The 71530-nt window shown below is 39.4% G+C and overlaps 3 protein-coding genes and 1 pseudogene across 3 annotated transcripts; 3 read left to right on the top strand and 1 right to left on the bottom strand.

The window, feature by feature from the left end:
• Positions 1-37892: 37892 nt before the first annotated feature.
• On the top strand, positions 37893-39857 carry LOC104000014 (ABC transporter I family member 1). The gene is made up of 2 exons (XM_009421940.3): positions 37893-38090; positions 38965-39857. The coding sequence occupies exon 2, from the start codon at positions 39013-39015 to the stop codon at positions 39691-39693; it is 681 nt and encodes a 226-aa protein (XP_009420215.2). The 5' UTR covers positions 37893-38090; positions 38965-39012; the 3' UTR covers positions 39694-39857.
• A 3724-nt stretch (positions 39858-43581) lies between these two features.
• Positions 43582-47909, top strand: LOC104000058 (homeobox-leucine zipper protein ROC2-like). Its single transcript, XM_009421995.3, has 11 exons — positions 43582-44066; positions 44593-44813; positions 45058-45175; positions 45318-45506; positions 45595-45981; positions 46071-46172; positions 46264-46464; positions 46547-46721; positions 46812-47083; positions 47152-47247; positions 47326-47909. Exons 1-11 carry the CDS (start codon positions 43980-43982, stop codon positions 47665-47667), a joined length of 2190 nt encoding a protein of 729 aa, XP_009420270.2. The 5' UTR covers positions 43582-43979; the 3' UTR covers positions 47668-47909.
• A 303-nt stretch (positions 47910-48212) lies between these two features.
• On the top strand, positions 48213-61217 carry LOC135595118 (FHA domain-containing protein DDL-like; annotated as a pseudogene).
• Positions 61218-62049: 832 nt separating this feature from the next.
• On the bottom strand, positions 62050-63153 carry LOC104000016 (fatty acid desaturase 4, chloroplastic-like). The gene has a single exon (XM_009421942.3). The coding sequence runs from the start codon at positions 63115-63117 to the stop codon at positions 62242-62244; it is 876 nt and encodes a 291-aa protein (XP_009420217.2). The 5' UTR covers positions 63118-63153; the 3' UTR covers positions 62050-62241.
• Positions 63154-71530: the final 8377 nt, after the last annotated feature.

Below are 71530 nucleotides of genomic sequence, written 5' to 3'. Positions count from 1 at the left end.
GAAATGATGTGTTTTTAAAATTAAATGAATACCTAATTGGTACGAGTCAGTAAATAGAAATTAAGTTTCGTGAGAAACTTGGTACTTAAAAAGTCCTTTCTAATTTTAAAATAAAACCACTACTTAAAGTTAAAATGCATGTTCCAATTGCCTCCACATGTGAGCCTATCTTATTTCCTGATAAAATGCTTTGCCCAGTTCCCATTGGCTTCCTTATGTTTTGCATACCCTGCAAAGAGTTTGCAATATGGATTGTTGATCCAAAGTCAATCCACCATGTGTTAATATTAACATTAACCATATTAGATTCATAACACACAAACGAGGTTGGTTAACCTTTCTTTTTAAGTCATTATTTGAATTTCGTACATTCCTTCTTCATGTGTCTCTTCCTTATACAAAAAAAACACTTTGCTTCTTTCTTGATATCAGCTTGGGGTGATATTTTACCTTTCCCTACTGATGAGCATTCTGATTGGCTCGATTTTTATTAGTTTTGTTCTTCCCGTGAGTGGTTACCACTAATGCACTCTCACTCAGTTCCATCACTAGCCTCTCTTTTTCTTGAACACACATGGTCATTAATTCATTGATTGACCATTTGTCCTTATGTGTATTGTATAAAATCTTAAAAGGTTCGTATTAATGTGGAAGAGTGTTCAGAATATAGTGCACCAGGAAAGATTCTGACATATTAACCTCGAGTTTCTTAAGTTGAGTCGTAATATCTTGCATTTGCATTATATGCTCATGCACACCTTTTATATTGGTAAGTCTAAGGGATGAAAATTTCATTATTAGGATACTTGCTAGTGCTTTTTCCGAAGTGATAAATTGCTCATCAATAGCTTGTAGCAAGTCTCGGACTTTTTCATGCTAGTTAACAAAACTACGTATGCCAACAGTTAACTTAGTTTTGATAAACATCACGCTGAGCCGATTGGATCACTCATATAACGCGATCTCAATTGGAGTGCTAGTATTAGTGATTATAGGTGGTTCGTATTTCCTAATAGCATAATCAATATTCATCCACCATAAATGAAGGATAACCCTCTTATTCCATATCTTATAGTTATCACCCCGAAGTTTGGGAATGTCATATTGAATATCAGAGAAATTAACAGTTTGAGAAACTGCATAAAATCAAACATGTTTATGTCAAAGTTTGAAGCTTGATAGTTTAAATTGCATGTTTTACCAATGTGAAACATGTTAGAAAATATGAATCTCATGACATAAAAATTGCCTACGGGCTAGATTCTTAATTCAAATAGATTCAAATAGTCTTTATGATAAAACTATCAAATTATATTCAAATTCATAATCCCTATGGGTAAATTATGAAAGTAATCTGATATTTTGTCCTGATTAATTATATTAAATATAATAAAAGATCCTATAGGATAATAATTATTATATTAAATATAATTAGTCACAATATGATATCTAATTACTTATGCGGTCCTTATTTTAACTTTATATATAATTTTAATTAATTAAGAATGGCATGACTAATTCTTAATTAATTAAGATTATATGGATCCCTACACATTTTGGACATATAAAATGGACTTATAGGCATAAATCAATATAACCAAATATGTATACATAATATGAGCATTTTACTAACTCTAAATATTTAAAAGTTATATTATCATAATTTTTAATATAAAATATATCGAGAAGTTTCAAAAAGAAACCAAAATAAATCCATATTCATGGTATAAAAAATGAAAACTCTTTCATATCAAGGCAGAGGTTAGAGAGCTGTGATACCAAATATTAGAAAATTTTATACCAAAATATGTTTCTAAATCATTATAATAGAAACACAAGAAAACTAATGCGGAAATGAAATAGCATTCCTCCAACTATTGTTGTGAAGAATTTCAGCAATAGTTTCTTCTTGAACTTTAGTACTTTTCGGCTCAGAACTCTCCCTTTAGATGGTGTAGGAAATCCTTTAGACTTCAAAGAGATGTTAAGCCCAAGGACTAAAATCATCATATATATAGATATTTTCCCATCAAGAATATTTATTATCACAAACTCATAACTTTCAAGAATTAATTCAAATTTATAACGTTTGGACCATAATGAAGAATTTTAATGATATTAAATATTTAATAATAATGATTATATTTAGAATAAAAAAATTAAAATATTTAAAATATAATAAATAAAGAAATTGAATGATGAACTTAATGAGAACGGTTACATTTTTATTAAATAAAATATTTAATAATAACAGTTACTTAAGCTTGAGCCAACGACTAGTTAGGTAGTGACTAGGTGCAGGCCGCAAGGTTTGAGTTCGGATGGTTAGAGGCATAGATCAAGTCATGTCATAGCTAGTCGACCTCATTTTAAGCTGATGTCATCCTTTCGCTTGTGATAAAATCAATAACACAAATATGAAAAGAAAATATTTGCGCACTCTTTATATGGTCTAAGGTGTCCTCATATTTAGTGATACATCCGTTTAGGATAAAAAATAAATGAAGTTCTTGTTCTTGATGCAACTATTCTTGCATGTAATGTATCCATCAAAGACAAAAAAAAAAGAAAAAGGAAAAATCTGAAGCCATCCCTTTTGTACAAATGCATCCATGTAGAGAAATAAGTATGGGATACGGAGTACTTTTTGACGATTTCGACGAACATGGGATATCTATGCAACATTGACGTCTACGTGCATAGTGACAGTGAGGATCTGTTGGTGGTAAAATCACCAACGGGTATTCCTAAGCAAGGAGGCACTATAAATGCGAAACCTCCCCTCCCGCCAAACCAAGAAGTTCTCATGCCATATGGTGAAAGACGCAGTGCAACTCTCTCTCTCTCTCTCTCTCTCTCTCTGTCTCTCTCTGCGCTCAACCAAGCCATTCTCATCACGTCACCAGTCAAGACACCATTTTTCGGTCAAGGTATGTCTTCTTCCCTTTCCCCAAGTTTTTTCTTATAATTGTCTCTAATTCTTCTTTTTTATTTCTTGCTCAAGATAATACCGTGTAGGCTACATCGTTTCTTTCTTGATGCTTTGGCGTTCTTGACACTTTGCAACTTCTTTTAGGTATTTGTCATTGATTTGATTACTTTGGGTGAAGAGTATGTTCGATTTATCTTGTTGTTTCTATATTTTGATCTATAAAATATATTGCTTGGTTTTGATTACTCTAGATGATAGGAAAAGCCCCAGCACTACTAACTCATCCCGTCAGCTAGACCAAGGAGGCCACCTAAGCAAAAGAATGTGAGCTCCCACTAACTCTATGTAATTGTCGATAGGGGATCAGCCCATCATATCTAAGCAAAAGAATGTCCCAGCTTCCCAAAGAGAAACCACAAGACCTACTCCTCACTAACACAATAGTTAAAGAAAGAGCCACACCCTCGCATTAATGGTTGATGGTATAGTTCGCCTCCCCCATATCTCCTTTTTGGATGACTGATGAAGGGTTCACTTCTTGCCTAACTCAAAGTGGCTAAAAGGCCGAATAGGGAATGTCATCTCGATCATCCAACGTCCACGTCAACTTTAGGATGACATGCCGGTAAGCTGTCTCCATTAATAGCCCAAGACGAGTAGGGTAGGGGGACCCTCACCAATCTCTATCCTCGTTGTCAGATGCCTAGGTATAAAAACTGTGCTCTAGGCCAAACATGGGCAAATAGGTAAACACTACACTTTCCTAAACACTAATAACTCTCTCCTCCCCTATCCTTTTGACTTAAGCATCGAAGGGGTCATGCCAAGATATCCTCAGTACTGATCTGTCGTGTAGGATCCTTGACGCGACAAAGGAGATGCTGCGATATGACTCCCCTATAAGCAAGGTGATTCGTCCTCCCAAACTAGTTCGTTGCCCGAAGCTCTCCACACTAGCTCTCCGTAGGCTAGCCAACTCCCCGTTGGCCAACTCTCTACAGTGGCTCTCTACGCCCACTCCTCATGTCAACTCTCCACAAGAATTTTCCACATTAGCTCTCTAGGAAGGACCTGAACTTTTGACACTTAACCAAGCTGAGCTGACTCGTCAATCGATGACCTTAGTGTAATAACATTTTGGTGCTACAAGAAAGGCAGAATATCATAGGAACATTCTTCCATAACTCTTCCCAATGAGCGCTTCGATGAGGAGGCACTACCTATATCACTTAACTACTAGTCATAGGTGCCCTATAAGTCAATCACGTGAGTGATGACACATGTGACATAATACGCATTCGTTTTGCTTATTATATTTTGGTATTTTATCACTTTATATTGCCTGTTACATATATGCATATATATTGTGATGTCTATGGATCTATGCAATGAGAATCGGATCATAATGAGATCACAATAAAGAGACTGATTTATCTTTAAATAAAGACTATAAATAATCCTGGTCATAGGTTACTGAAAGAGATATCAAGATAACCAAACAAACAAGTATGTTGTATACCCATCCATATGATGGAAGCAATTGGTCTTATAACAGCTCGTGTGGGGACACTAAGGATACAATGTATGTACTCATTAGAGAATGAGTTCACTGATTGATCCACTCATAGAATATTGGATGGTTGATGATGCTTTATTATCAGAGAGCAATTCTGTAGTCTCAATAGTGTATCTGATCCTTAGACTTGAGACATTAAGGATGTCCTGTATGAGTACTTCACTCTTTGATACTAGACTTATAGGTTTGAAAGTTTCAAATCTAGTATAACCAGTTATTGAGAGTGGCAGCCAACCTTACGAGGCTATTGAGTATCGATAGAGGATTATTCGCTCTCGGTATCATGAAAGAAATAATCTATGTGTTCTTGGTTAAATAAATCCTTGGCTAAGGTCATTCGGATTGAAAGAGAAAGAGTTCTATGGGAGAATCTGATTCTAGTGAGACTTGTGGAGAAACTATATGGGCCTGACAGCACCATGCCCAGTATATGGTCTCTAGGATATTAGATAGTTAAGGGACTATAGGTATACGATATCTGAGGACATATAGGTCCAAAGGATTGGATTCTCCTATATCATTTGGGTATTGTGGCATAATGGCCTAGTACATCTGTAGTCGATGAATCGAATGAATTATTATGAATATAATAATTCACTGAACCAGAAGAAGTTTTGACAGATATGACTCATGATTAACTCGATATTGGGCATAGAGGGTCACACATATATGGTAGGTGTTGCGACAAGTAGAGGTTCAGATTTGAGATATTCGTTAGAACTCCTATCTTATTGGCTATCCAATAAGCCCATGAATTATTGGATCTCATGGATGAGATCCAATAAGAGCTAATAAGAGTTTATTGGGTAAAGACCCACTAATCTAAGATGCTTGGGTAATTGGATTGAGATCTAGTACCCAATATGGCAGGATCCATTAGGGTTAATTAGGGACTTCTATAAATAAGAGGAAACTAAAGGCTCATAGGTTGAGGCTTCTTAGTGGCCACCTCATGTTCTCCTCTCCCCTTCTCCTCCTCAAATAATAGATGTGGAGATTTGAGGAGCATCGTCGTAGCCCTGTTGTGTAGATCACCGCTAGAGAGGCGGACGCTTGACCTCTTTCATCCTCTCTAGCAGATCTATAGGGATTCAGGAATATACAATCTCCCTAGGTAACACAACTATCTCACACATGATTTTCTGGGTTGCAAGTTTTGTGCACCAATCTTCGTATGATGATGAACACCTTTTGGAAAATTTAGGATTTTTATTTTTTATTCTTTTGCTGCGCATGTGATGTCGCCCCTAGATTTCCCTACAGTGGTATCAGAACCGACCTAGTATTTGGGCATGGTGAGAAGGCTTGAGTAGGAATGGGCTACCCGTGGATGGAGTCCGAGAACTTATCATAGCGTGGGCCACTAGGCTACGCCTCACATGCACTATGCTAGGGTTCAATCTAGGTTATGTTGGGCCCTAACGAGGACGTCAAGCTAATTGAGTGGGGGAGATTATGACACCCCCAATTAGTCCCACATTGGAAGTGGGCAAAGATTAAGATTAACTTATAAGAGTCTGATGAGTGTATTACATTAACTCTAACTTAAGCATTTTGGTAAGTGGTTTGGATCAAACAAAGTTGTTGGACAATTAGCCCATTAGACTCGGGTTGTGACATTTAATATCAAAATCGCCCGCATGCATAGGCGACGCCCTTGCCTCGCCCCCTTGTAGCGGTTGCCATAAATTCTAGTTTTGTCCATTCTATCTAAATTACCAAAATACCCTTCATAATTCAAGAAATTCCTTGTATGTCCCTAATTTCAGAAAATATTAATTAAATAAAAGGTTTAATTAATTAATTATTATTATTATCTAGTAGACCTACATGATGATGATGAATACATGTGATGCATGATGTGGACGGATAGTCATGGACCGTGTGATGTGTGTATACATGTGATTATTGTTGAATCTCGGATTTTGATGATAAAACCAATTAATAGTGTTTATGATCTGATCTACGTTGTTGAATCTCGGATTTTGATGATAAAACCAATTAATAGTGTTTATGATATGATCTACGTTTTGAGTAATGCAGGAAGCTTCGATCAAGGAGAGACAATTAAAAGCAAGAAGAATCATATTAGGCCGGAGTGGAATAGAAGATTGGACGTCAAGTTGGAGGATCAGTCGATGTATCGGATGCCTCAAGCCATGGGTTCGAGCATCGAGCCAAGAAGAGCAGAAATTGTGCTATGGAAATCGGAGTTGTAGAGGTCAACTAGTTGATTGGACAATAGGCTGCAAGAGAGGATGATACGTCGAATAATTAGACGAGGCGTCAATGAACCAATAACATGCTAGACAACATTTGATTAGCTTTATAATAATTGTCGCGATCGAAATAGGTTTTAGGTGTAATTGGGTTGGAATTGGGCCAACTCAAATAGGGGCCAATTGGGCCCAAGTTTGGGCTATGTTGGGCCAAGTGAAAGGCCCAAACAATGACCAAACAGGTGGAACCATCAGTGGCACAATCTCCAAGACTGTGTCAGGCGGTGATATCGCTAGTCTGGGCGATGGTACTGCCCAGACTCAATCTTCGAGAGACTATCAAGCGGTGGTACCGCCAGATTGGGCGGTGATACTGCCCAGTGACAGTGTGTCAGGCGGTGGTACCGTCAGACTGAACAGTGGTACTACCTAGTGTTAGTGTTGCAGGCGGTGGTACTACCCAACACAAGCGGTGGTATCACTAGTATCCCAAAAACCGAGGATGAGACACTTTTAGGCTCCAAGTTTGAATCCACTTGAGGCCTATAAATATCTCTCTCATCCTTAATTAACATACACAAGCACAGAGAACTTAAAAGTGGGAAAACGCTGAGCAATCACTTGAGAGATCTCCTATGGATCTAAAGTTTAGAATTCTGTTTAGGGAGGAGTGAGTGCTTGTAAAAGATTGTCTCCTAAACCTAAAAAGGAGAAGAGGTGTGCAAAAGAGTAGTTGATCTTTGCCCGTTGAAAGAAGATCGCTAGTGGATGTTGGTGGCCTCGACGGAAGAGGAATCGGGAGTGGATATAGGTCACGACGACCAAACCACTATAAATTCTAGTATGTACTTTCCTTACTGCTTATTCTGTTTACTGCATTGCAAACTATCCAATCCCCTCTTTTGTATTCACTTGTCAACTTATATGAGTCAAACAAATGGTTTTCATTGAAATTAGTTTTTATCGTATGAAGATTTTTAAAACTAATGTTTTTATCCACTACACTAATTCACCCCCCCCCCCCCTTAGTGTTGACTCGATCCTAACAATTATTATTATTGGGGCCTACGAGCCTCTAATTTATTTCTCATTTATTATCGGGCTTGCGTGCTTGTGATTAAGTTATAATTACATGAGGAGGCACAGCAGGAGCGTGGAAGCGATAGCGGGACTCATGAGGTCGAGACGGATGATCGCAACGTATGGAGATGCGTCGAGATGCCGACGGAACTAACGAGGATGAGATGGATGATCATAGGGCATAGAGATGCGCCACTGCAAACTTATATCTTGATGTGAATGATTAGGCCCATTCGCTCAAGCTTAATCATATTAGGGTGTGGTCCATGATCATCTGGTGTGATTACTTATACACCTACTAGATAGATAGATAGATAGATAGATAGATATATATATATATATATATGTGTGTGTGTGTGTGTGTGTGTGTGTGTGTGTGACACATCATATTAGGAGACCAAATTAAAAATCCTCTCTCTTTATAATATTAAGTCAGTAAAAGTGAGGCAATTAGATTGACCCACGTGGCCTTCTATCGTTATAGGTAGGGACTGATTCCCGACGTAAGTTGAGTTGGTCGAGTGACATGAGGCTCACTTATTTCATGATTCACTATCTTACCTATGACATAGAGATGTCATCGGTGATCTAAGGATATGGTATGCTTGGTCGAGTCACTCAAGGGCATATTGTCGAATCAGACTCATCTTGTAACGATGGTGATGACTTAACCAAACACCATGGTTGGTTGAGTCACTCGAGGCCATGGTGGGTCGAAGGCCAAACATGATGGGAATCACAAGGAGTTGTGATTGGCAAGAGTTGCCTACCTTTACGAGCTTAGCGTAATTGGTCGAGTCACTCGAGGTTATGTTAAGATGCTGATTGGATCTCAATCCCCACTAGAGATCTACCAAGGGTTTCTAATTCATATACTGGAGGGAGTTGTGTGATTCGTGAGAAAATAGTGGGAGTAGATTAAGATAAAAATCCTTATATTTATTTATTTATTTTTCTGTAAAATCTGCATGTTATTTATTTCTACTACATCTTTATTTTCAGAAATATATTGCATTCAAATCCCTTATATGGTATACTTGATGTCAACCACCTCATTGGTCCAAATTACAACGATTGGCTCCACAACCTAAGAATTATTCTCACGGTGGAGAAAATTGTGTATGTCCTTGATACAACGATGCCTATGCTCGAGGAAGGGGCAAGCGAGGATGAGATCGCTCGCTATGTGAAATACATAGATGATTCCACTCTTGCTCAGTGTTACTTGTTGGGCTCTATAACTCTTGAGTTATAGATACAACATGAAAATATGGATACCAGATATATTCTCCTGCATCTCTGCAAATTGTATGAGTAACAGGGAAGAACTCAGCTATATGAGATATCCAAGTGTCTCTTCCGTGTCAAGATGACTAAGGGGACACCGATTCAGAACCATGTCCTTAAGATGATTAAGTGGATAGAGAAACTCATAGGTCTATGAATGATACTAGAGGATGACCTGTGTGTAGACCTTGTACTTCAGTCCCTACCAGATTTCTTTTCTCAGTTCATAATGAATTTAACATAAATAAGTTTGAGGTGACTCTCCTTGTGCTCCTTAATATATTGAGAGAGACAAAGAGCACCATCAAGAAAGAGAAGCCATTCTCTATGTTGGTGAGACCAAAAAGAAAAGGAAGGTAGAAAAGTTCCTTAAGAAGGGCAAGGGCAAGGGCAGATCGAGTAAAGCAATGGTTGCTAAGAAAGATCTAATAAAGGACAAAGGCCAATGCTTCTACTACGGTAAAAATGAGCATTGGAAGAGAAATTGTAAAAAGTACCTTGCAAAGAGGGTGAAACAAAAGCTTGGAGAAGCTTTAGGTACATTCATAATAAGTCTTCATTTGTTAGAATCTTATAATAACACATGGGTATTGGATACCGGTAGTGCTTATCACATCTGTAATTCGTTGCATATTCTGATAGGACCTAGGAGATTGGCGAGAGGCGAGAGGCGAGAGGCGAGATGGACCTCAAGATGGGCAATAGAGCAAACGTTGCTATAGTGACTGTTGGCGAGGTTACCCTACATCTGCCTAGTGGAGCTATTATTGCATTAAATGCTTGCTATTTTGTTCCTTCTATTATCAAAAAAAATATTTTCATTTCATGTTTGACATTTAGTGGATATAAATTAGTTTTTAAGAATAATGATTATTCAATATTATTAGATGATGAGATCATCATAAGAGAAATATTGCATAATGGTTTGTTTATGCTAGACACTACTCCACATCATGAATGTAAATATGTCTAAGAGGAAACAAGATGAGGTGAACATTGTATACTTGTGGCATTGTAGGCTAGGTCATATCCATGGGGGAAGGATTCAAAAGTTGCTAAAGAATGGATACATAGATCTATTCGACTATGAGTCATATGTAACTTGCAAGTCTTGCCTTCATAAAAAGATGATAAACTCTTCATTTAGCGGAACTAGAGAAAGAGCCACTGAGTTGTTGGAACTCATACATACTGATGTATGTGGTTCTATGTCAACTTATGTCATAAGTGGTTACTCCTATTTCATTACTGTCACTAATGATTTCTCAAGGTATGGACGTGTACTTGATGAAGTACAAGTCCGAGGCCTTCTAGAAATTCAGGGAGTATAAGAATAAAGTGGAGAATCAGACTGGAAAGAGTATCAAGACTCTTCGATCAGATCGAGGAGGTGAGTACTTAAGTATAGAGTTCACTTAGTTCCTCAAGAACCATGAGATTCTATCCTAATGGACACCTCCTTATATACCCGATCTCAATGGTGTATCCAAAAGGAGGAATCACACACTATTAGAAATGGTGTGGTCCATAATGAGTTTTACCGAACTCCCCATCTCATTTTGGGGATACACCCTAGAGATCGCAGCTTACCTTCTGAACATAATTCCAGCTAAGTCGATGGTGTCTACTCTATATGAGATATGGAAAGGGAAGAAGCCCGATCTTGAGGTTATTAAGATTTGGGGCTACCCTGCCCATGTCAAATGACACAACCACGATAAATTGGAATCCAAGATGGAACGATGCATATTCGTGGGATACCCTAAGGAAACTAATGGGTATTATTTCTATCATCTCATAGGCCAAAAAGTCTTTGTAGCCAAGAGAGCAGTGTTCCTTGAGAAGTAACACATTCTTGGTGGAGACAATGGGAGCGTGGTAGAGTTGAGTGAGGTTGGAGAATCTATCTCAAGCACCATTCCACAACTTGAGTCTGATCAAGTACCTAGTACATAAGTTCCAACTTTACGTAGGTTTGATAGAGTATCCCATCCTCATGAGAGATATGTGAGACATATTAGGGGAAAGGATATTGAGGATATTGATCCTCAGACCTATAAGGAGGCTATTACGAGTATAGACTTCGGAAAATGGTAAGAGGCTATGAATTCTAAGATGGATTTCATGTGCTCCAATAAGGTTTGGAACCTAGTTGATGCACCCAAGGGTATTGTACCCATTGATTGCAAGTAGATCTTCAAGAAGAAGATCGGAGTAGATAGAAAATTAGAGACCTATAAAGCAAGACTAACAGCTAAGGGATATCATCAAAGGCAAGTTGTTGACTATAACGAAACCTTCTCACCTTTAGCCATACTAAAATCCATCTGAATTATATTGGCTATTGTAGCACACTATGATTATGAGATCTAGCAGATAGATATAAAAACCATGTTCCTCAATGGCAACCTCGAGGAGGAGGTATACATGATACATCCTGAAGGATTCGTTTCTAAGGATAGTCCGGATAAAATATGCAGGTTGCTTAGGTCTATCTATGGACTAAAGTAAGCTTCCCAAAGTTGGAACATAAGATTTGATGAGGCGATCAGATCTTATGACTTCGTTAAGAATAAATATGAGCCTTATGTGTATAGGAAGGTGAGTGGGAGCGCTATCACATTTTTGGTGCTCTATGTGGATGACATCCTGATCATTGAGAATGATGTAGGAATGCTCTCCACAGTAAAGACCGTTAGGATCAAGTCGGCACTAAGAGAGGGGGGTGAATTAGGGCGGCGGATAAAAGCCTCAGTTTCAAATCTTAGTATATTAAACAAAAACTGATCTCGGAAGATAGCTTGAAAGCATGTTCGTTTGTAAGGTTAGTGAAAGCTAAGTAAGGAGGAAGTGAAGCAATTACAAAATAAATAAATGACAATAATAGAAATGCAAACCAGAATTTATAGTGGTTCGGTCTTTGTGACCTACATCCACTTCTGATTCCTCCTCCGTCGAGGTCACCAGCGTCCACTAATGGTCTTCCTTCAATAGGCAAAGACCAACCACCTCTTTACAATGCTTTCTCCTTTTCATGGGTTTAGGAGATAACCCTTACAAGCCTCACACCTCTCTTGAATGATCACAACACTAGAAAGGGAGGAGGAGGACTCTTTGAACTCTTACAACACTTTTAACACCCCAAGATTTCAAGATATTGTTCACACTTTCGTGCCCATGCAGAAAATGATGGGTTATTTATAGGCCCAAATGACTTTATAATTGGAGCCAAAAAGTGTTACATCCCTGGATTTCGGGGTATTGGTTGTATCACCGCCATTATTGAGCGGTACTATCGCCTGTAGATTGACACTGGGTGGTATCACCGCCCAGTCTGGGTGATACAATCGCTTGGTAGCATTAACTGTCGGCGGTACTATCGCCTAGACCACTTGGGAGACTGAGACACCAAGTGGTGCCATTGCCGGCCGTGACTTCAAGTGTTGAATGAGCTGTTCAATCGGCTCAGTTCAGCCCTATTAAGGGCCCAGTTGGCCCCTAACTGAGTTAGTGGAATTATCTCTCAATCCTAACTTAACTTAAGGTCTAACTATGATAATTAAGACACTTAAATAAGCAATCTCTTGTTCGGTATGTCGATTGTTCTTTTGATGGTCTTCCGACGAATTTCTCGGCAAACTTCCAGTGAACTCCTGACGAAATCTTAGCGATCTTCCTATGAATTCTCGACGAGCTCCGGACGAACTCTCGGCGAGCTTCCGGCAAACTTCTGGCACATCGTTCGAATCTTTGACGTATCATCCGATTGACTCCGGCCCAACATTTGCTTTATGCCTTACTACTATCATAGTTAATATTACACACTTATCTCAACATATAGATTAGATCAAACACTTCACCAATTGATTTCATCATCAAAATCTGAGATTCAATAATCTCCCCCTTTTTGATGATGATAATCAATTGATGATGGATTTAACCTTAACTTCCCCTATCTATATGCCATACTTAAGAAAAGATACTCTTGAATTCAAGGCCTTTGAATTGAAGCATCAAACCAATAAGTTATTTTCACTTAAACTTATCAAACATGCACATCATGATACTTATCATGATTTACTAATTCAAAATACAATACCACGTATTTATCAATAAAAAATGATGTCAAGGCTTGACATCCATTTTCCAATCTAATGACGATAGACAATAATCATTTTTAAGTATGATACGAATTTCAAATATGAAATTTAGCAAGATGACAATTCTTGATAAAAGATAACAAATCATCATTCTAAGGCATGATATCGATTGTAAATAGCAAGTTAAGCTCATGATACCTTATCATAATGATAGATAATTATCGTTCATGAAACATTTCAAGTATCTACAATGTATATAAAATATATTTTGATATGTTTCAGGTATTTGCAATGTGTTACGACGTATTTGACGATTCCAATTATATTTCAAGCATTCGCAAAACATTTAAGCATTTACAACAAGATACATTTTATCTCAAATATGCATTATCAATTTATCATATTTCTCTCCCTTTGTCATTAGCAAAAAAGGAGAACCATTCAACAATGTAAGTGTGGTAAACAAAATTAAGCAAGTTTCACACCAATTTATCCAAGCCATAAAGGAAGGTAAGCAAAAACTTTTCATGATAACCTTTTTGGATAAGCTAATATTTTTACTCAAGGGCTTTTTGGTTCTTCTTTATATGTGCAAGTTTTATTCTTCCTTTGTCATATAAATAAGAAGAAGAGGAAGAAAGGTAAGGAAAGAATCCATTAAGAACCAAATTTATGAAATGATTTGAACCAAGTCAAAAACAATAAATGAGCTTCATTAAATTATGCTTCACTTTTAACAAAGAGAAGGTATTCATGAAAAGAATCAAGATATCCATATGAAATCAAATTGCCATTCTTGCAAGTAATCATCACACACTAAAAATTTATAAATCAAAGATCAAGATATCCATTGGAATTCATAAAATTTATCTTTCATGAGAAGAGTAAGGAAGAATTCATGGGAGAGGAGCATCACGAATAAAACTTCATAAGTCAAATCTATTTCTCATTAAAAATTCACAAGAGTGAAATCTGTGAGCACTGTATCAAGTTACACGTGCCATCACTCACGTGATTAGCTTGCTAGGCACCTATGACTAGCAATCTCCCACTTGACCTAAAGCCAATCACCTATGTGTATGATCCCTATCAGACCCCTGTGACGCTCAAAGACAATCTGAGACAATGGCTTTGTCAGTGGATCTGCAATGTTATCTTCGGATGTAACTCTTTCCACTGCTACATCTCCTCAGGTTACGATCTCTCTAATAAGGTGGAACCTCCTCAGAACATGCTAAGATTTCTGATGAGACCTAGGTTCCTTCGCTTGAGCAATCGCCCCGTTGTTGTCGCAATATAAGGAGATCGGCTCCTCGCTACCTGGTATGACTCTCAAATCTGTGATGAATTTCTTCAACCAGACTCCCACCTTTGTTGCATCTGATACAGCAATGTACTCCACCTCTGTGGTCGAGTCAGTAGTAGTATCTTGCTTGGAACTCTTCCAGCACACTGCTCCTCCATTTAAGGTGTACACATACCCTAAATTTGACTTGCTATCATCGACATCAGACTGAAAACTTGAGTCCATGTAGCCTTTAACCTTAAGGCTATTACCTCCATATACTAGTAAAAGATCCTTAGTCCTTCTCAAGTACTTAAGGATACACTTTACTGCTTTCCAGTGCTCCAAGCCTAGATCCGCCTGATACCTGCTCGTGACACTCAGAGCATGCGCTATATCAGGCCTAGTACATAGTATGGCATATATGATAGACCCTATTGTTGAGGCATAAGGTATCATATCCATATTCGCCCTTTCTTCTGGAGTCTTTGGAGACATACTCATAGAAAGTGATATCCCATGTCTCATCGGTATGAGACCTCTCTTGGAATTTTCCATGCCAAACCTTTTGACAATGGTTTCTATGTACCTGGACTGAGACAAGCCAAGCATCCTCTTAGATCTATCTCTATAGATTCTAATCCCCAAGATATAAGATGCTTCCCCTAAGTCCTTCATGGAGAAGTGTCTAGATAACCAAGCTTTTACTGTGGATAGTATTCCTACGTCATTCCCAATGATCAGGATGTCATCCACATATAACACCAAAAAGGTGATAGCGCTCCCACTTACCTTCCTGTGCACACAAGGCTCATCTTCGTTCCTAACGAAGTCATAAGATCTGATTGCCTCATCAAATCTTATGTTCAAACTTCGGGAAGCTTGCTTCAGTCCATAAATGGATCTAAGCAACCAACACACCTTATCTGGGCAGTTCTTGGACACGAATCCCTCAGGTTGCATCATATAGACCTCCTCCTCAAGGTTCCCATTGAGGAATGTGGTTTTCACATCCATCTGCCAGATCTCATAATCATAGTATGCTGCAATAGCCAATAGAATTCTGATGGATTTTAGCATTGCTATGGGTGAGAAGGTTTCGTCGTAGTCAACACCTTGCCTTTGACGATACCCCTTAGCCACTAGCCTTGCTTTATAGGTCTCTACCTTTCCATCTATTCCGATCTTTTTCTTAAAGATCCATTTGCAACCGATGGGTACAATACCTTCAGGCGCATCAACTAGGTTCTAAACCTTGTTGGAGTACATAAAATTCATCTCAGAATTCATGGCTTCTTACCACTTCCTGGAGTCCATACTCAAAATAGCCTCCTCGTAGGTCTGAGGATCAATATTCTCAACATCCTCTCCTCTAATATATCCAACATATCTCTCAGGAGGATGGGATACTCTATCAGACCTACGTAAAATTGAAACTTGTGTATTAGGTACCTGAACAGACTCGGGCTGTTGAGTGGTGCTTAAGTTTGGTTCTCCAACATCGCTCAACTCTATCATTCTCCCACTATCTCCGCCAAGAATGTGTTTCTTCTCAAGGAACACTGCTCTCTTAGCGACAAAGACCTTTTGGTCCTCGAGATGATAGAAATAATACCCACAAGTTTCCTTGGGGTATCCCACAAATTTGTATCGCTCTGTCCTTGATTCTAACTTATCAGGGTTATGTCTTTTAACTATTGAATCTCGGATTTTGATGATGAAACTAATTGATTGTGTTTAGATGTTTAAAAGAATTTTGAGTGATGCAGGTCTACTTGATCAGGATTGGACAGTTGATGCAGGAGGAATTGACGTTGCACCGGAGGAGATCACACCAGGATATTGGACGACAGAAGGCTTCGGACGTCGGGCATTGGGCCAAGGAGAGCGGAATTGCCCCAAGAATATCGAGGTTGCAGAGGTCAACCATCGATTGGGCAACAAGCCACAAGAGAGGACGATGCACTGAAGAATCGGACGAAGCGCCAACCAATGACGTGCCGGGCAACAAAATGTCAATTCGCGTTGTAATAATTGTCTAGATCGGAGTAGAGTTTTAGCTTGTGTGTGCAGGATTAACTACGATAACGACGAAGACATAAAGCAAAACAAAGTGTCGGAGTCAAGCGCAAAGGATTCGTTACGAGTTCGAGAGTTCGACGGAAGTCCGAAGGTTCGTCGAGAATGCTGCCGGAACTAGCCGAGAATGTGTAGGGAGCTTGCCGAAGGGTTTTTTGGAAGCTCGCCGGAAGGTTCGTTGGAAGTTCACGGAGCTCGCTGAGAAAGATCGGAGCTTGCCGAAGAAGCTCATTGGAACTCATCAAGATCAAATCATGAAGTCTAGGAGCTTGCCGGGAGTCCGCAAAATGGTTTCCGAGAGTTTATCGGAAGACCGCCGGAAGCTCGCCGAAAGAAGTCTTGACTTACGGACTTTGTAATAGCTTAGAAAATGTCTTTAAATTCATAGTTAGCACGTTAATTAGGGTTAGGATTAGGTGTTAATCCTATAACCCAAGTAGGGGCCAATTGGGCTCGAGTTCGGATTGGTTTGGGCCAAGTTTAGAGCCCAACCAGTGAGCTGAAATAGTGTAGGCGGTGGCACCGCCAGATTTGGCGGTGGCACCGCCCAGAACCCGAGAACTGAGTGGTGGCACCACTGGACTGAGCGGTGGCATTGCCCAGCACCCGAGAGGTCCGGCGGTGGCACCGCCGGACTGGGCGGTGGCACCGCTAGCACACTATCAGTGTCAGACACTAACAAGCGGTGGCACCGCCATCGATAAGCGGTGGCACCGCCAGCCTCGGAAATCCAAGAGAATTCAAATTTTGGAGCCTAAATTTGAATCCTCTTGGGGCCTATAAATACCCCTCAATTCTCAACAGAGAACACAACCTTTGAGAAGCATTAAATTGAGACAAAAGCCTTTGTAAAGTCTTTAGCAAGTCTTGTTTTCAATTGCTTGAGTGTTCACCTCCTTCTTTCTCTTTGAAAATTTGTCAGAGAGTGAACCACTTGTAAAAGTTTGTAAGAGGGGTATTTGTCCTTCTCCTTCAAAGTGATTTGCTAGTGGAAGTTGGGAGCCTCATTGAAGAAGGCTTCGCAAGTGGATGTAGGTCGCATGACCGAAACACTATAAATCGGTTTGCATTTATCTTATTATCATTTATATTACTGCAAACCATCTTCACTTTGATGCTCTACTTCTTTGTCTCCTTCTTACATATGCCTTCAAGTTAAAATGCAATCGAAACGGTTTCAAACGAAACGTTGCTTTTATCGTACGAAGTTTCCGTAAGTGTTTAAATTGTCGAAAGTTTATCGTACTTTACTGCTGCACTAATTCACCCCCCTCTCTTAGTGCTGCTTCGGTCCTAACAATTGGTATCAGAGCCCGATATTTCTCATTTCGGATTTACACCCGAGAGAAATGACTCTTCATGGCTTTCAAGAGGGCTTATCGGTTGTTCGTCTACCGTTGTTTAATGGATTGGATTACACTTATTGGAAAACTCGAATGAGAGTTTTCTTGATTTCTATGAATTTGGATTTATGGAATATTATTGAAAATGGTTTTCAACTTCCCTCTAAACCGATGAAAGAATGGTCGGATTTGGAGAAGAAGTATTTTTCTTTAAACGCAAAGGCTATGAATGCCTTATTTTGTGCTTTAGACATAAATGAGTTCAATTGGGTTTCTTTGTGCGAAACGACTTTCGACATATGACACACTCTTGAAATCACACACGAATGCACTTCTAGAGTTAAAGATTCGAAAATCAACATTTTAATGCATGATTTCGAGCTTTTTCAAATGAAGTCGAGCGAAACCATTGTTGACATGTACACCCATTTTACGGATGTCGTCAATGGTTTACAAGCTCTTGGCAAATGTTTCTCGAATTTTGAACTTGTTAGTAAAGTTTTATGATCACTTTCTAAAGCTTGGGAATCAAAAGTAACGGCAATACAAGAAACAAAAGGTTTAAATATTTTTCCACTTGAAGAACTTATCGGCTCATTGATGACATATGAAATGGCGCGCAATGCACATGATGAACACAATGAACACTTGAACCACCTTCCAAAGAATAGGAAGGATTTGGAACTCCGAACAAATGAATACCACTTGAGCGATGACTCAAGTGATGAGGACAATGATGAACTTGAACTTCGAACACTAACTCTTAATAAGTTCATTAAACAAAAATCTAAAATAAACAATGAATTTGAACGGAGGAAGATGCCAAAGAAAAGGAAGGCACCCAAGGATGAATCAAGAACTTCCAAAGGTGAAACGGCGAATTGGGCTTTGACGGGCTTTGACCACAAGGTAAGTAACTCAACTCTCTTGAATTATTTTGAAATTACTTGAAGTTTTTCATGAGTGCTTAATTTAGATAGTAGGAATAGGAAATAAAAGATTATTTTTTAAAAATTATATCATGTTTTTCTTTTTAGCATCTTTGAAAAATTAAAAAATTTAAGCATGAAAAGATAGATTCACCTAAAAAGAAAAATGTATGACTACAACAAATAACAAAATGATTTTGTTTGAAAATGCCTTATGCCCAATGAAACCATCATTGATGAATATGCTTTATATTTAATAGTTTCTTTGGCTTATATGCTATCATGATAAACGTTTTGAAAAGTTTGTATCATACTTGATGATTGTTATACATGATGATTTATTGGTCTTGAAGTTATTCAATTTTGATTAAATGAAATCATGTTTGACTTGAAGTAATGAGTTGAAATAATTTTTTTTTTAATTATGTGTTGCACTTTTTTTTATGATTTTTTATCTTTCCGATGATGCATGGATTTAAAAAAAAAAAGAAGAAAAGAAAAAAAAGGACATGCATGTATGGAATCAATCAATAAGTTGAAACAAAAGGAGGAAAGATTTTTTTATTAAAAATTTTCTTTTTCTCTATCTTATTGATTTCTACCTAAGAGACCAATAAACTTATTTATGCCGTTTTGAATCTTTTGAAAGAAATGTTGAGATTTTGATGATTTGGACGATTTGAATTTGAATGAGTTTTATTCAAAATCATGATCTTGATTCCGTGATATTTACAAATTAAGATTTATTATGAATCAAGATTTTTTCATTAATCGATCTCCTAAGATTTTCTTTTGATTATTTATGAGTAGGTTTTTCAAAAAGAAATCATGCCTTTTGGTATTCATATGTTTTAATCTTTCATGATATGATTTTTATACAATTCATTGTATTCATGAAATGTTTATCGTATCACCCAATTACTTTCTTCTTGATATTCCTTATGTGGTGATATAAAATTATGCATGAAATACTCTTGATATTATTTTGATGCATACAAATGAAAAGTTATGATCATGAATGGTCGGATGAAATTTGACAAGTTAATACCATCATGATTTGAAACATTTATAATTTGAAATTATGCATGCAATTGCTTTGTATTGTGATGATATATGCATATAATGTGTATCATGAATACTTTATTATCATACATGAAAATAGTGATAAATATTTTGAAAATAAATGTTTGTATCATGTTAGATGATTTTATATTTTGTGCATGATGAGTTATAGTGATGATTGAAACAATGATTGAAATGATATTAATGATGATTTGGAATCATGTATATAATGATGAGTTTATATGTTTTGAAAATATATATGATGATTTGGTATTATGCATGCAATAATGATACACACAATGATGAAATATTCATGATAAAATTATTATTTTGATATTCATGACTTGAATCTTCCTTTCTTTTTGCCAATGACAAAGGGAGAGAAAGAGTTGCTAATGTGCTATCTTGAATTGATGTAAAGGGTCATCTCAAAAAGAAATTAGCTAACTTGCACAAGTCAAGAAAATGCAAAAACTTACAAATCTTTAAATTTGCTAGCTTGTATGTAGTAAAACTTGCATATCGTAAAAATTGCTAGCTTGTAGAGAAGCAAACAATTGCTATCTCAAGAAAAGCAAAAATGATAAACTTGCACATCTTTAATTGCTACATTGCATGATGATAAAACTTGATATTATATTTTTTTTCATATAATGTATTAAACTTTTTATCTCTAAACACTTGATACTTGGAATATTTTAAAATGTGATCTTGATAAGAATGTTTCAAGTTGCTCTTTGTGCTATATCTTTTCAAATGAATCATGAGCCTTGAAATCATATATTTCATAATATATAAATAATGAGATTTCCTTGCCTTGTATGCCTTATGTGATGATTGTACATCAATTTGCTTTATTATGAATTATATGAATCTTGATCGTGAACTTGTTAAGAAGAATTTTAACGAACCATGAATCATATCTTTGGTATTCATGAATTGATCCTTATTGATATATTTCATGAATTCTTTACATATTTAGCTTGTCGAATGGTTGAAATTTTTAGCCATTGAGTCCTCCCTTTCTTTTTGACTTTGATAAAGGGGGAGAAGGTTTTGCTAGCTTGTGCATTGAAAATAAAAGTAAACTTCCTAGCATGCTAAGTAAAACTTGCAAGCTTGCACTTCTAAAAAAGAGAAGAAAGATCTTGTCTATCGAAAAAAGCAAAGTGCAATCTCGCACAAAAATTCAAGTGTTGAATTGCCATGATTGAACTTAAGAATCTTGCTATGCTTTTGTGCTTATATATTGTGATGAAAATCTAGTTTCATGTTGTAAAAACTTGCATATCTTTTAAAATAGCTAGAGCTACTTCTCCTTTTTGTTGATGACATAGGGGGAGAAGTATATTGATGACTTCATGCACTGAATTGAATATTTTATATATTTGTATGATGGTTTAAATGTTTTTCATAACATGTGATGAATGTTGCTTGGATTTGGGATAATCCAAGTGTTCTATCAATGGCATATTGATAGGGGGAGTTTAGTTAAACTTCGAGGAGTTAAGTTTAACTCCGTTAGTCATCAATTAGTTGTCATCATCAAAAAGGGGGAGATTGTTGAATCTCAGATTTTTATGATGAAACAAATTGATTGTGTTTAGATGTTTAAAAGCATTTTGAGTGATGCAGGTCTACTTGATCAGGATTGGACAGTTGACGCAGGAGGAATTGACGTTGCGCCGGAGGAGATCACGCTAGGATATTGGACGGCAGAAGGCTTCGGACGTCGGGCATCGGGCCAAGGAGAGCGAAATTGCGCCAAGAATATCGGGGTTGTGGAGGTCAACCGCCGATTGGGCAACAAGACGCAAGAGAGGACGATGTGTTGAAGAATTGGACGAAGCGCCAACCAATGACGTGCCGGGCAACAGAATGTCAATTCGCATTGTAATAATTATCGAGATCGGAGTAGAGTTTTAGCTTGTGTGTGCAGGATTAACTACGATAACGACGAAGACATAAAGCAAAACAAAGTGTCGGAGTCAAGCGCAAAGGATTCGTTGCGAGTTCGACGGAAGTCCGAAGGTTCGTCGAGAATGCTGCCGGAACTAGCCAAGAATGAGTAGGGAGCTTGCCGAAGGGTTTTTCGGAAGCTCACTGGAAGGTTCGTTGGAAGTTCGCGGAGCTCGCCAAGAAAGATTAGAGCTTGCCGAAGAAGCTCATTGGAACTCGTCAAGATCAAATCGTGAAGTCTAGGAGCTTGCCGGGAGTCCGCAGAATGGTTTCCGAGAGTTTATCGGAAGACCGTCAGAAGTTCGCCGGAAGCTCGCCAGAAGAAGTCTTGACTTACGGACTTTGTAATAGCTTAGAAAATGTCTTTAAATTTGTAGTTAGCATGTTAATTAGGATTAGGATTAGGTGTTAATCCTATAACCCAAGTAGGGGCCAATTGGGCTCGAGTTCGGACTTGTTTGGGCGAATTTTAGAGCCCAACCAGTGAGTTGAAATAGTGTAGGTGGTGGCACTGCCAGATTTGGCGGTGGCACCGCCCAGAACCCGAGAACTGAGCGGTGGCACCATTGGACTGAGCAGTGGCACCGCTAGCACACTATCAGTGTCAGACACTAACAAGCGGTGGCACCGCCAGCCTCGGAAACCCAAGATAATTCAAATTTTGGAGCCCAAATTTGAATCCTCTTGGGGCTATAAATACCCCTGAATTCTCAGCAAAGAACACAACATTTGAGAAGCATTAGATTGAGACAAAAGCCTTTGTAAAGTCTTTAGCAAGTCTTGTTTTCAATTGCTTGAGTGTTCACCTCCTTCTTTCTCTTTAAAAATTTGTAAGAGAGTGACCACTTGTAAAAAGTTGTAAGAGGGGTATTTGTCCTTCCCCTTCAAAGTGATTTGCTAGTGGAAGTTGGGAGCCTCATCGAAGAAGGCTTCGCAAGTGGATGTAGGTCGCATGACCGAACCACTATAAATCGGTTAGCATTTATCTTATTGTCATTTATATTACTGCAAACCATCTTCACTTTGATGCTCTACTTCTTTGTCTCCTTACATATGCCTTCAAGTTAAAACGCAATCGAAACGGTTTCAAACGAAACGTTGCTTTTATCGTACAAAGTTTCCATAAGTGTTTAAATCGTTGAATGTTTATCGTACTTTACCGCTGCACTAATTCACCCCCCCCTCTTAGTGCCGCTCCGGTCCTAACATTAACGTGGGTAGGGCAGCCCCAAATCTTAACAACCTTGAGATCAGATTTCTTCCCTTTCCATATCTCATATGATGTAGACACTACCGACTTAGTTGGTGTTGAATCTCGGATTTTGATGATAACAATCAATTGATGGGTTAATTGATCTAATCCATATTATTGAGTTAAGTGTGCATGATTAACTACGATAACCAGAAAACACAAAGCAAGAATACCGGAGTCAAGTTCGATGGACGTTTAAGAGTCCGAAGAATCGTCGGAGATGCTGCCAGAACCAACCGAGAAGAAATCGGGAACCTGTCGGAATTTTCGGAAGTTCGCCGAAGAGGTCGTCGGAGGTTCACGAAGATCACCGAGAAGGCTCGGCTACTCGTTAAAGTCATCACAAGTTCGGGAGCTTGCTGGGAGTCCGTCGAAAGAAGTTCGTCGGAAAGCTCGCCGGAACAAGACTCGACGTTCGCGGTTGAAAACTTGCTTAGGATGTTTTTTTTGTGTTATGTAGTTCACTTGTAATTAGGATTAGGATTAAGAGATAATCTTATATCCTGGTTAGGGGCCAACTGGGCCCGAAATTAGAGTTGGTTTGGGCTAAATTTGAAGCACAATCAAGTGAACCGAAGGGTCTGGCGGTGGCACCGCCCGTCCACTGTCAGTGTCTGACACTGACACACGGTGGCACCGCCACTGACAGGCGGTGGCACCACCAGCATCGGGAACCCAACGAGAATTCAAATTTGGAGCCCAAATTTGAATCCTCTTGAGGCCTATAAATACCCCTCAAATCTCAGCTGAGATTACAACTATTTTAGAAGCAATTGATTGAGAGAAAAGTCTTAGAAGAGTCTTTGCTAGTCTTGTTTTCAATTTGCTAGTGTTCACCTCCTTCTTTCTTGCTGAAAATCTGTAAGAGAGTGAACCTCTTGTAAAAGTTGTAAGAGGGGTATTTACCCTTCCCTTTCAAGAGATTTGCTAGTGGAAGGTGGGAGCCTCATCGAAGAGGGGCCTCGCAAGTGGATGTAGGTCATTTGACCGAACCATTGTAAAATCGGCGTGATCTCTGGTTTGCATTTACTTATTGTCATTTATATTACTGCAAACCATTTGCACTTTAATGCTATACTGCTTTGTCTCCGTCTTACTTATCTCTTCAAGTTAAAACGCAATCGAAACGGTTTTAAACGAAAATGTTGCTTTTATCTTACGAAGTTTCCGAAAAGTGTTTAAATCGTGAAAAGTTTATCGCACTTTACCACTGCACTAATTCACCCCTCCCTCTTAGTGCCACTCCGATCCTAACAATTGGTATCAGAGCAAGGCTCACTCTCATATTTGGTTTAATACCCAAGAGAGATGGCTTACTCCGGCATGCATGAGGGACACTCTATCACACGTCCACCTATATTTAATGGGTCAGATTACACGTATTAGAAGACCCGTATGAGGATCTTCCTCATTTCCATGGATTTCGAGCTTTGGACTATTGTCGAAAACGGATTTCAAAAATCTTCTCTTCCGATGAGCGAATGGAATGAATCGGAGAAGAAGGTTTTTGCTTTAAACGCAAAGGCTATGAATGCCTTGTTTTGTGCACTAGATAAAAATGAGTTTAATCGTGTTTCAATTTGTGATTCGGCTTTTGATATTTGGAGAACTCTTGAGGTCACTCATGAAGGCACTAGCCGGGTGAAAGAGTCCAAAATCAACATCCTTGTGCACTCTTATGAACTTTTCCGAATGAAACCAAGTGAGTCCATCGGAGACATGTACACCCGTTTCACGGATGTCATCAATGGACTTAAAGCTCTTAGTAAAGGTTTTTCTAACTTTGAACTAGTAAACAAAATCTTAAGATCTCTTCCTAAAAGTTGAGATCCAAAAGTTACGGCAATTCAAGAGGCCAAGGACCTTAAAACATTCCCTCTTAAAGAACTTATTGGGTCTCTAATGACCTACAAAATGACATGTCAAGCTCATGACGAGCTCGAGAACCCCCTTCCAAAGAACAAGAAGAATATGACACTTACATCACAAGAAGATCACTTGAAAGGAACATCAAGTGATGAGGACAGTGACAATGACATTGCACTTTTGACTCAAAAATTTAAAAAATATTTAAGAAAGAACAAATTTAAAAATAATACAAAAAATAAAGTTGAACAAAAGAAGGACCAAGTGATTTGCTATGAGTGTAAAAAACTGGGACACTACAAGAACGATTGTCCTCAAGCCAAAAAGAGAACTTTAAAGAAGAAGGCGTTCAAGGCAACGTGGGATGATTCAAGCGCGTCCGAAGAAGAGGAGTCCAACACCAAGCAAGTTGCTCATTACGCGCTAATGGCTTTAGGAGAAGAGGTATGTGATTTATTTAATGAAGATTTATCTTTTGAAGAACTCTCTATCGCTTTTCATGAATTATTTGATGAATGTAGAACTATTAGCAAGAAGTTAAGTATCTTAAAGAAAGAGCATGCTTTGCTACAAGATAAGTTTGATAGTCTTCAAACTCCTCCATGCTCTAAGTGTGAGCATTTAGAAGCAATAAAAAATGAAAATTTGCTTCTTAAAGAAACCTTAAACAAGTTTAAGGTTGGTAGCAAAGGATTAGATATGATCCTTGCACACAAGGGTCACATCGCAAATAGAAATGGAATTGGATTTGTAAAAGGATTACATCAAAATCCTACTACTTTCATAAAAGGACCTACATTACATGTTTCCTCTTATATGAAATGCAACTTATGTTGCAAATCCGGACATATTGCCTACAAATGTCCATTTAGGAAAATTAGTTCACAAAAATTAATATGGGTTCCTAAAGGAACTATAAAAGATTCAATAATAAATAACAAAGTTAGTGGATCAATTTTTTAGGCACTCAAAATCAAATGGGTACCTAAAAGTCATCCTCTTTTGTAGACAAACCCACAAGCTAGAAGTAAGAGATGGTATCTCGATAGTGGATGCTCAAGACATATGACTGGAGATCCATCTCATTTCTCTATGCTCACTAGCAAAGAAGAAGGGTACATCACCTTCGGAGACAACAACAAAGGCAAAATCATTGGCAAGGGAACTATTGGTAACAAATTTAGTTTTTCCATTGATGATGTTTTACTAGTTGATGGATTGAAACATAATCTCTTGAGTATTAGTCAACTATGCGATAAAGGTTATATCGTTAGATTCGAATCAAATATGTGTATTATCGAAAAACCAAACAATAACTTGACTATGATTGCATTAAAACAAAATAATGTCTACACCATCAACCTTGATGAACTAAGTAATGAAATATGCTTCTCCGCTCTAAATGATGATGCTTGGCTTTGGCATAGGAGATTAGGCCATGCAAGCATGAAATTAATATCTAAGATCTCATCTAGAGAATTAGTACGAGGGATTCCAAATATGAAGTTTACTAAGGACAAAGTATGTGATGCATGTCAACTAGGTAAACAAATAAAAACTAGTTTCAAACCAAAAAATCAAATTAGCACCACTAAACCACTACAATTGATCCATTTGGACTTATTCGGACCAATTAATACAACAAGTCTAGGAGGAAGCAAATATGTGTTTGTAATTGTGGATGACTATACTAGGTACACTTGGACCTATTTCTTAGTCCACAAAAGTGATCGCTTCAAGTGCTTCTTAAAATTTTGTAAACTCACTCAAAACGAAAAGGGCTTCATGATTTCAACAATTCTGAGTGATCATGGTGGCGAATTTCAAAACCATGATTTCCAAAATCTTTGTGAAGTTAATGGATACAATCACAACTTCTCCACTCCAAGAAATCCCCAACAAAATGGAGTAATTGAAAGAAAAAATAGAAACCTACAAGAAATGGCAAGAACTATGTTAAATGAACATAGTTTACCTAAGTATTTTTGGGCCGAAGCCGTATATACGGCTTGCTACATCATGAATAGGGTCCTAATAAGACCATCCCTATCAAAAACTCCCTATGAATTATGGAATAACAAAAAACCAAATATTTCCTATTTTAAAGTTTTCGGTTATAAATGCTTTATTTTGAATGAAAATGATGCCTTAGGAAAATTTGATGCTAAATCCGATGAAGGCATCTTTCTTGGTTACTCTTCCGTTTCTAAGGCTTTTCGGGTTTTTAACAAAAGAACCTTAGTAATAGAAGAGTCTATTCATGTAGTTTTTAATGAAATTTCTAATTTAAAGAAAAATGATTTTGATGATGATCTTGGTTTTGATAATTTGAATTTAAATGAACCCCCTCCTCAAAATAGCAACTTGGATGCATCTTCTTCCGAAATTTCCTTACCCAAGGAATGGAAGTATACAGATGCTCATCCAAAGGAGCTAATTATAGGAGATACATCAAAAGGGGTTCAAACTCGTTCCTCGTTCAAGAATTTTTGTGCTAACGCCGCCTTCCTTTCTCAAATCGAACCTAAATGCATTGACGAGGCCATAAAAGATGATTTTTGGGTTATTGCAATGTAAGAGGAATTGAATCAATTTGAGAGGAATAAGGTATGGAAGCTTGTTCCTAGACCTAGTGACCATTTAGTCATTGGTACTAAATGGGTCTTTAGAAATAAGCAAGACGAAAATAGTATCGTGGTTAGAAACAAGGCTAGATTAGTGGCCAAAGGTTTCAACCAAAAAGAAGATATCGATTACGAAGAAACCTTCACTCCCGTGGCTCGATTAGAAGCCATAAGGATGCTCCTTGCCTATGCTAGTAGTAATAATTTTAAACTATTTCAAATGGATGTCAAAAGTGCTTTCTTGAATGGTTTTATTTCCGAAGAAGTATATGTTGAACAACCTCCCGGATTTGAAAATTGTCTTCTTCCTAGCCATGTATTCAAATTGACTAAGGCTCTCTATGGCTTGAAACAAACTCCTGGAGCTTGGTATGAAAGGCTTAGTTCCTTTCTTATTTTAAATAATTTTAACAAAGGCAAGGTTGATACTACATTGTTTATCAAACATTTTGAAAATAATTTTCTTATTGTGCAAAATTTATGTTGACGATATTATTTTTGGCTCTTCGGATGAATCACTATGTGAATCATTTGCCAAATGTATGAGTCATGAATTTGAAATGAGTTTAATGGGTGAATTAACTTTCTTTTTATGATTACAAATCAAACAACTTAGTGATGGTATATTTCTTAACCAATCTAAATATACATTAGAATTGTTAAAACGATTTAATATGGATAATTCAAAAGCAATAAACACCCCTATGAGCACTTCGACTAAGTTAGATATGGATGAAAATAGTGAAAATTTCGATCAAAAAACATATAGGGGAATGATAGGTAGTCTACTCTACCTCACCGCGACTAGACCGGATATTATGTTTAGTGTAAACTTTGCGCTAGGTTTCAATCTAATCCTAAATTATCTCATCTTAAGAGTGTTAAAAGAATATTTAGGTATCTTAAAGGAACTCCAAATTTAGGATTGTGGTATCCAAAATTTGAAAAATTCGATTTAATAGCTTATGTAGATGCCAATTTTGGCGGATGCAGGATAGATAGAAAAAGTACATCCGGAACATGCCAATTTTTAGGGCATAGGCATCACTGTATCAAGTACGTACACGATTTTCTCCGCCGTGAGAACAATTCTCAAGTTACGGAGTCAATCCGTATAATTTGGACCAGTGAGGCGGTTGACATCAAGTATGCCACGTAAGGGATTTGAAAGCGACATTTTCTAAAAATAAAGATGTAGTAGAAATGAATAACATGCAGATTTTGCAAAAAATAAACTATCAAGATATTGACTTATATCTTAATATGCTCCCACTATCTTACTAACGAGTCACTCGACACCCTCAGCACGTGAAACGGAAGTCTCCGGTAGACTTCTAGTGGGGATCAAGATCCAATCAGCGTCTTAGTGTAACCTCGAGGGACTCGACCAATCACACTAAGCCTAAAAGGTAGGCAACTCTTGCCAATCACAACTCCTTGTGATTCCCATCCTGTTCGGTCTCTGAATCACCATAGTCTCGAGCGACTCGACCAACCATGATGCTCGGTTAAGTCAATACCTTCGTTATAAGATGAGTCTAATTTGATGATATACCCTCGAGGGACTCGACTAAGCATACCATGTCCTTAGGTCACCGGTGACATCTTTATGTCATAAGCAAGATAGCGAATCACGATATAGGTGAGTCTCGAGAGACTCGACCAACTCAACCTACACCAGGAATCGGTTCCTACTTATAACGATGGAAAGCCACGTGGGTCAATCTAATTGTCTCACGTTTACCGACTTAATATTATCGAGAGATATGTTTCTATGATTTGGTCTCCTAATATGACATGTCACACATATACATATTTAATATGTATCTACATTGCATGCAAATATATATACATATCTAGTATGTGTATAAGCAATCACACTAGATGATCATGGATCACAACCTAATGTGATTAGGCCCGAGCTAGGAGGCCTAATCACTCACATCAAGATTTATGTGTGTAATAGTGTATCTCCATGCCCTGTGATCGTCCATCTCATCCTCGTCGGTTCCGTCGACATCTCGATGCATCTTCATGCATCGCGATCATCCGTCTCGTGGGTCCCGCTATCGCATCCACGCTCCCGCTGCGCCTCCTCATGTGATTACAACTTAATCATATGCACGCAGGCCCAACAATAAACGAGAAATATAATTGAGGCTCGCAGACCCCAATAATAATAATCACAAGTACACACATCACACGGTCCATGATCATCCGTCCACACATCATACATCATATGTATAAATAATCATCATCATATAAGACTACTAGATAATGATAAAAATAATAATCAACTAAATTTTTTAATTAATTAGTATTTTATGAAATCAATGACATATAGGGAATTTTTGAATTCATAGGGGTATTTTCATAATTTGGACAAAAGACAAAAATTAAAATTTCTCAAATTCATAGGGGCAAAATTGTCTTTTTATCCAAAAACCCTAAGCCCCTCTCCCTCTTCGCTGCTGCTGCTGCCGCCGCCACCCTGCCGACGGCGACAGGTGCAATGGGGCCGGGGTGCCGCCCCTTTCGCGAGCGGTTCTGCCCACGAGGCAGCGCCCGCAGGCGGTGCTGCCTCGCTGGGGTTTTGCCCGCGGGAGCAGCGACCACAGGCGCCGCTGCCCTACAGCGCATCACCCCGCGTGAGCAGCAGCCGTAGGCGTTGCTACCCTGCGGTACCTCTGCCCACTTACTGCCTGCCCCGCCAGCCGCAAGCCTGCTGCAGGCACAATGCTTGCGCATGCATCGGCGCTATGCTGCCTGGCTACGGTTGCCGCTACAGGTGGCTGTAGGCACGTAAATCGAGGGCAGCAACTGTTGCTGCCCTTCCTTGTTTTTGCGTCAACGATTTTGATGTCAAAATTCTTCCTAAACACAACACACACGGTTCAAAACCAATCATTCACACGAACAACCTGGCTATGATACCACTGTTGGGAAATATTGGGGGCGACATCAGATGCACAGCGGAAGAACAAGAAAACAAAATCCCCGATTCCCAAAGAGATGTTCATCGTCGTGCAAAGATTGGTGCGCAAAATCCGCGAAACAGAAAAACTGCGTATAGAGTATATTGTGTTACCTAGGGAGATCGTATATCCCTATTTCCTTGCAGATCTTTAGGAGAGGGTGAAGGAGGTCAAGCGTCCTCCTCTCTAGCGGTGATCCATACAGCAGGGCTACGACGACGCTCCTCAAAACTCCAAGCCTGCTTTGAGGTGGAGAGGGGAAGGAGAATAAGAGAGGCAAGCAAAGGCTCTAGCCTATGAGGCTCTGAATCCCTCCTATTTATAGAGGTCCCCTGTCAAAACCTAATGGATCCTCCCCTAGTGAGTATTGGATCTGCATCCAATAACCCAAGCCTTTTAGATTAGTGGATCTTTATCCAATAATCTCTCATGGGCTCTTATTGGATCTCGTCCATGGGATCCAATAATTCAGGGGCTTATTGGATATCCAATAAGACAAGGGCTCCGTCGGATATCTCATATTCGAACCTCTACTCATCGCAATGCCTACCATATGTGTGTGACCCTCTAGGCCCAATATCGAGCTGGTCGTGAGTCATACCTGTCAGAACTCCTTCTAACTCAATGAATTATTATCTCTGTAATAATTCACTCGACTCATCGACTACGGACGTACTAGGCTACTACGTCGTAGTCCCCAGACGATACAGGGAAATCCAATCCATTTGACCTATCTGTCCTCAGTTACCGTGTACCTATAGTCTCTCATCCATCTAATATCCCAGAGATCGTATATCAAGCATGGTGCTATCAGACCCATACGGTTTCTACTCGAGTCTCGCACTAATCGGATTCTCCCGGAGAACTCTTTTTCTCTCAACCCGAATGACCCTGGCCAGGGATTTGTCTGAGCAAGAATACATGAGATATTCCTCTCATGACGCCGAGAGTGGATGATCCTCTATCGACACTCAATAGCCCTCGTAAGGTCGACTACCACTCCCAATGACCAGTTGTACTAGATTTGGAACAGCCAAACCTAGTCTGGTATCAAAGAGTGGAGCACTCATACAGGACATCCTTGGTGTCTCAAGTCTAAGGACCAGATATACCACTAGGACTATGGAATCGCTGTCTGATAATAAGGCATCATCAACCATCAAGCATTCCGTAAGCGGATCAATTAGTGAACTCATTCTCCAATGAGCACTTGTATTGTATCCCTAGTGTCCCTACACGGGTAACTATGAGACCAGCTGCATCCATCATATGGATGGGTATACAACACACCAGTCTGTCCGGTTATCACGATGTCCCTCTCGAGTAACTTATGATTGGGATTATTTAGGATATGTGTTTAAAGGTGAATCGATCTCATTTTCGTGATCTCATCACGATCCGATTCCCATTGCACAAGTCTAAGGACATCATAATATATATATATATATATATATATATATATATATATATATATATATATATATATATATATATATATATATATATATATATATATATATATATATGCACATATATAATAGTTATAAAGTGATATATGCTAAAATATAATAAGCAAAAAGATTCAGTATCAAGTCACACGTGCCATCACTCACGTGATTGGCTTGCTGGGCACCTATGACTAGCATTTGGTTCTCTCCTATTTACAAAGGCATCATGTCAACTTAACCCTAATGGATCCTACCCTATTGGGTATTGGATCTCCATTCAACTACCCAAGCCTCTTATATTAGTATATCTCTATCCAATAATCTCTCATTGGCTCTTATTCGATCTCATCCATATGATCCAATAATTCAGGAGCTTATTAGATATCCAATAAGATATGAGCTCCAACGAATATCTCATATCTAAACCTCTAGTTGTTGCAATGTCTACCATATGTGCATGATCCTCTATGCCCAATATCGAGCTGGCCGTGAGTCATACCTATCAGAACTCCTTCTGGCTTAATGAATTATTATCTTCATAATAATTCACTCGACTCATCGACTACGGATGTACTAGGCCACTACACCGCAGTCCCCAAACGATATAGGAGAATATAGTCCTTTGGACCTATCTATCCTCAGTTGCCATGTACCTATAGTCCCTCAACCATCTAATATCTCAAACTTATAGATTTGTTAATGAGAACTAGATCATGATAAGATTATAATAATGAGTCCAATTCGCCTATAAATATAGACCCTAAATATTCATAATCATAAGGTTACTCGAGAGGGACATTGAGATAGTTAGACAAACCAGTGAGTTGTATACCCGTCCATATGATGAAGGTGACTAATCATATAGTTGCTTGTGTAGAGACACTAGAGATATAATGTAGGTGTTCATTATAGAATAAGTTCATTAATTGATCTATTTACGGAATACTAGATAGTTAATGATACCTCATTGTTAAATAGTAGTTCTATAGTCTCAATTGTGTGTCTAGTCTTTAAACTTGAGATACTAAGGATGCCCTATATGAGTACTCCACTCTTTGATACTGCACTTATAGGTTTGGAAGTTCTGGATCTAGCAAAGCCGGTCATCGAGAGTGGTAATCAACCTTACGAAGGCGAATGAGTGTCGATAGAGGATCATCTACTCTCGATGTTATGAGAGGAATGTCTCATATGTTCTCACTCAAACAAATCCCTGGCCAGGGTTATTCGAATTGAAAGAGAAAGGAGTTTTCTAGGAAAATCTGATTAGAGTGAGACTTGAGTAGACTCTGTATAGGCCTGATAGCACCATGCCCAATATATGGTATTTGATATATTAGATGGATGAGAGACTATAGATACACAGTAATTAAGGATAGACATGTCCAATGGATTAGATCTCATTGTATTATCTAGGGACTATGGTGTAGTGGCCTAGTACGTCCATAGTCGATGAGTCAAGTGAATTATTATGGAGATAATAATTTACTAAACTAGAAGGAGTTCTGATAGGTATGACTCACGGCTAGCTTAGTATTAGGCCTAAAGTGTCACACATATAGTAGGTATTGCGATGAGCAGAGGTTTGTATATGAGATATCCATCAACCCCTTGCCTTATTGGATATCTAATAAGCCATTGTATTAATGGATCATTTGGGTAGGACCCAATAAGAGCAAATAGTAATTATTAGAAGGATATCCATTAATCCAAGAGGATTTGGTAGTTGGATAGAAATTCAATACCCAATAGGGCAAGATCCATTAGGATTAAGTTGATATGGACCTCTATCAATAGAAGGGAACCAAAGAGGTATAGACTAGACTCCTTTTGACTGCCACCTCCTAGTCTCCTCGCTCCCTCTCCTCTTCAGTCGACAGTCCTATTTGGAGCATATGGACAGTAAGAAAGGTTGACCCCTTCTTGATCTTGGCACAGTCTTGTGGAGCGCAAAGGAGAGGAAAGATCACACTATGAAAGATGAGCATCGTCGCACTATCTGCTATGTGAATCACCGCTAGAGATGAGGACATCTGACCTCCTTCATCTATGCATATGGATCTATGTTTTCGAAGAAATACGATCTCCCTTAGGTAAATCATCTCATATTTGTTATACAATTTTTGGTTTTGTGATTTTTCGTGTACCAATCTGTTAGTCATATGTGCTCTGCAAGCCAATCACGTGAGTACTAAAACGTGTGACTTGACATGTAGTCTTTTTGCTTGTTATTATTATTTGATATTTTATCACTTTATATTGCCTATTGCTTGAATATATTGTGATGTTCATTGATCTGTGCAATGAAAATCAAATCATGATGAGATCATGATAATGAGACTAATTCACCTTTAAACACATATCCTAAATAATCCCGGTTATAGGTTACTCGAGAGAGACATCGAGATAACCGGACAGACTCGAGTGCTGCATACCCATCCATATGATAAATGCAACTGGTCTCATAGCTACTCATGTTGGGATATTAGGGATACAATACAGCTGCTCATTGGGGAATGAGTTTATTGATTGATCTACTTATGAAATACTGGATGGTTGATGATGCCTTATTGTTAGACAGTGATTCCGTAGTCCCAATAGTGTATCTGTTCCTTAGACTTGAGACATCAAGGATATCCTATATGAGTACTTCATTCTTTGATATCGAACTTATAGGTCTGGAGGTTCCAGATCTAGCATAACCGGTCATTGGGTATGATAGCCAACCTTATGAGAACTATTGAGTGTCGATAGAGGATTATCCACTCTCGTTGTCATGAGAAGAATATCTCATGTATTCTTGCTTAGAAAAATCTTTGACCATGGTCATTTGGATTGAGAGAGAAAGAGTTCTCTAGGAGAATCCGATTAGAGCGAGACTCAAACAAAAACCATATGGGTCTGACAGCACCATGCTTAGTATACGGTCTCTAGGATATTAGATGGATGATGAACTATAGGTATATGGGAACTAAGGACAGATAGGTCCAATGAATTCAATTCCCCTGTATCATTTGGGGACTGTGACGTAGTGGCCTAGTACATCCGTAATCGATGAGTCGAGTGAATTATTATAGAGATAATGATTCATTGAGCCAGAAGAAGTTCTGACAGGTATGACTCATGGTTAGTTCGATATTGAGCCTACAATGTCACACACATATGGTAGACATTATGATGAGTAGAGATTCGGATATGAGATATCTACCGGAGCCCCAATCTTATTGGATATTCAATAAACCCCTGAATTATTGGATCCTATGGATGAGATCTAATAAGAGCCAATGAGAGATTATTGGATAGAAATCCACTAATCTAATAGGCTTTGGTAGTTGGATAGAGATCCAATACCTAATAGGGTAGGATTCATTATGGTTAAGTTGACAAGGGACCTCTATAAATAGGAGAGAACCAATGATTCATAGGCTAGAGCCTTTTTGGGTTGTGTTTCATATTTTCCTCCTTAGATAGCAGGCTTGGAGTTTTGAGGAGCATCATCATAGTCCTACTGTGTGGATCACCACTAAAGAGGAGGACACTTGACCTCTTTCACCCTCTCCTAGAGATCTGCAAGGATTCAGAGATATATGATATCCCTATGTAATATAATCTTTCATATACGTAGTTTTAAGTTTCATGGATTTTGCGCACCAATCTTCACACGACGACAAACACATCGATGAAAAATTTAGGGATTTTGTTTTTATGTTCTTTCGTTGCGCATGTGATGTCCACCCCCGATTTCCTAACACAATCTTCACACGATGATCCGATATTAGATTTTTATAAACCTATTTTATTTTCTATTCTTCCGCTATACATGTGATGCTAGCAAGGTTTCCCAATAGCATAACTTAAGACAACTGACCAACTAGAGCCCCAACATCCCTAACACACTCATCGACAATGCCAACACCCTTGGAGTTGAATCTTATGATAATATAGATAATGTACAAGGAGGGAATCCTCCCAAACTGAGAAGTAGTTGGAGGATGGTCACACCCGCTGTAACATCCAGAAGAAATCTATCCTTTATTTGGTGTTCAAGCTCATGTAAATTTTCGTTAGGACTTTCACCGAAAAGATCATCACCCTTGAAGTTAAATCTTTTGACACAATATAAAAACCAAAATTCAAGATAAAGAGAGGATTTCATCTGATGAGCAAAGGTTATTCTTCACTTGAAAGTAGTTAGAGGATGTTCACCGTGACAGACTACGACATCCAAAAATTCGTTTAATGCTCCTACCGAGGAGAGGGATATGATTTTTTGTTAAAACTCTCACCGGCGAGACGACCACAGAAAGAAGCAGCTGGAGTACGGTCACACTCAAGCAGACGAGAACATTCAGGAGTCCACCCTCGGCCTAGTGCGCCTTCGTGGTGGCCAGTGAACCCTCGTCCTGCACGATTGCTGCTTTGGTGTCTCTTAGGCTGATGATGTTGTCTGTGGCCAAGTGTCATTTGAAACCTACTGGTATTGGTGTAAGCTGGAACTCGTGTTAATGTGATGGCAATAATGTTTTCAGTCACTTATGGTGTTCGCATACTATTTTCTTTGGCCATTTTTTTTTGTGTATCTGTGGCAGTTCTTTCCCTGTTTGATGTTTCTTATGTTGCCAGTTCAATCAATTCTTGCGTTGTATTATCTTGTTCTCTGTTATCTTGGTGTCTCTACTGTATCTGAAACAAACCTCTATACCGAAGAACATTGTAATGTCTTTGCTTCTGGATATTGGAGCTTAATGCAGAAAGCTTTTAGCCTTTGGATGGAAGTTGTGGCTGATGGATCAATCTAACAATTGAAACGATGAACATGTACGTGTCCATGCACGAATGTAAAAGCATCGAACCTCTCCCCCCCCATCTCTCTCGTGCTTCAATAACCTCTTCGATTATCTATTCAAGGAAAAAAGATATTACAATGTGTTTGTGAAAGATACCCCAAATGAGCGACTTATACTTGTACATATGAGATAGCCTGGTTGATCTGACTCGCTCATTATTGTACAGATATCGGGAAGGCAATGTTAGATAGAAGACTGATTGCCATTAAAATGCTTGGTAATGGCAGCAACAATATATCGGCACATAAAAGAAATTACAAACATCAGTTGGTGGTAAGCTCAACTGTAGCTCAATCGTGAATGAGTTTGGCATGGAGGGATCCCAATCTCACATGAGTTCACTCTCTCTGCAAACGAAAGCGAACAAAGAACAGTGTTGACGAACATTACTTTCTTCGAATATATAGGTGGGAACTACCAATGCTTTCTTTTCTTCTATCTCAATATTCCAAATATCAAATGTGTCATTTGATCTCATTCATCTCCTCTTAATTATCTAATTTATTGTATACTAAAGAGGGTAAATATTCATCGCAAATAGAGACTCGACACTTGATAATATAATCAATCAATGAAACGATAGACTCAGTCAACAGTCAACGATCAAGCAACGTGGATATCATTCTAAAATATTAATCTAACAAATATTTTAGAAACAGTAAAACATGATATCTATACTATCATTGCATTTTATGATTGTTGTTGGATAAATCAGAAATATCATTTGACTTTAGTCTTCGTACAAATTAATCGTAGGATGAGCAACCATTAATCCCGTTAACCCCAAGCCAAATCTTCCCTTCAATTGATTCAAACACCATATCTATACTATCGGGATATAAATTAGGCAAATTAATATATATATATATAGGCTCATATGCGGATATCTGCATAATGGGATCCATTTCATATATGCGGCTGTAAAATCCGTATAAGCCGCGTATATGCGGACAGATCCAAGTCACTGCTTACGGCCCACGGCCTAACCCAAATATAAACTGAAGCCCTAGTTGTTTGGTCCGGTGTCTTCGATTATACAGCTTCGAAGCGGCGGTACCAACCGGCTGCAAGCTTCGAGCAAACCTACGGTGCGAGACGAGCGGCGACGAGCCCTCTTCGTGGCCGGCGATCCCTCCACGGCAGAAGCAACGGTTGGAGATCCTATGTCGCTGTCCGTGGGGCAACAGGGTTTGTAGCGGCTCCGCAATAGGATGCTTACTGCTAGAGGTGACAATTCTTCTTGATCGGGTCTTTACTGTAATTTTTAACCCCCAGAGATGGGGTTATTAGTGTTTCTGCGGAATTAAAGGTTTGCCTTTTATTCTTGCGATAGCTTATTTTAGGATTCCCATGTATATTAAAATTAGATTGGTGCACAATATGATGACATAAGGACCTGAAATTGTGGAGATTAAATATTTTACTTTGTCCAAGGATGACATGCGGATTCCCTGATTCCATTTTATCTACCATGCTGATGCTGAGCAAATCTTTGCTAGCGTGTAAGCCATGCCAGATATCTGGCTATCTAGTTCTTCGGTTCTCAAGAAATCTTCTGATTTCATTCTCGTCTCTAATTGGTTGTTTGTTTGTACTTGAGCAAATGTCATTCATCCATGATAGCAAATCGAGAGGGTAGAAGAAGAAGAAAAGGAGGGAGAAAAAAAGGGCCAAATGATGGCAATAATGGAAAACATTAAGAAAGAAATGAAAGAAATAGTTCTCTTTTACGTATGTGCGTATATATCTATTTTTTTGTTTCATCATTAAACCTACAATTGGACCAACTGATCCATTGGTATTCTGTTCCGAATGCATTGCATTTACTACACCTTAACTGGCTTTTCGTAGTTAACTTGTGGAGTTCTAGTATCTTGATAGAATCAAGTATCATACATCTTTTGACTGTCATTGAGCTAATTAAAGAAGCTTCGACTCATGAAATGTGATTTTTCAGCTGTCATTCATTGTGCACCTGCAGTATTGAAATCTTCATCTGTATTTTTTCTGAGATTTCCGTGTTGGTTTTCTAGTGAGTTTCTTGAGACAACTATGATGTAATTTCTCATGCTATCCCTGATGAAGTAGTTTCTTGTTGCAGTGTAGTAAATTGTGGTTAGTTTGCAGCAAACAATTTTAGTTGCAGTAGATGCCCCTTCTCAAGCCGCCACCTCCTCGAATTCTCCTGAATAATGTTTCTTGCATGCGTAATGGTCAGACTGTCCTCCGCAATATAAATGTCTCTGTGCATGATGGCTCTTCTCTTGTCTTGACTGGTGCTAATGGCTCTGGAAAGACCACCTTTCTTCGTATGCTAGCTGGATTCTCACGTCCATCTGCTGGGGAGATCCTATGGAATGGGCATGACATCACATCTCCGGGAGTCTTCCAACAATACAAGCTACAACTTAACTGGTTATCAATGAAAGATGCCATAAAGGAGAAACTTACTGTATTGGACAATGTACAATGGTTTGAAGTCCTGGAAGGCAAGTGTGGGAAATCCATGGATGCTCTTGAGTTAATGGGGCTAGGTAGGCTTGCAAAAGAGAAGGCGAGGATGCTTTCAATGGGTCAGAGGAAACGACTACAGTTGGCGAGATTACTGGCTATAGACAGGCCAATCTGGTTGCTTGATGAACCATCAGTTGCTTTAGATGCTGAAGGAGTGCGGATGTTGGAATACATAATAGCGGAGCACAGGAAGAAAGGTGGAATTGTATTTGTGGCAACACACCTGCCAATTGAGATTGAAGATGCAATGTCCCTTAGGCTACCAGCAAGGTTCCCGAGGAGGAAAACTTTGGTTGATATGGTCCATTCAGTGTAAATGTGATCTCTGTTCTATTCCTCAACTACTTGTCTCCTGAACTGCAGATTCCATATTTCTTGTACTTCCAGAAAGATTTCCAAAGAAGAAAAATTTTAGTTGATCTAGCCCATTGATGTACGCATAACATATATGTTTTCTTTTTCCAATTGTTTCAGATGCCACCTTTGGTTTGACATACACATAACATACATACTTTTTCCAAAGTTTATTTTCTTATTGATCAGTTGTGTTCAATTCACTGTTATTCTCTCTCCCTCTCTCTCAATCTCTCTTAGCTAGGAACACTATATTTTCATAGAGGTTGTTTAAGCACTTGGTTGACAGTATGTTAGTCTCCTATGACAATTGAGATCGTTTTCTATCATTGGATTAAGATATTAGCTGTAAAGTCTGACAAACTCCAGGAATTGTTTGCACTGGACAGACTGAGCCACGTTTGAACAGCTAAGGGAGTTCTAGCATTGCTCCACATGCAAGGTTGGACAGGAGAGGGCAATGTTACTTCAGGTATCTACCTATCTCAACAGTGGAGTAGGTATTTACTCACCATAAATGCTGCTGATTTCAATAGTTGGAACATTACCATCACCTGCTTGACTCCCTTCACATGCCTTTACTTTCACTGACATCCTCTTCTTACTGGTTTTTCTTTCAAGTGAAGGCGCAAGTGTGTCAGGTTAGACCAATTTCTTGGTAAGCTTGCTCTTAAACATGCCATTGATCAAGCAGATATCACTGACATCCTCTTCTTACTGGTTTTTCTTTCAAGTGAAGGTGCAAGTGTGTCAGGTTAGACCAATTTCTTGGTAAGCTTGCTCTTAAACATGGCATTGATCAAGCAGATAGCACTGGTAGCATCTTCCTTTGCGAATCGTTTACTGCCAATGTGATTTAGTTGGATGCTACTATGGTGCATCCAGATTGGGTTTTTAATTATATGACTGTTCTTGTGAGCAAAGGAGATGTCTACGTCTATTATGGATAAGATTTGATGCAAGATTTGGATTGACATCAATTATTCACTTGAGATTTGCTCAGGCTTGGTCCGTCTTGAGTTGACAGAGGCATGAGTTGGAAGGAAGGACTCTTAAGTCAACAAAAGTTGCTTAATACTATTACTAGTCTCCCAAAGAATGTTTTAGAAATATTTGGAACTATAGTTTTTTTTTTTGGCAAGATTTGAGCACATGAAATTCATAATTTCACAGACTATCAGCTTGTGATGCAATTTGATATAATGTGAGATCATAGGGTTTTAGTTTTGTTTGAATAATTATATATGTATTGGACTGATAAGCTGGGATCCATGGTACTGAAAGATGGTCGCTAACATTTAAAGCATCATACTCTTAAAATGCTTGTCCTGTGGTAGCTGTCATGGAACAAAGGTATTCACTCAACTCAAATGTCTTTTTTCCTTGTTTGGTGTTTACATAATATTTTAGCATTGCCCACCTCAAATATATGAGTAAGAGCATTTATACATTAAAAATATGTATTGCTTTTGTTGGATATTTGAGACATTTTCCTCTGTTAAGGTAAACCTGCGGGATTGGAACTAATACATGCGTGCATTCATGGAAAGCTTCAGGCTCTTCGCTGACCCCTGAAGGATCGTTCAAAGAACAGGTGATGGCTTTCCTTGTTGAGGTAAACATCAGCATCATTTGGGAGTTGTCTTCTTTACCCTGCTTCTGATCATATACTAAACTCACCGTAGCGAAGTGTTGCTTGTCCTTGAGCACTTGTACCTGTTGACATTAACTAGGATTGTGTTGCAAATAGACCCTGAGGCATGGGTTCAGTGGAATCCTAGAATTTACAGTGGCTTTATTCCATCATATTGGACCGAAATTATAGGCAAGATAATGTAATTGAGAAGATGTGGGTTCATTGTTTGTTGGTTATATTAAATGGTGAATAAGATATTTTCGCGTGAACTCCAATATGAGATCTATTAATTATGTAATAATAGATTAATCATTTAGATTTGGATGTCGAGATTTTATTTGTTAGCTCAAGATGTTGCAAACAGAATAATTATTTTTTTGAAAGCTCATGTCAAATCTCATGTGTTTTAGTGTTAATTAATTTGACCCCTACTTATTATCCTATATATAAAAAAAAACCATTACTTAAAACTCATGCTAGTTAGTGTTGATTAATTTGACTCAAACTCTTTACCTTAATATATGTTTTCTCTTTTTTCTGAACAAAAAAAAAAAGAAAGGGAACTTTGGATGGATTTGAAAGCACACTTTGCGGTGTCCAAGTTAATTGAAGTTACGAGATTTAATCTCACTTCTCTCTCTCTCTCTCTCTCTAATATATATATATTGTCAGTTAATATTGCATGCTGACAGAAGCTAAATAAATATTTGATTGTTCTTTTTTTTTTTTCCTGATGTGAAAAGACTGGATGACAAAATAATGGTCAAAGACGAGAGGGATGAGAGGAAAAGAACGCAAAAGAGACATTGCTTTTGACTTTGTTCCCTCGTACTTGACTACGAAAACTACAAAACTCCAAATCAGACAGACATGCAAGGAACAGACATTTTCCAGCGGCCAAGGTGAGTTGTTTCCCATGGCTGACCAGAAGATACGTGCTCTCCCAGGAAGCTTCTACATTTGTCCTTTTAATTCTAATATTATATGTACGTATTTAAAAATATTTAAATATTTCGTATATATCACTGCCAGTATACTCATATTAATTATAACAAATCATGATTATCACTATATTTTAAAATTATTATTATTTTTAATTATTAAAATTTTAAAAATCTAAAAATGTTATATATATTTTTTTAAGAGAATATTGACATCCAATTGATTAGTGCATTGCTACACAAATGATAAATCTAATTTTAAATATAATAAAAAAATATTTTAATTTTTTTAAATATAGAAGCATATTAACTACAATGGAATATCTATAAGTGTTTTAGCTTTATAAGAATATATATATATAAATACACTAAAATTTACAGGAGTAAATACACACAAAAAAATGATATACGAATATCGATATATAAATTTTTGCCAAAAAATGAAAAAGAAAAAGATAATACATTGCATCGTAAGTTATATATGCTTTTTCTTGAGGAATACATTTTTATATGACTTTTACAACCAAAAAAAGGTGGTAGGCGTATGTATATACGTTATATAGATTCGAGCTTTCTCTTTGCTCTCTTCTCCATAAATGCACTCTCAGAGGCCTTAAATGTTGGGAGTTGGAGGGGGCTCCATAATATATATACACATATGTAAACGAAAATGGTAAACAGGAATGGAGATAATTAAGTCTCCTTTGCTGGGAGACTTGACGATTTACCCTTCTTGATCACCACCATCCGCCTTTGGAATCTTGCAGGTTCTCACTGTCACCACCTTGCAGTAATGAAAAGCCTAGCTTACCTTGAGGAGACACTCGAGAAGCTCTAGCTTTGCTCTTAGTTGTTAGCATTAATTGTAGAGCTCGTAAGTGTTGTGTGGAAATAGGATCATTTGTCATTATTTACCATGTCATTCAAATAAGTTCTCCATTATGAAGTCGTACAAGATTCAAAGCTAGCACATTTAATTCGTAATAAAACACCAGTTCTGCTCAGGAAGCATTTAATGCTTCATCTTTTCTCTTTTGAGTTTATCTTTTTCCTGTTAGATGATTAACAAAGGATATATATATATATATATATATATATATACACACATACATCAAAGCTTTCACCTTCTCTCTTGTAGAATCATTTATAGAATCCAGTCTCTGTGGTGCAGCCGAAGCAATTACACAACCTTCTCAATAAATGCAATTACACCCTATCAATACAGTCTGCAATAACTCCTATGGAGTCCACCTCTCTCCTCTTCTCTCATCTCCTCTCCATCCCCTTCTCTTTTCTGTCATCCGTCTCTAAGAGCTTCTCTTGTGCTGCTTTCTTCTCAGAACCCACCATATTGTCTTACATGCATGCATTAAACCCACTATTACTTTAATTTCTCCCACACTTCTCGCCTTCTAAGAGGGAGAGAGAGAGAGAGAGAGAAGGAAGCGTGAGAAGCAGTGCTCGTCCTAGGACTACGTCTTGGTTGTCAACATTATTTGGCATTAAAAGCTATGCATCTCCCTGTTCACCTCTGCTGTTTCTCGATATGTAATCCAGTTACAAGGTCTTCTCTAAGAACTTTTAGGGTTCTCCCAGCCTAGAGATAAATAAAGAGAAAGAGAGGTGAGCCTAGGGTTTGGTGCAGAGGGAGGGGTTATCCCTGCAGGGATTATGATTCCTGCAACGCATGTGGCATCGATGATCGGGATGAACAGAAGTGCCGAGTATCAATCCTCGGCGGCTCTATCTCTCGGTCAGGTGAGCGAGTCTAAGCATTCTTGTTCTTTCTATTGCCTTTTAGATCATATATGTGATCTCCATGGTAGTACTAGGTTTTGCAGGACTGACTGAGAGAAAGAATGAGATCAGTTTCTTTTGTGCATGTTCTCTAGGTAGAGTTTGGTAGAGTTAAAGATTTAAGGGTTTTTGGAGCCATTCGATGTCAAATCCTCCTCTCTATATGAGAAACAAAGAGATGAAATGTCCGTTTGGTGGTCTTTCATCTCCCTCGACCTGTTGTCTTGTTCTCTTGTTGAGGAAGATGCTATGACACCTTTTTTTTTCCTGCGTATTTTGGAGTTTTTGAAGGGTTCTCTTCATCCTTTTTCAGTACCCAAAGTTCTCTTGTGTTTTCTTGAGAAACAAATGGGAGGCTAAAACTGTAGGAGTGACATGTAGTCATCCCTTTTTCTTCTTTCCGGTCAACTTCCCTTCTTCTTCTTCTTCTTCTTCTACGTCAAGTGCCTGTTTCTAACTTTTGTAGCCAAATTTGATGGATGAACAGGAACCCCCATTTCAATACCAACATCAGCATCAGCTTGTGGAGATTCCGCAGACAACGGTAGCTGAGATTGAGATGCCAACGGTTCGGGATGACGAGTTCGAGACCAAATCTTTTGGCGACAACATTGAGAATGCCTCCGAAGACGATCGGGATGGGAACCAGCGGCCTCGCAAGAAGCAATACCACCGCCACACTCAGCACCAAATACAAGAATTGGAGGCGTAATAACTCGTGCCTGTTCTTCCATTCCTTTATTTCTCTACATAAACTCTCCCAGTGATCTAAGCGGGCATGCAAGTCTCTCTCTCTTTCTCAAGATAAAAGGAATAGGAGAAGAGAACATTTAATTCTATTTTCCACAATGTTTTTATTTCTCTTTTAATCTCATTAAATATTACCTCTTACAACTTTTGGAAATGCTTTCTGTTTGGGGAAGAAAAAGAACATGCCTTTGTTTCCTCTCAGTTTCTTCAAGGAGTGTCCTCACCCGGATGACAAGCAGAGAAAGGAGCTGAGTCGCGAGCTTGGGCTGGAGCCTCTCCAAGTCAAGTTCTGGTTCCAAAACAAGCGCACCCAAACCAAGGTTTAACCCTAAACCTCCTTGAATCGAATTCATGCAAATGACCAGAACACTTTTTGCCACCGCTGTGTTAGTCTGGTTATCAGTAATGCTCAGTAGTCGATCTCTCTCTCTCTCTCTCTTTCCTATTTGGTTCGTGACGTAGAATCATCAAGAGAGGCACGAGAACTCGCGGCTGCGGGCTGAGAACGAGAAGCTCCGGGCCGAGAACTTGAGGTACAAGGAGGCACTAAGCAATGCGTCATGTCCCAATTGTGGTGGCCCTTCGTCTCTAGGAGAGATGTCCTTCGATGAGCACCAACTCAGGATCGATAATTCTCGTCTGCGCGAGGAGGTTTGTATCTGTTCTTGATCTTTACATGACCTTCGAATGCTCGGGTACTTCATCGAACGTCTAAAAATGCCGTTGAAATGCCTGCTAGATTGGTAGATTATCTGCCATAGCTGCCAAGTACGTCGGCAAGCCCGTAGTTCCTCACCAGTTATTCTCTCCGATGGCTGAGAGCGACATGCTTGGGGCAGGAGACTTACTCGGGAGCATGTTCGGCCACAGGGAGATCGAGAAACCCGTCGTTATCGAGCTCGCAGTGGTTGCCATGGAGGAGTTAACAAGGATGGCGCGGCTCAGTGAGCCTCTATGGACGATGAAACATGGTGACTCATTCGAGATACTGAGCGAAGACGAGTACGTGAGGAACTTCCCTAGAGGAATTGGGCCAAAACCCTTGGGAATGAAGTCGGAGGCGACGCGTCAGACCGCGGCGGTCATCATGAATCGTGTCAACCTGGTTGAGATGCTTATGGATGTGGTAAGAGAGTTACAGTTTTAGGAAAGCTTGTGATGAAATTGATTCAAGTTGCTTTACTTATTTGTCCATTTCACCTTGACGATGAACAGAATCAGTGGTCGAATGTGTTCTCCGGCATTGTATCGAAAGCTATCACGCTCGAGGTGCTATCCACTGGAGTAGCAGGAAATTACGATGGAGCTCTACAGCTGGTATATATAGTAGCTTCATATACTGTATCTTCTCACACTTTGCAGTTGTTCCAAGTGAACAAGGATGAAGCTTCTGATCTTGAATTCTCAGATGACAGCGGAATTCCAAGTACCATCTCCTCTTGTTCCAACCCGGGAGATCTTGTTCGTCCGGTACTGCAAACACCAAGCTGACGGAAGTTGGGCGGTGGTTGATGTTTCCTTGGACACCTTACGCCCTCCTCTGGTTGCAAGGTGTCGAAGAAGGCCATCTGGCTGCCTGATTCAAGAGATGCCTAATGGATACTCGAAGGTAAAAGAACCTGTAAACCACAAAACAATGAGATGCTGCTTCTGATTCTTATCACATGTATGATTCATTCCCCGTCGTGCAGGTTACTTGGGTTGAGCATGCTGAGGTTGACGATGGATCCGTTCATGACATATATAAGCCCTTGGTTAACTCGGGCCTGGCATTTGGTGCAACGAGGTGGATTGGTTCCTTGGATCGCCAATGCGAGCGCCTCGCAAGTCTAATGGCAAGCAACGTTCCCTCTGGGGATATCACTGGTAATGAGCTTTTCTTGTTTCTATTCACCTTCATGCTACAGCTAATATAGCGGAATGCAAATAAGTGGAGATGTTTCTGTGGTGTCGCAGTCATAACTACAGCGGAAGGGAGGAAATGCATGTTGAGGTTGGCTGAGAGGATGGTGACGAGTTTTTGTGGTGGTGTAAGTGCCTCCACCGCTCATCAATGGACTACGGTATCTGGTAATGGTGCAGAGGACGTGAGGGTGATGACCAGAAAGAGCGTTGGCGATCCTGGCAGGCCTCCCGGCATCGTCCTCAACGCTGCTAAATCCTTCTGGCTTCCTGTCCCGCCGAAGAGGGTCTTCGATTTCCTCCGCGACGAACGATCTCGCAACGAGGTAAACACAATCTTATCACTTCACAATCTAAGTCGATTTCTTACCTCTCAGTTTTGGTGCATCGACAGTGGGATATCCTTTCAAATGGTGGTGGCGTTCAAGAAATGGCTCACATCGCCAATGGCCGAGACCACGGCAACTGCGTCTCTCTTCTCCGAGTCAATGTAAGCTTATAAACCGTTTGTGGAGTACATTGATAGTCCCAGTTTCTTGCACTGGACTAACTGATGCTGATCTATTAGAGTGTGAAGTCAAGCCAGAGCAACATGCTGATACTGCAAGAGAGCTGCACGGATCCGGTCGTCTCCTACGTGATCTACGCGCCGGTGGACGTGGTCGCCATGAACGTGGTGCTTAATGGTGGCGATCCCGACTACGTTGCTCTCTTGCCCTCCGGCTTTGCCATCTTACCAGATGGCGCTTCTGCAGCGCAAGGTAGCCTCGTCACTGTTGCATTCGAGATACTGGTCGACTCGGTCCCGACCGCGAAGATCTCGCTCGGCTCGGTCGCCACCGTTAACAGCCTCATTGCGTGCACCGTTGAACGAATCAAGGCTGCATTGGTTGGCGAAAACGTTGCATGAGTCTGAATCATTTGGGTAAGAGAGAATGGTTTTGCCTGCTTCCAATTCATAATTGGTGGCTCCACATCTGTGGGTGGTCTTGTTGAACAGAGTTTCCATGTAGCTACAGAGGCCTTAGGGTTTATATTATGCTATCTCAAGAAAAGAATCATGTCATGACTTGGTACTGAGTAGCTTAGAATTATTGGTAATTTTGTCTTGAGCCCTTGAGATGATGAAGGGTTTGATTTTGTTTTCCTTGATCTGTTTAGTTATTTTTTCTCATGAGATGCTCCTAAATGCAGTTTTAGTCGTAGAGAGAGGTTGTGATGGTCTCAAAATTTCAGTAAGAAAATAAATCTGTCCTGTGGACATGTTCTTGAAAAAGTCAAAGTTGTTCATATGCTCAAAGCATACTGTGGCGGCCCACCGCGGCCGTGGGTTTCCCCCGCGTGGGCCGAACCATCGCCTCCATGGGAAGGCCGCAATCACTCGTCTTCGCGCTCTCTGAATGGGTTTTCTGGGCTTAGGGTTAGTGTTTGGACTGAGAACCCACGAGGAAAGCGGCAATCGCGGAGGGGCGTGGAGAAGCCGGGAGTGGCCGAAACGGATCCATTTCATGGCAGGTATGGGACCCGTTTTACTCGGTTGCGGGAACTTCGTGCGCAAAGTTCACATGGCGTCCGTCATCGGAGCCGAACTCTTCGTCGTCGTCGTCTAAGGTTTCATGCATTCCCGCTCCTGCCTTTTTCTCAGTGCGGCTTTCCTTCTCCATTGGCAATTTTTGCCCTTTCTCACGCATGGATATCCTCGCATTTAGGATTGTCATAGACTTTGTTCTCGTTCTTGGTTTTATCCAACTGCTACGCGAGTAGGATCGTGATGGCAGGAGCATAAGTACGTTGGCTGCTTCAAAACTAGGGCTTTTTAACATGGCTTATGGAGTTTCCTTTTTGCCCTTTCGGATGATGGTTTGAAGTTAGGGTTTTGCATTGGTTTTTATAGAAATTACCAATTTCTAAAAGTTTGTGCTTTTTGAGTCCCATTATTTTGTTTCATGTTATCAACCAAGGTGCGATTTTGCTTGTTATTTTGACTGCAGTGTTTATTCGGACGATCTTAAGAGTAATTTATGGGCTAAAAGGAGCTCGAGCTCGACTTTCTTTTCTTTGTCCTTTTTTATGTTGAATGTAGGATCTACGGCCACTCTGTTGCAAAGATGGCGCCTGCTGTGGAATGCAGGAAATGCAAACGACGGGTCTCATCTGATAGGTCCAGTTCTCCTATTAGTGATCGTCATTCCCCTCTCAGGAGGACCTCCTTTCGAAGAGAAAGATCGCCTGCTCCTCAGAAGAGCTCACCCAGAACTAGGTCACTGACTAGAATTAATTGAGCTCAGTCTCCAGTGAAAGCAAATGTGTCCGATCGAGCTAGGTCAGCTAAACACATGCGGCAGCTCAAGGCTAGTGCTTCGCTCTCACTATCAGCACAAACCAATCGTTTAAAACGAGCGCAAGCTGAGAGGTCACTAGATAGAGAGCATGGGGGAAAATTAGGCAGGGAAGATCATGATAAAGGGAGGCACAAAAGACATATGGAGGTTAAAGATTTTTCAAGGGATAGGAAATCATTAAGAGAGAAGAATGATGGTGTTTCATTAAAATCATCAAGGCGGGATCATTCAAATTCCCCAAAAGGATGAATCCTTAGGAGCAGATATAGTTCCCAGCCCCTTACTAGGGCTTCGAAGGTTGGGCACGGGGTGACGTGGCTGGTGATATCTGCTCCTTGTTCTTTATTTCTTTTAGCTGTCAGCTATGTTTTTACCCTATTAAGTCATTATATGCACTAGTCATGAACTTTTTTGAATGTTCACCACATACTTTTGCATGCTAAAACAAAGTTGATATGAAGAATGGACAATTGAATATTTATAACTAAGATGATCGTAGTGTTTAATGATGTATAAGACCATGCGTGATCTATTATATAGAAGTGCATAGACCTAATGCGGTGCATCTAAGTTCAAATGCTTGTTTTATGCAATAGATACTAGTTGTATGCTTTTATTAGTTCTAGATAGTAAAACCTGCCTTTCCTCTTAAGATAAGTCCTACTTAAAGGCCTTTTGGTTGAAGCAACATAGTCAGGTTGCATCCTAATTGTTTATCCTTTTGATAAAGCATAATTTGTAGGGAATGGTTTGTTGAATCTCGGATTTTGATAATGAAATCGATTGATAAATTGTTTGATCTAATCTATATGTTGAGAAAAGTGTGCAGGTCTAACTACGATAATTAATACATTTAACAAAATATTTTAGTTTCGGAACGCCAAAGAAGCTCGTCGGAACTTGCCAAGTAGATTGTCGTGAAGTCCAGGAGCTTGTCGGAACATTGCCGAGAGATCGCCGGAAGTTCGCCGGAAGAACAATTGACGTTTCGGAACTAAAATGTTTTGTTAAATGTCTTAATTATCGTAGTTAGATCGTAAATTGAGTTAGGATTAGGAGGTGATCCCACTAACTTAGTTAGGGACCAACTGGGCCCTAAACAGGGCTGAATTGGGTCGGATTGAACATCACATTCATCACCTGAAATCAGGGCCGGTGGTGGCACCGCTTTGACACGGACTTAGCTGGTTTTGCCTAAGTCGTGCGGCACCCTTGCGTGTCCGTCCGCAAAGGTCAGCCTCCCCGAAGTCTCCCATTGTCCCTTAGGACCAACAAGAGAGAGAACGGGCTGGAGAGAACGGGCTGGAGAGGGATCCACAAGCAAACATCTCTGAAAAACACTTCATAGACAATGCAAATTACAAACAGACGTTACAAGCTCTGAACAATGGCACAACAAAGGGTAAAATGGTCCATTACAGACCGAAAAGCTCTCGCACGTGTCCACATGACACAACCTTTATTTACAAGCCTAAAGAGGCCACCAACCCAACTAAAATGAGACTTATAAGCCTTCGGCTGCCCCTCTACATGATTTACAAGGCATGAACATGCCAACAGACACGGACAGATATAAGCATTACATCAAACATCCTGTTTCAAAGTTTGTCCGTGACATTCTCCCCCACTTATCCCTTCGACGTCCTCGTCGAAGCCTTTGTGAACACTGCAACTCTTCGCCTTTGCTGAGTCTTCAATCTTCCGCTCCAGCTGCAATGCGCCTCCTGGCTCCCAACTGCTCTCCGCTGCTGTTTTTGAGTAGTCGAACCTTTGATCCGCCATGCTGCTTCAACTCGCCAATGACTCTGACTCTGGTGTGGGGTTGGCTGAGTTGTGTTGATCCTCGTTGATTCCTGCGGATCCACCAAATGAAGGAAAAGACCATCCTTACTGCGCCAGTTTCTCAGAATTTCCACATGCTGCTTGAACTGGGTGGATGCTTGTTGGAGCTTTAACGAGCATCGCCTCGCAAACTTCTGAAGTTTTGGGTCCTTCCTCCACAAAATCTGCTCATTGACTCTTCTTTCAGTTAGTCATCACATCCAAGTAGGTTCGCATCACTTCCGCTTTCGATTGGCATTTCGTTGGGAAATGAAGCGGACAATCTACTCTCAGTAGCACTGATCACCGTTGGTGAGGATTTGACAACTATTGTCTTCCATTATCTTCGAAGGGTCTTTGAACTTGTGCAGAGCTCCTCTGCTGGATAGATAAGAGAAACTAGGGTACTCGGTTTCGCCCATTCTCTTAAGAGTTGAGAAGGCAAAGGTTACTTGACTTCGCCCGCCTCCTCGAGGTTGTACTTCATGCATCGAGCTGGTTACTGGCCTTCGCCTGCTCTTTGCTCACACTTCTGAAGTACTTGAAGTGTTTGCACTCCTTGCGTTGAGTTAGCTACTGTGATTCACCTTCTCAATGCCATCGAACTTCTGGAATGCAGGAAGTTTTCACCCCAACTTGGAGTAATTCTCTGATAGATGAGGTCGCCTCTGGGATTGTACCGTCTTCTCCATCAACCCTGCCACCTACTCCACTGAGTAGCAAAGGTACAGCACCGCGTACTGCCTGCTTCGTTCCTTGGTCATGCACTCTTGCATGACCCGAAGTCCTTCACTTACGGCTATCTTGATTAGAAACTTGTTGACACCGGTCTTACGAAGTTTCTTGGCCTCTGCCCTTCAGCCTTGTCTCGGTACTTGGAGATTGCCTCTGCATGCTCCACCTCCTCGGCCCCTTTCACGACCAAGCGCTCTCCCTCCGTGAGAGCAAGGGATCAATGACTTTGACGGAAGTCCCGCCTCTGCGGTACCATGGCGCTGCCATGCCCATGGCCCTACTATCCGTCGCCTCGCATCTGCATCCCTTTTCTTCACGATCAGTAGATATGTCTCCGTGGCACTCCTCTAAGTCCACCTCCATTCTAACTGATGCTTGATTTTGGGTAGCTAAGTCCCTCTGGACTCGTCGTCGCTTCCTCGCCCCTTTCGACCCCCTGCTTCAACACCTCTGTGTTCTCCAAGCAGTCTGTTTGGTCGATGGAAAGACAGACTGCAACTCCCATGCATGGCCTCTGCCATCGCGTTGTAGGGTTTGCACCAATTCTGTTCTCCTTAGCTTCCTTGGTAGCAACGTTCGCTTACTCGACCTTGTCCTCTGACTTGTCGGGCTCCCTTAAGCGAATATGAGCTCTGGAGCAGTCCAACTCTCCAGCTGCTTCGATCGTACCTCTGCATGATCAAGTCCCTCCCATGGGACTCACTGGTACTTGCATTCGAACTTTTCCCTTGGTGGAACCCAGCCCCCATTTGCTGATGACCAAGGTTTTCATCCGATGTAAAATTCGGTGCACGCCCGGAAGACCCGCCTCTGCGGTACCATGGCCTTCACTCCTTGAATCCATAGCCCTTCTTGCCGTCGTGTTGTTCACCAAAGCAGAGCTCCCAGTAGCTCCCGATCATACCTCCATATGATCTCATCCCTCACGGGACACAGTCGTGTGTATCGCATTGCCACGAACTGTTCCACCACGATCCGCTGCACCATGTCGCCTCCTGGTGACATCTCCATTGCATTCTGATCCTTGGGGAATAAACTCGAATTGTGAACCCTCCATGTGTGGCCTCTGCCAATACATCGCAGGGTCTCCTCCACCTTCGATTTTGTTCGCTCATTTGGCAATCGACCTTCATCCACCCACTCTTGGGTCACACCTAGATGAAGCACCGCTCTAGGACAGTCCGTCGCCTAGTAGCTCCCGAAGTCCACCGACTTCACTGTAATTTGTGCACCATTGTCTGGATCCTGGGCCTCTGCCCCTACCAGCACAATCTCCGCTGCGAACCGCTTCCTTCATAGCAACTCGAATGGCAACACTGTGGCATATTCTTCAAGAGTACCCGCCTCTGCGTCCTCTTGCCCCGTGCTAAGGCCTTCTGAACCCAACTTCGCCTCCGCAAATTGAGTCGCCTTAGTTCCTCCATCAAATGCTTCTCCGAGATAAGGTGCATGTGCCCCGAAGCTCCCTTCGTCTTTGGCACCATGCAAGATGAGTCCACTCCGTCAGAATGAAGGACCCATGGAACAACATGATCCTGCTCTTGCCTCTGCAAGAGCTCATGTCCTTGACCTCTGTCTAAGAAAAGCACTGTGCCTCTGCTCCATGTTCCAACTTCTCTGCTGGCTCCCTTCATGCGGCTTGGGTACTTCACCAAGTTACACCCAAGTTGCTCGCTCCTCGTTTTTGCATTGAGTCGATGGTGGCCCTCATGCCCACCATTCCACGGGTCAGCCCTCCCTTGAGTCCGATCTCATATCGACTCAAGTGTGCCTTCATTTGTGTTGCTCCAGGTCGCTCCCCCACTTGATCTCGCAATGCATCCACCAATGCATTCTCTCGAGCGAGATCATGCGGCAACTCCTCGCTGCTTGCTCGGTCCATTGAGCTTCGTGGAGTTGTTGTTTGTGAGGTACTCCTCCTCAACATGTGAAGTCCGTCTCACATGATTCTCCCTCTGGAGTGCCGAGACTTATCCCTCCTGGATAACTATCCCGTTGGAGCAACATCTCTCTTCGTTTCGGAGACCACCATCCCCTTGGACTACTCCGATCTGCTGAACCAACTGTGCATTGTTCTGCCTCCTGCAAACGCACTTGCTAGATTGCGACTCCCCGTCAATACAGCCCCCACTGCACCCCTCAAGGCCTAGCAACATGCTGAACTCGTTGCACACTTCAGCCTCCTACGGACGTATCCTTCACATGCCGAAGAGAAAGTTTCAATGCTCCATGGCGCCGAGTCTCGGCCGCCTTGGGATGGCCACGAACATTCCGTCGTCCGCATACAAGCCCATGCATGAGTACCAAATTCTTCGAGTTAGCAATTCCCCTCACCTCTGTGAGCTTTGCATAACTCTTTTGGTCGTTGAGCAACTCATTCCACCTTGGATGGTCTCATTCTTACCAAGCGCCTCGCTTGCCTAGAGCACCATCAAGTATAGTTGTCAACGTTGAGCCGTAGCTCAAACTCAGCCATCCCAACCTTTGTGCGCTCCAAATTCTTCCAAGCTTGCCTGTTCTCGTGGTGCCTCTTGCGCGAAGGGTTGGCCATTCCTGTGAATGCCAATCTCAGATGCCCGCTCCTCTGAACGACTCCTTTCCCTACATCTCCATATCCATTTTTCCCCCAAACGGTCGCGCGTGTGCAGACTGCCCTCGACGCAGCCCCGCTAGGTCCCCCACGTTTGCATGCTAAGTGTTTCTATGAGTGCTTGTCCCGCTCTGATACCATATGACACGGACTTAGCTGGTTTTGCCTAAGTCGTGCGGCACCCTTGCGTGTCCGTCCGCAAAGGTCAGCCTCCCCGAAGTCTCCCATTGTCCCTTAGGACCTACAAGAGAGAGAACGGGCTGGAGAGAACGCCTCAATTGGGATCCACAAGCAAACATCTCTGAAAAACACTTCATAGACAATGCAAATTACAAACAGACGTTACAAGCTCTGAACAGTGGCACAACAAAGGGTAAAATAGTCCATTACAGACCGAAAAGCTCTCGCACGTGTCCACATGACACAACCTTTATTTACAAGCCTAAAGAGGCCACCAACCCAACTAAAATGAGACTTATAAGCCTTCGGCTGCCCCTCTACATGTTTTACAAGGCATGAACATGCCAACAGACACGGACAGATATAAGCATTACATCAAACATCCTGTTTCAAAGTTTGTCCGTGACAGCTTGGGACTCGGCCTCCCAGGTGTTCTGGGCGGTGGTACTGCCCAGACTAGGCGGTGGTACCACCGACAGTTAATGCTGCCAGGCGGTGGTACCGCCAATGCTCGATCTCCGAGCTCTGTCAAGCGGTGGTACCACCTAGTGTCAGTCTGCAGGCGGTAGTATCGCCCAATAATGGCGCTAGTACCGTCAGTACCTCGAAATCCAGGGATGTGACACTTTTTGACTCCAATTCAGAAGCCATTGGGGCCTATAAATACCCCACCCTTTTTTGCATGAAAGTGCACGAAAAGTGTTAACATAATCTTGAATTCCTGTAGTGTTAAAGTGTTGTAAAAGTGAGAAGAGTCCTCCCCTCCCTCTCTTAACTTTGTAACCATCCAAGAAAGAGGAATGAGGCTTGTAAGAGTTATCTTCTAAACCCGGTAAAAGGAGAAAGAGCTGTAAAAGTTGGTTGGTCTTCGCTTATTGAAGAAAGGCCATTAGTGGATGTCGGTGATCTCGACGGAGGAGGAATCCGAAGTGGATGTAGATCACAACGACCGAACCACTCTAAATTTTGGTTTGCATTTCTATTATCGTCATTTACTTACTTTGCAACTGTTTCACTTTCTCCTTATGTGCCTTTCACTACTTTACGAGCAAACACGCCTTTAACTCATTTTTCGAGATTACCTTTCAACGAACGAAAAAGTTTCAATAACCAATGATTTTTTCGCTGTATTAATTCACCACCCCCCCACCCCCCCCCCCCTCCTCTAGTGCCGCTCTTGATCCTAACATGGTTGTACTTCATGCAAACTGTACTTTCAGTCTCTTGAGTTTCAATTGTCCTTGCACTGTGGACCTGATATCATATTGGACACAATAGATTTGCAAGGATGCTTCAACCATATAACACAAATATAGCATACTTGTGTCAAAATCCAGGTTCTTGTCCTGTACATGTGGCACTGAAGTAAAGATTTATTATCTTGATTACTTTTCCCTTTGCTAATGTTCTTATTTTAGCTATATATTGTATTTTATGTTAGTTATTTTTATAAATAATTAAAAAATTAATTCATAAGTTATGCTACGTTATTTATTTTATTTCATTTTTTTGTTCAGTTCATAATTTTTCTTCCAATGTTTGTGCTTGATGTTCTTAGCTGGTTCATTCTTTTGTTTTAGGCAGGGATGATGCCGAAATCAGCTGAATATGCTTGGTAATATTTCATTTGATGAAACCTTTCCTTGTCCTGTTCTCTTTATAGCTGGTTTGTTATTGATGCAGTTGCATTTCTTTTTTCTTGGCCATTGTTTGGTACCTCGTATTTTCTTTTTACTACACAAAAGCATCCATAGGTTTGGCACTTGACCCAAGGACAATGTTTTCATGCAGGGGTGCTGAAAATGATTCCCTTGCAAAGATGAAGGCAGCCGAGTAGGCCCTGGAAACAAAAGAAAAGGTTATCATCTTCATATGTATATATATATATACATATGTATACATATATGTGTGTGTGCGCACACGCATTAGGCTGCGGTAGATTGGATTAACCTGTACCTTGGTGAATTCTAGAGGACATTATTTATTTGAAGCTCAATCTCCTTAGGTTAGGCAAGATTCATCATGACATGAAGAAAAATTTTCTGTAATATGAAAATGCATATGCTGTACTGATAATATTTTGATTTGGGTGGAGATAGCTGACATCTTGTGACCTATCTTATTTTTCATCCATTTCGACCTTATTTGGCTGTTGTTGGCGCTGTTGATCTCTTTTCCATGTCTTCTGATGACACCCTTATGTGAAATCTTCTCCGTCAATGAGCTTTAGTTCTAGGTAGTTTTTCATTACCTGGCCTAGGCTAAATTGCAAACCCTTCTCTAAGATGGTGAAGTCTTATCTCCGTACCTCTTTCAGCACAGATATCTCTTGTATACTGTGCTGGTATCATAGTGCTTATTAATCGTATTCATTACTTACAATGCATGCCACCACGATGAAACTCTTTGTATTTTGGTACTATAGATAATGAATATATTTTATTATCATTTCTTTTTGTTATGTAGCAAAAGCCATCATTTGAGCTGTCTGGGAAGCTTGCTGAGGAGACTAATAGAGTTCAAGGTAATTAACTGGTTGTTGAATAAATATCTCACATAAACTGTAAATCTCAATTCATGGTTTGGGTTTGCAAATTAACTGTGTCTACCTTTATTTCATTCTTTATTTAAAAAATGAAACAAAACTTTTACCTGCACTTATCACCTCTGAAATATTTACAAGTTCTTATATGCTAATGCTATGTATATATATATGTATGTCTATATATATATATATGTATGTCTATATATATATATATATATACAATGTATGTAATACCGTACCATACCGGTGTTTCGAGGTTAGCTCGGTACGGTACGGTACCGGCATATCGAGCGGTACATCACAGCATACCGAACAGTACATCAAGGTGTACCGAATAGTTTTATATATATTTTTTCCTTACTGAAGCACTGCTACAGTATAGCACTGTAACACTGTAGCATTGCTATAGTATAATATTGTAGCACTGTAGCACGTTCCGTTCGGTACCGGATGGTCCGTGTATCGGTATGCTGTCGGACCGGTACGTACCATCCGTACTGGGTGGTACCATTCGGTACTGAATACCATGTATATATATACATACATATACATATATATATACATACATATTCATATACATATACATATATATATATATATATATATATATATATATATATATATATATATGTATGTATGTATATGTATACATACATGTATGCATATGTATACATACATCTATATATATTTATGTATATATATATACATATTTATATGTATGTGTGTGTGTGAATTTAGGTCTTATATGATAATACTTATTTGTCTGAATTTAGGTGTGACTTTATTATTTAATGAGCTGGCAAATGCTCAAGAGCTAGATATAAATGGCAATTATATGTTTTCAAGGCTGGGGAAGCACTCAATGGTGATTTAGTTTATATACCTCAACTAATTAAACTAATGCTCATATTGATAGGATTTTTCATGATTATGCATCTCTTTCTTAGTTATGTGGAGTTTTATCAAATTAGCATCTGAAGCAATGATTGACTAATATCATTAATAAAAACCTAGAGAACGTCTGAAGCAATGATTGACTAATATTATTAATAAAAACCTAGAGAAAGGTTACTTTGAATTTACAAAACCTACCTTGTTTCATATATAGGTTTTTACTTTTCTCCTCTTCTTATCCTTGTATTTTTCCAGCATTCAATATTTTATCCTCTATTATTTCAGCTTGCTTATTTTTTTTAAAATGATTTTGTCTCTGATAGACATTGGAACCTTATTTAGGAAAATTATTTAAACAAGTATTGCATAATCACTAAATTAGTTGACCCTAGCTGGTCTGACTTTTTAAATATCCACTTTAGCTGGTCTTGCATAATATGATAGTGATGCTGCTCTTTAGGAAGTTGGATTTGACTTGACTCTCATCCTTTTGCATGCGATTATCATATTGGAAATGAGTTGCTCAGATTACTAGCACGGAGCCTTGAGGTCCATGTAAAACAATAAAAGAAAACATTCGGTCAGATCCTCCTTGCCACTTAAAGTCAAGTCCTGAATCCTCCTTGCTAATTAAAGTTGAAGTTTGTGCTGAGGAGTGCTGATGTAGGACAACCTAGAGGATGTTTAATGTGAATAAAGAATTGGGTAGGGAGTGGATAATAAATAAGAAAAATGTCAAAACAGAGAGAGAGGAGGCAAGAACATCATCTTAGTTTAAATTGTAAGGAATAATTATTAACCCTAAGACAACTACTAACTACATAAAGTATTTAATGGTTGTATTTTTTAACATGTGATGTCAAGGTAAATTGTAAAATAGAGGATATCTTGGGCGAGCACCAAGTCTCCACTCACAATGGAGGATATCGGAGATTTCTTATCGAATGGAAAGGCCTTGGAAGTGAAATTGCACATGGATCAGATGAGAAGAATTTCAATTGAACTCTACAGTCAATACTGCCTTAATTCATAGGAGGCGAAAATTTTCAAGCAGGGAAAGTTGATGGATATCACATCACATTTAATATTTATACTAGATATACAAAGAAAAAAGTCGACCCTAATTACTTTGTATTGGTGATGAACTTAGGTTCAATGGGAAAGTTTAAATCACTTTAATATTATTTTATTTTCTTTCCTGTTAATTATTCCTACGTAGAAACTAGGAATTTTAATGGGATTATCAACTTTGGAACGAATAGTGAATCCCACAAAATGTGTGTGATGGATGTGTGGCCTTGGTTCCCTCCCATGTCAGTTGGAGGTCTTGGAGCGAGGTCAAGATCTATCACTCTGCCTTCCTCTCCTTTCCTATCCTGGATAAGCCTATTATTTATACCCTGTTGAAACCCAATCATCTTGAAGCCAACTTACAATGAAGACTTGTGATTCAACTTCTCAGCAATGTAGGCCAGCTGGATGATCCAAGGCCTTTCTCCTTGACAGAATTGGTGATCTTTGAATTGCATTATTTGTTCTTTATTGTTTAATTAATATTTTTGTGAATCAGGCTTTTTCTCCTCCTCTCTTTACTTTGTTTGTTTATTTATTACCCACTCCCCACCAAATTTAAATAACTGTCTTGTCAAATAATCTTTATTCTTCATGAATGTCTTCTTTCTTTTAAAATGATTTACAAGAAAATTCTTTCCTCTTTTCCTTTATTTATTCCTTCTTTGCCAACCCAGAAAAGTAGAACAGAATTGTAACTGAAGTTGCATTGTGGCAACTCAAATATTTTAGTTGAATCCGAACCCTAGTTCATTAATCCAAAGTTATTCAGGTCGAACTTCTTTCCTAGAATGTCTAGTATAAATATTAAATGTGCTTGATTTCCGACAAGTGTTGAGTAGTAAATACACAATGATCCAAGAGAAACTAAGAGTAACTGAAGTTTAACAGGAGAATAAATGTATTGCATGAGGTCCCCTTTATAGATGTCGCTGGACCATACGAAGATTGGTGGCACCATGTGGGTCAGTCTTCATGATAGATGCCCGTTGGCATCTTCTTTTCCCCATTTTTCTGTTTATTAGAATTGTCAAGGCTTCTAGTTTATTCGAATCATTTACTTTTTGAACTTTCCCAGAACTATTCCATTCGACATAAATTGCTAATTATCTTCTCAGATAAACAGAGCCTCTATATGTGCACCGGCAGAATCTTTACCTTTGTGGTAGAGAAGAGGGGTTGCAGACATCCCAACAGATCATCCATCTTGTAGCAAACAACATGCTGTTATCCAGTATAGGTTAGAATTTTGTTTGCTTCTATTATTTGATGATGCCATGAGATTTTCTTTTGAATCCATATAGTTCTTTTCAGGCTTGTTGAAAAGGAACAACCAGATGGTTTAACATCAAAACAAGTAAGGTAATATAGAAAACAAATTAATTGTTTATCTTCTTGCTGCATGGTTTTTTGATAAGTTGATGGCTATAATGACATTATATATATATATATATATTTTTCCATGAACTCGTCAGGCCTTATCTAATGGATCTTGGAAGTACAAATGGGACATTTATAGATGTAAGATTTTCTGACTACCATTTTTATCATTTGTTTAAAAATATAAAACTTTCCAAATCTTCATAATCAGTTGATTTATCTCAGTTTGCATTTTTAACTTGGTATCTAGACGTGCAGGATAATCATATTGAGCCACAACATGGTATTATGAACTTGAAAAGGATACTATTAGGTTTGGCAATGGTAGGTATGATTATTAGTTTCACATGATTTTAATTTTGTTTCCTCTGGATAGGATATAAACATGTTCATTTCTCTTTTGCAGTAGTAAAACCAATGTTAGATCTCCAATTATTAAATGTTAATATGACCTCGTGTTTTTATAAAGCATAAGCCACGACAATGATCGCTAACTGTGCTCATGTTGTTGCACTTGTATTTCAAAGTTATTTTATTCTAATCGGCATGAAAGCATGACTTGCCAATTTTTAAATGAGGAGAGGGAGAAGAAGCTGCCCCCAATTATGGTGTAACTAACTCATCATCATATCTAACATACGTCAATATACTTGCTTGCAGACAGGAATCTGTATCATTACATGAGAACCCTGGTTGAAAAGCCAATCCTAAAGGATTGTTGATCCAACAATCAGTCCGTTGAAATTGCTGCATTTGTTTTTGTTATTGCTGGCTTAGCCATTCTGGTGAGCAAAATTTCTGATGCTTTAGAGTGCACTGTTATGTTCAGATAAGAGCTATTTTTGTATATGATTTTGACGATACTGGAGTTTCTCTGATGCCGAATTCACATTTATTGTTTCTTTTTATCATGTTTGGAGGAATTCTGTTCTAATAAGATTCATTCGCAAGTAACTCATTTTGTCCGAGGGGGCATAGTTGATCGAGGATCCAGAATGGGTTATTTGTGCGTTGGTAATCGTTTGTGGTGGTGTTCGTTGGTCATCCGCTTATTATACGTCCAATAAATAGACATCCAGGTACGCAAACTTCTTATTTCTTCTAAGTTTCATGTCCTATTTAACATCATCTCTTTTGTTTGACAAAGAAAAATTGAATTTAGTTAGAGCTTTATGCGAGCATCATAAAATAGGAGTGTGATTTCTAAGTAATGGATTTCTTTTCGTGTTATAAGTCTTTTTTAATCTTTTTCTTGAGAGTTATACTTTGAAGAAATTATTACGTCTACACGAAATCAGTCCTCTTAAGAATATTGATTTTCTTTGAATATTAATATCAAATGTCAAATAAAAATGAGTGGATATCAATTTTCTTTTTAAAGCTATTTTTAATTAATGTGAGGTGAATTGAAATGTCTAATATATTTGCATATACAAGCATATGATATGTGGAAATTATTTAATTACAAAAATAAATGTTAAAAATTATATTAAATTTTATATATTTAGGAAAGTAAATTATTTAATTTTATTAGTTTAAAATTTTAATTTTATAAATTTATTTTTTTAATCGTGAGATTTTAATGTTTTATTTTTATAAATATAAAGATTATGTAACTTTTGAAATATAAAGATCGAAATTGGAATGCAAGATTAATTACAAAAGTTAATTTATAATTAGTCTGAGCTAATTTGTAATTAGCCAGTGCCTACCTATCTATATATTAGCGCTATATTCACCTTGAAATATTGTCCTCATAAATTATGCCAACGAGCGAATCAAATCCAACCCAAATCCCAATCATGGGCCCACAGAAGAAATGTTCTCTGTTTTCTTTTAGCCTACGCTGCATGCAAACTTTAGTCATAGTCTGCAAATATATGTGGCCTTAAAAGAATAAGCTTTTACGGAGCTCCACGGAGTCGATCATGGCTTGGTGGCCGCCTCGGTCTCCTCTCGCCACTCCGGCTGCGTCTCGCTCCACGAGCGCGGCCGCACCCCGAACCTAAAGAATATTAACATCTCCGCCGCCTCGAACACCTTCCACCGGTCCAGCGCCGCGTTCCACACCCCGCTCACGATGCAGTAGTTGGTGTTGTACGGCTCCCGGTGGTGCGCCGCATGCGAGGGCCGCGACACCAGCACCCCGGCCTCCTGCAGGGCCGCCACCGCCGCCGGCAGCCGGCTTCTCTTCTCGTGCGCCCACGCGTGGAACTGCTGGCTCAGCATTACGCAGCCGGCGCACGTCCCCACGAACGCGTGCGACGCCGCGTCGCCGCCGCCGGCGTAGAGGAGGGCCTCGATGGGCAGCACGGCGAGGGCCACGGATCGGGCGAGGGCGTGCAGGTTGTTCGCGAACTGCCGACGGGTTATGGTCCACGGCCAGCGGTGGTGCCCCTGGAAGGCCTCGATCTGGGAGCCAAACACCGGCGTCGACGGACCGCCGTAGTTGTCGATGGCCCAGTGGTAGATGCCGGTGCCGAGGTCGGCGAGGATGTAACCGACGTACGCGGCGAGGAGAGGTTCGACGACGGAGCCGGAGTCGGCTGCGGCGGCGACAGACTTGGCCAAGGAGCTGAGCACGGAGGCAAAGCCGGTGGCGACCCACGCGCGGTGCGACCACGTGGAGCGGAGGGAAGAGGGGTCGTGGATTGCAACATTGGTCGGACTCATGCGGGTAACGTCGTCAAGGCGGGGCGGGACGGCGACGGCGGAGGGGTGTGTGGAGATGGTGGCGCGACATGGGCGGTGGTGGTGGCGGGGGACCCTGGAGAGGCGCGAGTAGGGGGTTAGGGTGTACATTTGGCGGGTGGAAGAGCTAAGGAAAGGGAGGAGAGGGAGGTGACTAATAAATAGAGATGGAGGAAGAAAGGAGGTGGTGGTGAGGAGCAGAAGGGGTGGCTTGTGGTGGTGGAAGGGAGCACGTGTGTGCGTGGAGGGCGTCGAGCAGCGTATTGGAGTTTGAGAGACGAGAGGGAGAGGTGGTGGCGGCAGCCGAATTGCTTCGGTGAGAACCACAGAAGAAGCATACTGATGTGTAATAGTCTGTGGACAGCGTCAATGTTGTACGCGGGAAGGTTATGGAAGGTCAGCAGTTGTGGCTTAGGAGTGGCCAAGTTCAGCTGCTGTAGAATACTGGTCGGAACCAACATTTAGCTTTCTCGTCCTCAAACACCAGAAAAATAGAGAGAGCACAAAAATATGCCATCTCAATTCCCAACTCCAAATTTGTATGACGAACACATATTAAGAGATAAGACAAAAAAAAAAGATGATAACGAGTAGAAATGAAACACATATTAAGAGAGTGAAGAAGAAGTAGGACATGAAGAAAGGCCCCGTAGAGGAGCAAGCAAGGTAGAAAAACTGCAGGTACAAGTGCAGTTCTGGAGGAAGCAGTGAGAACCATCTGAAATAAGAGAGAGAAACAGAGACAGAAGTGAGCAGAGGAGGAGCGTACATTTTGATATGTCAGGATTGAAATCAATATATAGATCTAATTATACGATGCGTACATTTTGATATCATATGTTCAGAGAGATCGAACGGAATCCAATTAGTTATTCTATTATATATCTTATTCAATTATAAAAGAGCCACATATTCTAACATTTTTTCACTTGGCCCATTAATTGATAAGATATAAAAGAGATACAAAATCAAAACAAACAAAACAAAATTTGTTTAAAAAATAATTTTACCTAATTGGATTCCAAGAAATTTTGAAAAGCATTTTATACATGGTCATGTTTTAAAAATAAGCCAATAAGTCCAATAAACACAATAATACTATATTAAGTCCAACTATCAATGCGAGTCATAGCGGTTGTATTTCATCCATGTCATACTCCCTTCTATGTACCACAACATTGTTAGTCTTTCCTAACATAGTCCATAATAACTCCTGTAATTTGTCTTGTCAAGACAATCCTATTATTACATTCAATCATAATATGCATAAATATAAATATAAACAGGATAGCAGAAACATATAACTTTAATTAAGTAAAATGTCAATAATAGCATCCACATAAACATGCATCACCATATCCTTTATGACTTGCTCACAAGCCCCATTCTAAGAATATGTTCTTTGAATATTTTGCACTGTAAGGCTTTTGTCAATGGATCAGCAATCATCATAGTGGTGCTCAAGTTCTTAATTGACACTTGCTGTTTCTGGACTCTTTCTCTAACCACCAAGTACTTTATCTCAGTGTGCTTGGAACCACTAGAGTACTTGCCATTCTTAGAGAAGAAAACTGCTGCGGTGTTATCACAAAATATCTTAAGCGGCTTGGCAATTGAGTCAACCACACCAAGTCCTGAGATAAAATTTCACAGCCATAAAGCTTGATTTGTGGCCTCAAAGCATGCCACAAATTCAGCTTCCATTGTTGATGATGCAATAAGCGATTGCTTTGCACTTTTTCAAGAAATTGCCCCATCAGCTAACATAAATACAAATCCTGAAGTAGACTTCCTACTGTCGAGGCAATTTGCAAAATCAGCATCTGAATATCCAGTTACTTCAAGCTTATCAGATCTCCTGTATGTGAGCATATAATCTTTTGTCCCTTGTAGATATCTCGTTACTTTCTTTGCAGCTTTCCAATGTTCCATTCCTGGGTTGCTTTGATATCTTCCCAGCATTGCAACTGCAAAACTGATATCTGGTCTTGTACAGGTTTGAGCATATAATAGACTTCCAACTGCGCATCTATAAGGAATATTCTTCATTTGATTCTTTTCTAAGTCATTTCTTGGGCACTGGTTTTAACTGAATTTTTCACCTTTAGTAATAGGTACATCATTGGTTGAGCAAAGCTGCATATTAAATCTCTCCAAGATACGATCAATATATCCTTTCTGAGACAATCCTAATAATCCTTGAGATCTATCTCTGAATATCTCAATGCCAATAACATAGGATGCCTCATTCATATCAACCATCTTAAAGTTCTTGTTGAGAAATATCTTGGTTTCGTGCAATAAACCAAGATCACTACTGGCAAGTAAAATATCATCCACATATAAGACCAATATAATAAACTTGCTCCCACTTACCTTCAAGTATATACACTGATCAACAGTATTTTCCTTAAATCCGAAGGAAGTAATGGTATTATGAAACTTTATATACCATTGTCTGGAAGCTTGTTTAAGGCCATAAATGGATTTCTTAAGTTTACAAGCCCAACTTTCTTTTCCCTTTTCTATGAATCCTTCGGGTTGTTCCATATAGATTTCCTCATCTAGATCCCCGTTTAGAAATGTTGTTTTCACATCCATCTGATGCAACTCAAGATCATAATGAGCTACTAATGCCATAACGATTCTCAATGAGTCCTTTTTAGAAACAGGAGAAAAAGTCTCATTATAGTCGATACCTTCCTTCTGAGAAAAACCTTTGGCCACAAGTCTGGCTTTATATCGTTCGATATTGCTCGTTGAGTCACGTTTTGTCTTAAAGACCCATTTACAACCGACTCTTTTACAATCATTGGGCAATTCAACGAGATCCCAGACATCATTCTGTACCATTGATTTTAACTCTTCTTTCATTGCATCATACCATTTTTCAGAATCGTTACTTTCTATGGCTTGTGAAAACGATAAGAGGTCTCTTTTTATTCCTATATCATAATCTGATTCTTGTAGATATACAACATAATCATCAGAAATGACATGTTTCCTTTTCCTTTGAGATCTTCTCAAATCTATCAATTGTGATTGTTCTACAAGATCATCAACGGCGACATCAACATCATGTGAGAGTTCTTGGATGTTATTTTGTTGTTTACCCTCACCAATACTCTCATTGATTTGAGGAACAACAATCTCTCGGATAGGAGATGATATGGGAGAATTAACCTAAATCTCCTCAATATCAAAATTAACCCTTCGAGATTTTTCACTCCCACTGATTTCGCAATTTTCTAGGAATTTTGCATTACTAGATTCTACTATTCTCATACTATGATTAGGGTAATAAAATCTGTATCCCTTGGATTTTTCTGGATAATCAATAAAATATCATGAAATAGTTCTTGGCTCCAATTTCTTTTTCTGTGGATTTAATACTCTTATCTCTACAGGACATCCCCAAATATGTAAATGTCTCAGACTGGGCTTCCTACCAGTCCATAACTCAAATGGAGTCGATGAAACTGACTTACTAGGAACCCTGTTCAAGATGTACATAGCTGTCCTAAGAGCTTCACCCCACATCGACTAAGGTACAGAGGAATAACTCGTCATGCTCCTAACCATATCCATCAAAGTATGATTTTGCCTTTCAGCAACACCGTTCTGCTGTGGCACACCTGGTAATGCATATTGAGCACAAATACCCCGTTGTTCTAGGAATCTAGCAAAAGGACCAATATTCTGACCAGATCCATCATATCTATCATAAAATTCATCACCTCTGTCAGATCTGACAATTTTAACTTTTCTATCTAATTGTCTCTTAACCTCATTTATGTATACTTCAAGAGTATCAACGACTTAAGACTTTTCATGTATTAGATAAATTTTGTCATATCTGGACAGATCATCTATAAATGTGATGAAATATTTTTCTCCACTAAAACAAGGAATATGGAGTGGTCCGCAGATATCATTATGAATAATCTCAAGGAGTTCTTTACTTCTTGTGGCATTTTTCTTTATTTGTTTAGTTTGCTTTCCCTTAATGCAATCTATACAAATATTAAAATCAGTGAAGTCTAAATGTTCCAAAATATTATCCTTCACTAATCTTTCAATTCTTTCCTTGGAGATATGCCCCAATCGTCTATGCCACAATATAGAAGATCTTTCATTATTGAAACTACGTTTCAATCCAACATTTGATTGCAGGGTCATTAGTGTCTTTGCAAACTCAAGATCCAAATTAATTCTGTACAAACCATCATAAAGAATTCCAGAACCAACTTTTATTGAATCGTAAAATATGCTGAGTTTGCCACTACCAAAAGAAATACAATATCCTAACTCATCAATTCTAGAAAGAGAAATCAAATTTCTAGAAATTGTAGGGACATAACATGTGTCAACAAGATCCATCAAGTGACCCGTCTCTAAGCGTAGACGATAAGTTCCCATTGATATCACTTTCGCTTTAAGACGATTTCCCATAATGATGAATCTTTCATGTTCTTTTGGTTTCCGAATTGAAAGAAATCCCTGCATGTTATTTGTAACATGAGTTGAAGCACCGGAATCTATCCACCAAGTGTTAGAAGGAACTTCTGTAATGTTTGATTCGAAACATACAAAGGTCGAGTTAATACCTTTCTTTTCGAACCAAGTCTTGCGTTTAATGCAATCCTTCTTCACATGTCCTTTCTTGCCACAAAAGAAGCACTTTACAGTAAAGGCTTTCTTTTCATTAGTCTGTTTAACATTTCCAGACTTAGCAAATCTCTTTGATGGATGATGCTTCAACTTTCTTTTCTTATTACCACCTCATTGAATAGTCGTCATGACATTATATGAATTTTCCTGCCTTAATCTCAATTCTTCCTGAACACACATGCTAGTCAACTCATTCAAGTCCCACTTATCCTTATTTGTATTGTAGTGAATTTTGAATGGGCCAAACTGAGAAGGAAGAGAATTGAGAATAAATTGCACAAGGAAATATTCATCAACATCCATGCCTAATGTTTTAAGTTTTGCAACTTTGTCAGCCATATTGAGGATGTGATCCTGAATTCCTCGAGTACCATCATACTGAGCCGTAGTCAGTTCTTTCATCAATGTGCCAGCCAATGACTTATTAACAGATTTAAATCTGTCTTCAATAACCTTTAAATATTCCTTTGCGCTAGTTGCAATCGGTAATGAAGTCTTTATGTTATTTGCAATTGTCATTCTTATGAACATTAAACTAAGCCTATCAGATCTTTCCCAAGCCTTCATTTCATTAACTTGTTCTACAGTACTTTCATCAGTCAAGTCTGTAGGCTTTTCAACAAGTAATGCTAGATCAAGATCTAATACACCCAGTGTGAATTGCACATGCTCTAACCATTCTAAATAATTTGATCCAGAAAGTATAGAGACACTAGAAGCATATGAATGTATATGCGGAAGTACCAATGCAAAAAATATACAACAACATTAATGTTTTGAGTTTGTCAAAAAATTGATGAACTATTGATATCATCTATATTACACCTTTGGGTGAAATATTGACATATCTAGTGTTTACTCAAAAATATTTATGGAGGACTAATATCATCCTTGAGGAATAGGTATTGTTACCTTTGGGTATACAACCCTAAACTGCAAGGATATCTAAAATAGTATCATCCTACCTTATCACATAATTATTTGAATTAGATTCTCCTTTAGGATTATCTAAATCTCCTAATTATATGTACCATTATGAATATTATTTCCTTAATATCATTTAGGACTAATTTCTTAATATTATTTTATAAGTCATTAGTCTATGTCACTTTGGTGGCTACAAGACTAATGCAATAATATAAAATAAAAATGTCCTATAAAATGATAAAACTTTTATTGTAATTCATATCACAAAAGTTTATCATCCCAGGCCACTTTGACAACTACTAGTCAGATAAAACTTAGGGAAATAAATTACAAATAATATTCATCAATGTTTCTTTAATTTTACTAAGCAGTTTAATAATAAAATAACAATAATAATTATTGAACATTTATGTAAAGCAATTCAATAATAAATAACTATAACAATTATTGAACATTAATGCAAAGCAATTCAATAATAAATAACAATAATAATTATTGAATATTAATGCTAAGCAGTTCAATAATAAATAACCATAATAATTATTGAACATTTATGTAAAGCAGTTCAATAATAAATAACCATAACAATTATTGAACATTAATACAAAGCAATTCAATAATAAATAACAATAATACTTATTGAATATTAATGCTAAGCAGTTCAATAATAAATAACCATAATAATTATTAAACTTTAATAAAACTCATATGATAATTTCAAGCATATACATGTGAATAAATAAATGAAAATTCCAAAAATAATAATTGGATTTTAATTTTATTTACCACATATATAATGAATAATTCATATGAGAAAATCATAAAATAAATCATAATTCATAGTTTTTTTAAAATCAAAATTAAATCCAATCAAATAATCAAAAATATAATCATGATTAAAATTAATCATAATTATAATAAATGATATTTATCAATTTTATAATTGAGAATATAACCTAAATTTCTCAATTTCATAATGATAAAAACCGAAAATATTTGATAGGATATAAATAGAAAATATGTGAATGGCAGAACTGTAATTTGGCAAAAATTAGATCCGAGGGCAAAACCGTAAATATGTTGACAGAACATAAACTGTAATTACGATATTTGAAAAGAGTAAAACTGTAATTTTTCAAAACCCTAGCCTCGAGGGCAAAAACATAAATATGCCAAAACCCTAATCTGCCATCGCCGCCGCCGCCGCCTGCGCGAGCGGCGCTACCGCTGTTGCCTACAGCCCGGCTGCCTGTGCACGGCTGCCGCTTGTACGCGGTTGCCAGCGGCAGTTCTAGCCTGTGCGCGGCCACTACCGCCACGGCGCTGCCGCCGCGGGGCTGCTACTACTCACGCGCGGCCGCTGCCGCTGCGACGGTTCCTGCCCGCGGGTGGCTGCTGCCAGCACGCGGCCGCCGCCTGTGCACGGCTTACTCACGCATGGCCGCCACCTGGGCTGTCTGCCTGCGTGCGACCGACCGTCGCATGGACGGGTTCTAGCCATGTGCGACCGGGTTCTATGATGTCGTCGCATGAATGGGTTCTGTGATGCCATCCACAGTCGCGTGGACGGGTTCTGTGATGCCGTCGCGTGGACGGGTTCTGTAATGCCCACGTACGGGACGGATTCTGTAATGCCCGCATATGGGACAGGTTTTGTGATGTCGGCATATGGGACGGGTTCTATGATGTCCGCATATGGGACAGGTTCTGTGATGTCCGCATATGGGACGGGTTCTGTGATGCGCACGCTACTCAACGTAATCGCAGATTTGCAGCGAGGTCGACGGTGACCATTACTGCTTAGCAGTTCTTGGAAGATAAAGGTAATTATGCATCGTAAATTAATTTACAGATCTAATGCATGATTTCAAAAATCGGGCTCTAATACCAATTGTAAGCATAAAGATCTGTAATTATGCTATGTCAATAATGCGGAAATAACCTATATGCCAGGATTGAAATCAATGCATAGATCTAATTATACGATGCATACCTTTTGATGTCATATGTTCAGAGATCCCGTTGATCTGCTAAGCACCATCTTTAATCCAAAATAGCTGCAAGCACCGTCTTTAATCCAATCGAACGCAATATAAAGGAGTGCATTTGGGGAGAGGGTTTTGGGGAGAGAGTCGAGGAGAATAACTGAATCCCTCAACGGAGAGGTGCGACGTGTCAACGTTATGACGCTCTAATACACACTCAACCCCTATAAGGATATCTCCGAGGAATCGTTCCGTAATTGACTTAGTATATTGGCTAAAATATATGAACGGAACCCAATTAGTTATTCTATTATATATCTTATTCAATTATAAAAGTGCCACATATTCTAACAAAGACATTTCCAATCGAGTATGACGAGGGGGACGTGGGAGATCTTGTGCCACTCCCTCATACCCCTCCTGCCTCCTCCAGTAGCATCGTCGCACCGATCACTCGGATATACTAATCTTCATTTCTTTCAGGCTGGGAGGAAGGCCGTCCTCCGGCATCCATCGGATCCGCAGACTTAAAGAGAGACGGAAGGCGTCTCGAGGCGTTGGCTACTGACCGTGGATCCTCGCATGATTCCGACGATAGCTCTTGGAGAGAGGTGAGACACTGAAACCACGCTTATATTTTATAGAGTTGTTTTTTATATTTCTACAGTTTAGTTAATATAATTTTACTTGAAAAAAAAAAAGAAAAACAGAGCTATACACGAAGTATTTGAAGGCATCAACTAATTTAGCTAATAAAAATTTTAACAGTACATAACAAAATTCTGAACTCAAATATCATCTTCGTCAATAAAAAAAGAAAAAAAAAACCAAAGATAAACTGATTGTTTCTACTCAAACTAATAGTCCTTCGGAAACATAGAGCGGATGCTATGTTCCTGAAGTCAAAGAGTGTGTGTTGCACTCAAACGTGTAGAGAATTC

This window comes from Musa acuminata, chromosome BXJ1-10 (genome assembly GCF_036884655.1).
Source record: "Musa acuminata AAA Group cultivar baxijiao chromosome BXJ1-10, Cavendish_Baxijiao_AAA, whole genome shotgun sequence".
NCBI classification, from domain to species: domain Eukaryota; kingdom Viridiplantae; phylum Streptophyta; class Magnoliopsida; order Zingiberales; family Musaceae; genus Musa; species Musa acuminata.
The sequence above is the reverse complement of the archived record's forward strand: the minus strand, read 5'-3'. Positions and strand labels throughout refer to the sequence as shown.

Bases quoted from the DNA above. Each gene is read 5' to 3' on its own strand.
- LOC104000014 (XM_009421940.3), top strand. From the start codon at position 39,013: ATGCCCCTTCTCAAGCCGCCACCTCCTCGAATTCTCCTGAATAATGTT.
- LOC104000058 (XM_009421995.3), top strand. From the start codon at position 43,980: ATGATTCCTGCAACGCATGTGGCATCGATGATCGGGATGAACAGAAGT. The intron at 46,722-46,811 runs GTAATGAGCTTT...GTGGTGTCGCAG, and splicing joins TCCCTCTGGGGATATCACTG to TCATAACTACAGCGGAAGGG. The intron at 47,248-47,325 runs GTAAGCTTATAA...CTGATCTATTAG, and splicing joins TCTCTCTTCTCCGAGTCAAT to AGTGTGAAGTCAAGCCAGAG.
- LOC104000016 (XM_009421942.3), bottom strand. From the start codon at position 63,117: ATGTACACCCTAACCCCCTACTCGCGCCTCTCCAGGGTCCCCCGCCAC.